The sequence below is a fragment of the Mytilus trossulus genome, chromosome 10 (assembly GCF_036588685.1).
Source record: "Mytilus trossulus isolate FHL-02 chromosome 10, PNRI_Mtr1.1.1.hap1, whole genome shotgun sequence".
NCBI lineage: Eukaryota > Metazoa > Mollusca > Bivalvia > Mytilida > Mytilidae > Mytilus > Mytilus trossulus.
The window spans coordinates 60,168,499-60,240,587 of NC_086382.1; the positions used below are offsets into that span (position 1 = coordinate 60,168,499).

At 31.8% G+C, this 72,089-nt stretch overlaps 1 protein-coding gene across 1 annotated transcript; it reads left to right on the plus strand.

The window, feature by feature from the left end:
- The first annotated feature begins 27,266 nt into the window (after positions 1 to 27,266).
- On the plus strand, positions 27,267 to 59,467 carry LOC134686440 (pyrokinin-1 receptor-like). The gene is made up of 5 exons (XM_063546105.1): positions 27,267 to 28,065; positions 53,727 to 54,314; positions 55,883 to 56,008; positions 57,543 to 57,798; positions 58,637 to 59,467. Exons 1-5 carry the CDS (start codon positions 27,801 to 27,803, stop codon positions 58,653 to 58,655), a joined length of 1,254 nt encoding a protein of 417 aa, XP_063402175.1. The 5' UTR covers positions 27,267 to 27,800; the 3' UTR covers positions 58,656 to 59,467.
- Positions 59,468 to 72,089: the final 12,622 nt, after the last annotated feature.

Sequence of the window (72,089 nt, forward strand, 5' to 3'; positions counted from 1 at the left end):
ATTTTTAAATGTATACGCTTTAAATTAGTTTTGATTATGCTTCATTCTTCCAGGTTTCGGGATTTATAGTTACGGATCATTATCTTCAAACCACTTGTAAAACAAACATGCCATCAGGGAGGTAGGGTGGGAGGGATATTGTCAATCCTTTTGGGTATAACTGTGCCGACATCACTTCCCAAACTATGCCTTTTCTTAAACAGAAATATTGAAAAAGATACCCTGTTCAGACACGCTCAGAAAATGTATATATACCCTGTTCTAGATAGTATAACATAAATACTGTTTTAGACCCTGGTTTTAGACCGTATCTTAACCAGTAAAATAAGCGACCCTGTTCTAGACAAATACTTTGTTAAAAAAAGACCCTGTTCTCACCAGCAGGGCATGATAAACCGACTCTGTTCTATCCAGCAGGACATAATAAAATTAACGGTACCAATTTTGTTGCACCAGATGCGCATTTCGACAATACATGTCTCTTCAGTGATGCTAGTGGCCAAAATATTTGAAGTCCAAAGCTTATATAAAAGATGTGACATAAAATGCGACTGTGTTCCTACCAGTAGGGCATGAAAAAACGACCATTATTTGCGACACACTCGTACCACTAAAAATAAATACAGTAATTCCCCCTGGCATGCCATACAGTAGAAGCAGCCGCAGTACCCCCATTCCTCATCAGTATCCTCTTTCTCAGAAAGTAACAGCAGTATTTATATCTCGAAAACAGCAACGAGATTTTGTTTTCGATCATTCATTTGTCATAATCGTATGCGGACTAAACTCTTGCTGAATGCGCATTTAATACAAAACATGTTACAATAAGTAAAAAGGGTATGTAGTCCAAGTCCAGAAGTTATGGCATTATTGAACAAAAATTGGCATCTCCTATGGGGAAATCAAGGAACAGTGATGCCGTACGTTGAATTCGTCCGCAAACCATCTTTTTCAAATCAGGCTTAATCGACAAAGAAATTGATTGATTTCATCATGTTAATATTGTTATCTCAAAACAAGTGTAAACAATTGAGTTTGGAATTGTTATTGTGGTTTTGCAACAATAAATATTTCAGTGTAGAATACTGAATTAACTGCAGTAAAATTCATAGATAAATATGATGTGTAAAATTACAAATCTTTATTTAGTAGATGAGAGTGCTAATTGACTATTTTTTACCTAGAGGTTATACACGCTTTTATACTGCAACTAATTGTGTTTATTTCCTAAATATAGAAACAAAGCTAATTTTTGTATAATGTAAATTTCATCATGAATGTATTAATTTAAGTTGCAGTATGAAAACAATATTAGGTTAATGTTATAAAAATATATACTTTGTTGTACTATGCGCACAACTGGAGAAGAACCTCGCCCTTCCTCAGTTTCTCAGCCTCTTACCAAAAAGTTTATATTTTCCTGACATTGACCTTATACTGTATATTTATTTAATTTTCTATTGGTAATAAATGTTACTTATTACATTGATTGCAATGAATTACATTGATTTTTTTCCCAGAAAGATAAAAATCGATAATTTCACATGTGAAATAAACGTGGTTATTTCACTACCAGATGTCATACAACAATAGGTGATGTCACGACGTTGGATCAAAACAAATTGTGAATGCGTAGGAAAAAAATATAGTTCCCTACATTTTCTAAGTCAATTGCCAATGTAATAAAAAGAATAACTCATCAAAGAATTAAAATATCGAAAAATATGCAACTTGTGACCGAACAACACGGAGTCTAATAATTAACTCCTGCGTTACGCGCATTTGTGAATTAATGTGTTGTTTGGTCACTCGTTGAACATTTTTCTCTATTTAAATTCTTCGATTAGTTATTCTATAATTACACATCATATTATATGTAGGTAAACATGTAAAGTCACAAACATGGGAAAACAAGTTTCAAGAGATTCGAGTTTTAAAATACTCAATGTGGATAGTATATGCATTAAAAGAACTGTCTGCTATAAGGTATTACGGTCATACCTTGTATACTATAAAAATGTAAAAAGCTATTTGTGTGGCATGAAAGCACATAAACTCAACAGGCACTTTTAAACATTTTAATAGTTTCTATTTAATTATTAAAATTTGAAACAAGAGTCAAAGTTGGTTACAATATAGTTTCTGAAAGTACACGTATTTATGAATATATGCAGCGAGGGATATAAAAAATTATAATCACTATATTTAACAACATCTGATAAACAAATTTAATAATACTTTTGGATATTTGGATGATATTTTGGCTCTCAATAATGACGACTTCAGTATGTATATTAATGAAATTTATCCTGCTGAACTTACTTTAAATAAAGCTAATACTAATAATGACCACTGCCCTTTCCTCGATCTTGATATCTATATCACTAACGGAAAGCTGAATACTAAAATTTATGATAAAAGGGATGATTTTTCATTTCCTATCGTTAATTATCCGTTTTTAGATGGTGACGTTCCCTTGTCACCATCTTACGGTGTTTATATATCTCAACTTGTACGATTCGCTCGTGTTTGTAACAATGTTTTAGATTTTAACGAGAGAAATTTATGTATTACTGAAAAATTATTACACCAGGGTTTTCGATATCACAAACTAGTCAAAACTTTTACTAAATTTTATCATCGGTATAAAGACATCATTCGTAAATATAGCTCAACATGCAGACTTTTTATACGTTCAGGTATTTCACATCCAATTTTTTATGGAAATATTCTTTATAAAGCACAAAGGTGTCAGTATTCACCTCAGAAACTTACAAAACCTTTAAATAGACTGATTAAGAAGGGATACAATTACGATACTGTTGTCAAGTCATTAAAGATTGCATATTTTGGCGTTAATATTGAGTCACTGATAAAGTCTTTGCGTCGGAACTAAAGACATTTATTCTAAAAACAGTTGTTGGCATGACACGGGTTATGTTCTTCTCATATATGTTATGATGGTATGACACTAAACCCCTAACGGGAAGAATTGTGCCTGATGTTCATATGATGAAATCATAGTCTTTCAGTCAGTTTAATTGAAGTCTGGAGCTGGCATGTTAGTTAACTGCTAGTAGTCTGTTGTTATTTATGTATTATTGTCATTTTGATTATTTTCTTTGGTTACATCTTCTGACATCAGACTCGGACTTCTCTTGAACTGAATTTTAATGTGCGTATTGTTATGCGTTTATTTTTCTACATTTGTTAGAGGTATAGGGGGAGGGTTGAGATCTCACAAACATGTTTAACCCCGCCGCATTTTTGCGCCTGTCCCAAGTCAGGAGCCTCTGGCCTTTGTTAGTCTTGTATTATTTTTATATTAGTTTCTTGTGTACAATTTGGAAATTAGTATGGCGTTCATTATCACTTAACTAGTATATATTTGTTTAGGGGCCAGCTGAAGGACGCCTCCGGGTGCGGGAATTTCTTGCTACATTGAAGACCTGTTGGTGACCTTCTGCTGTTGTTTTTTATTTGGTCGGGTTGTTGTCTCTTTGACACATTCCCCATTTCCATTCTCAATTTTATTAAGAAGATTTTTACTAGGTGTATCCGCTTAAAATATAGTTCAAACATGCTGTTTTATATTCATAGAAAAAAAAAGATCCACAATTTGTATTGTTTTCACAGCTTATTATAGATTTAAGAAAAACCCTATCTTTAATTTCAGTAATTGACCAGACACAATGGAAAATCTGGTATTGAGACTAGAGGTATCAATAATTCTCTCTCACCAAACTGAATGTTTATATTAGTACTCTCCAGAATATTCAAATTGCAACCGCAGAACCTTAAACTCTGTAAAATAAACCACCAATTATTCTAAAATGAAAAATATGACTTAAGAACTGGTACTTTGTAGTATCGATCTAATAGAATAGATGATTTAAATAAATATCTGTATTTATGATTACAGTGCCATCGAGACAAAAAGTCAGCAAGTATATTTTCTTCACCTAAAATCAATCTGTCTGGCTCGAACTTCTAACTTCAAACTCGCTTTTACGAAACAAAGCTCTATCAAGCAAGTTTGTATCAAAGTATCCTCAGATGAAACTGAAATAATGACCTGAACAGACGCCTTATTATCGTAAAAGAGCACAATTTGTTCCCGTATGTTTTTACCCCAAGTGTTAACAGCAACAAAAAAAAAGCAATTAATTCCAAACAATTAATATGCAATTGATCTTCTCTGATATCAGATGGAAAAACTTCATGAATGTACTGATTTGAAGCTCCAACATTTCTAAAAAAACCATCGCTTACAAACATCTAATCTGGATAAGACCAATCAGCAGAAGCACATCATAAAAACCTATGCCACCAAAGTATGTCCTTCTGTACTTTTACTGGAATCTTTTTAAATATAGTGTCTCCCCCTGCCTACGTCATATTCATTGAATGCATTACGTAGCTAATTGAACAAACAACTAACAAATTTTCTACCTGGTCGTACACAAAATGAAGTTTGCCAAGTATTGACTGTGACTATCTTAAAGAAGCCTTTTTCTTTCCTAACTAAACCTGATCTAACAATCTGTAGAACATGATCTGAAGTAACTTCTAAGTTCAAATTAGAAATATCTTAAAATTCCATCCTAGTAGTATACATAGAAGTTACTCCTTTTTGTTTTGACTTTTCTAGTCTGCAACTATTTAGCAATGCACCTTAAGCATTATAAGCTTCGTCAGTTTTATCTGCCATATCCACACCCCCAAAGTCGACTAGATAATTTCAACGTAACATCAAATTCAAAAAGTAAAGATATAACTTGGCAGTAATATAACTAATTAAACAACAATAAAAAGAGCGAAATAATCTAGTGAGTGGATTTGAACGAAAAGTGAATACTAATAAAAATTTAGTTTGAACCAGTGTGAACACTGGAATGTTAAAGTATAAGTTTCGCTGCTTTGCTAATTAAATAATTTCAATTTTAAATTAAACCAGTCGTATACAATTCCATTATATTGGAAAATCGTTTTGCTTATTAAGTAATTATTTCCCTTATATACATATGGATATCGGGGTGTAACCGGAAAGATCTGAGCAATTATTCTGTCAGCTGATCAATTACATGTATCACTTATCCAATTTGAGTTCTAATTAGTTGTAATCAGTCACTTCCTAGACATAAAAGTCAATCTGACACATAATTTGCCTCGAAATCCATGAAATTTTATGATGCCAATATTGGAAAAAACGAAGCGAGTTAAGGTTTATCTGCTAGGACATTGGTTTGGAATTATATTAATGACAAGTTTAATGTAATAAATAATGTCAATGAAGTGTAACGGGTATTAATCATGTAATTTCCTCTTAATTCACGCAGAAACCAGTACTATACGTTTTGTTTGATGTTTTACCATGGACAATGTAAATTTGCAGATGGTCATAGTGGAGCACACATATGTTTTAAGTGTTAATGTAATATCCATCAAATTGCAATGAATTTGCTAAACACAAAAGCCATAAAAATTCGAAAATATTTGAAAAAAGACGACAGGTTACACGTTGACTTTTGCAAATCATTTACATCAAAACATAATCCATATAATAGTTATTAAAGGAACTAGGTTTATAATTTGATACGTCAGACGCGCGTTTCGTCTACATAATACTCATCAGTGAAGCTCAGATAAAAATCGTTAGAAAGCCAAACAAGTTAAAAGTTGAAGAGCATATAGTACTCGTTTATATCAGCTAGACCAGCTTAGAACATGTTTGCATTTTCAAACAAATTTGCAACCCCAAGAAATAGTTTGTGTCCTCAATGCTCTTTCACTTCGTACTTTATTTGGCTTCATAAACGTTTTTTATTCGAGCGTCACCTATGAGTCTTTTGGGCATAGCTGATAAGGAAACTCCTTGAACCATATGTTGCTGCTACAGAAGGTATCTGTATTCGGTATAATGCAGCTTTATCGTCGTGAAACAAATACAATCGCAGAATACGCGTATACAATCCGATAAATCGATTATCTGGTTGTCAGTAGAATTTTAATGTGCAAAATCAACTGCTCGACACAATATGAAGCTTTTTTAAACTCGTTCTCCACGCTTACTCGACAAAATGCTTTATATTGTGACTCGCAAGTGATGTTTTACAATACAAATATGCAGACTACCGCATAATCGGTACTAAATTATGTTCCTGGCCATGTACACAAGATATATTAGTCAAACACCTTTAATGATTGAGTGTTGCTTGCTAGCTTAAAGTTAAGTAGCAATTTCAGGACATATCTTTTATTCAAGACTTGACAGGTCCTTTATATTTATTTGTATTGAATATAGTTGTAATGAAAAGGGGTTACTTATAAAGATTTGCTAAAAAAAAGTTTTAGGTTTAATTACAAACTAATGAAAAAATGAATTCCATGCCAAAACCAATTTAAACACTTGCTGAACTGGCCGACTTTTTCGTGTTGTAATAAACTGATTGACTTGTCTAACCTATCAATCATTTGTTTTCAAAGGCAATTTAATTTATCAGTGTCTTCTTAAATTGATATATTTTTTTTCCAAAATTATCCAATAGCTGGTTTAATTTGATCGAATTACAATTTATGAAGGAAAAATGTTTGAGTTTAATTTTTAATAGCAAATAATTGCAAAAGTCAGCATCAATGACAGAAGTCGTATTTTTCTAGAACTGGTATTCATTCATAGGCATTGGAATTAATGAATAAGTCATGGCAGCCGTAGATTTCTTTTCAATTAATCATTGGGTTGGGCATATATATTTACGAATATAAATGCCCAACCCATGGTTAAATGAAAATAAATCTACGGCTGCCATAATTTATTTCGATTCTAACAGGACAAATTCGTTAATTTTGTTAACCGTACATGTGAAAGCCCTATACATACGATACTGTTTTGGCTGTTTTACCCAACTTTGATAATATTAGTAATATTATGATAATTCAAAGATTATTATTTCTTTATCGCATTTTTCACTTATATGTTTTCTTCCAATGTAATTTTATTTTTCCTAAGGCGCACAAGAAGCTTTAAAACGCCCGGTATTTACATTTGATTTTTTGATTACGGAAACATGCGTGTGACGTCACCTTGTTTCGTTGCCATGCCAAGAAATATAACATCATTTCGCGGAATTTTCGTTTTATGAAATTTTACCCTGAAAAATAAATTTAAATGGACTGATTTGTTTATTTTGCTGTAGAAAAGAGATAAATATGTTGTTTCTGAATATTGGCCTACGTAAACTGGTATTTTTTTTATGTGGAAATTGAGAATATCTGGTAGTACAAATGAATTGGCCGTAACGCGGAGTAGCCGTTTGTGTGTATTACTGCGTTTGCGCTAAATGTAGATATATTGTGATTATACTGGTTGACGATAATTGGTCGTCTTATTAGAATCAATGAAAAAGTCAAAGAACGTCAGTATTCAAATAACTGGTCAAAACATTAATTTTACCTTTTTTTAGCAATAACTTAAGGCACGCTTTTCAGCCAGTATGCGCAAAGCCGAATATATCGAAGGCACGGATGACATCGAATGTTTGATTTCTTATACATCTGATGTATGAGAAATCAAACAGTCGATGAGCGAAACAAGATATAAAAATATCAGTCAATTCAATATAAGGTCAATTTCTTTGAGGGATGTTTAAACTTCAGTTTTCATTTATTTTTAACAATTTATAAATCTTTAAATGTATAAATTAAGAAAGGTTTGTTATAAATCATTTTTTTATGAAATTACTGACTTCTGCGCTGATGGCTAGTGAGCTGATAGTCATACAGCAGCACACTCAGCCTGACGATGGGTATCTTTATAGATACAATACTTCGTTTTATCTAATTCAGTGTTAAAAGGAGGGAGTTTTGATTAAAACAAATCATCAGCCAAACGTTGTTGTCATAAGTGTCATATCGGATACTGAATGACAAGGAAATTCCCTATTTTATGCAATACGAACACTCACAATTTGTACACATATATTAATATATTATCGGTACCTTAACAAAAGTATTGCTTTTTCGGCTCTAAAGTATGTCTTAAATGCTAGCTTTGAAGGTTTTGGCAAATATAGTGTTAAGTTAATTACATAGGTTTGGGTAAGAATATGTTAAATATTCGATGTAAGGAATGGACAACTAGCAATAGTGTACTATGTCGACCGTATGTTCGTCCTAGATGTCTTTATGAATATACAAAGTTGCAGTCCAAAAACATACTATCATACTTTATATCAATATTTATGAATAGCACATTGGCATAAATCGTTCAATCCCCGCTCGTGGCTAGAGGTGCTCGACTCAGATTTTAATTTCAAAAGATGTCACATTTTCCTACCGAGGTAGATTTTTTATCTGCGACTTTATCCTTTAACGAATCTGACTGCCGTTATATAGCCAATGTAGTTCGACTACTCACAAACACTAACAAGTACAGATCTTTTTGGCATGAAATAAACCAACGGTCTCCTTTGGACAATCCTTCAAGTGAATTTAAAAATTCTATGATTACTGCAGTAAATGTAAATTCTTTAATCTACTAGTACATATATAGCAAAAGTTTGAAAGAAACAACATGTTGGACATTTCATGATGAGCAATACCACTACCGTAGCAAACCTTGGTTCAATTGAATTTTAGGCATTCTCCCCCACAGAAATTAAAACTCCTAGCAAAAACCATTAATATCTTACTGGTTTCGAAATAATACTCCTAACACAGCTTCTGGAATTTTAATACAGTACATAAGTTACATCATTGCCAACATAAACGAGCTCCAAAGCAAACTCAAAAAGAGGAAGTCCATGTAAACCGAACAATCAACAGAACAAGTGAAAACACAGCCATATTCCTAAATAGGTACAGACATTTTCCAACAAAAAGTGTGCTTAAAACCTTAAATAGAAAGTTCACAATTGAAAAAAAGTTTGTAGTGGTTTTTTCTTCATCGACTCTCAAAGTCAAATTCTAGATGTAGGTTAAACTATAAACAGACTTAAACATTTGAAATATTCCTTGAGAAGACATTATCTTTGAGTAAAGTTGACGAATAATGCAACATCCTTTCATTCTTCTCTTGAGAAGCATATGGATGCATACGATTGAAGGAATAAGGAGACAAGCACAGTAGGTTAAAATGGGTATGTAGAGTGTTGAATGAAACCACGTTCAATAAAATACACTAAAATCAGGCTTAGTAAATATTTTTCCTCAACTCTTTCAGTACTGTTTGTGGGAAGGGGGTTGGAGGAATTCATACATATTACGTTGTGAAACGGGATTTTTATATACAATGTATATGCCGTTGGCCTTGTGAAAAGACTTAAGATACAACATTAAAATGTTTGTGTGTGGTTAAAATTCAGCTATCGAGAACTTTTAATGAGTATCATCCTTTTTGTGAAAAAACTAAACATTGAATCAATATCTGAAATAAAAAATGATTTGTTTTCTCTACATTTCTTAGTCATTATAAAGAATACGGTTGAAATGTTAGTAATGTCATTCGACAGCTGTAATCACGTCTTTAGGCTACCAGGATGTACTTTGAGATTTGTGTATTACCTTCGATTTCACTGTACTGTCGAACTCAACTTGTCATTACTACAATTACCAGTTTCCTTTAGCTCAGGAAACATTATTTTTTCTTGTTTTTGTTTTTAAATAATTTCAGTACTACCTGAACCTAACGTTTGATCCATTATGCTATTGTTTCATGTATCAGCCTAGACAAGTGGATTAAATATTAGTATATGATATGTTTGTGATTATTGACCACTGGACTCGTTCGTCATACGCTTCTGAGTAATCTAAAGTCAAACTTGATTAAATAATACGCCACGGTTTCATTTTACAGACATATTGGTTTCATTCATTGTGTAATCAATAAGGATTTGGCTAAAACTAACAACGCAAATGATTACTTTTTGCTACAACTTGCAAGAATTCAAATAGAATAGCAATATTTTGTTACAGTTGTATTAATGTGTTACAAATCTTTTAAAATTATATGTTATTCTAACATGGATATTCGTTTTGAAAATTAAAAAATAATGTATGTGGGTTATAATTTTCAAATGATTTTTTTTCTTTGATATGAAATAGGTCAAGCTGCATCCTTGAAGGGATCTTTTTGCCTTTTTGACTAGAATATTGTTATCGGCAGATGATGATCAACCATATTTGAAAAGAGTAACAGAAGGAGTTCAAGAAACAAACAAGGTATATTCAGTAAAAATAAGTTTTCCAATATGACAAGACATGCTACGAATTAAAGTCTCGTTGAATATTTGAATAAACACTGTTTGTACCATGCACTTTATATATCAAATCCAGCGAACTCATTTAACTGTTAGACCAAAAAATTATATATACTTTATAAATTGTTTAATCAAATAGGAATGAAAAAAAATAAAATGAATTAAGATTGAATACAATTCATGAGCAACTTTTTACCATATGGGTTAAGGTAGTGTTCGCACATTTCGGTGAAGTGTGTTCAGCAATATTGTTTGTTTGTCGCCTTGGTACTGTTGCTATTTGGGTTTTTTCGTTCACTATAATGCAAGATGGCCTCCTTGTTACTTTCAACCAAAGAAAAGAAAACTATTATGTTCAAAGTTGAGCGAATCAAATACAACAGAACTTAAAACTCAGATATTGATGCAAATTATAAATCAATAACACAACAAACATACTGCGAGTCAAGTGTAAATTCATAACGAAAAGTCTCTTATCAAAGGACAAAACCAAAAGTTGAAACACCTCGTTTTCTCTTCTTCTCTTACTTTGTACTATATTATTATAACGCAGTAATATATGAATCTTGGTTTTTTTTATTAGTTCTTTTCCTACATATATCCATCTGTTTTTCTTAACCAAATTTGTAATTATCAATATTCCTGCTACATTGTTGAGTAGATTTTCATGAAGTTCAAATGACACATATATATGAATGTTGCACATGAAGGGATTTGTTTCATAATAGACCTATTCAAATAGAGTTTAGCCTTTAAATCATCTTTACCATACCTGTGTTAAAGCTATCTAATGAAGTTTATCCCAATCTAATTAAAATGTAGATCTCTGATTTCGTAATCCTCATATAATATGTGAGCAGGCGAGTCGTGATATATCTGAATTTGAGTCAGGATGCTTTAAGTCATGATTTTACCATTTATACATCACTTACTATTGTTATGAGATCTTCGCAACATTAGAAACCCAACGTAAAAGATATACAAATAAAGTGAGAAAATCACCAAAGATTGCTGTCAGATCAACAACAGGGGACTTTGTGCTAAATTAATATCCTGAAACATAAGTTTAGATGATGAACTGGTTATATGTAACCACAATTTTCATTTCTCACAATTGTAAAATATTGTGTGGGATATCTACATTGAATTTTTAATGCAAAATCATCGACAAGCAATTTTGAAATAAAATTTGTGCAATGCATTTACATGTGTGTTTCTATTAAACAAACTTATTTGTAATATGTAAGTGAAGTACACTTTAATATAAAAAAACTGGTTCGTTTCGTAATAGGTTGCCTACTTTTACAAAAGGTGATTGATGCTGATGATAGAAGGTCGACAGTTCATTGAGCATAAACCAAAAAAAAATGATTGCTGCAAAATACTTTAGTAGCCGAAAGTGCTGAAAATCACGTTTTACACCTACAATCAGTCATCGTTAACTTACAATTAATTCATATTGGAGGCGTTCATGTATGTGTTGTAATTCCGAATAGCAAAATTTTAGACTAAAACAATTATGCAAGTAAATATAATTGTAACATGTTCCAATTTATTTACAAGAAATAATACCTCGGTATGGCATGGTAAATAATTTCAATGGCTAGCTTGTAATAGTTTTCATTTTCTTAGGAAACGCACGATGCAGTTTTTGCAACCAAGAAAACATATTCATGTAGATATTGAAATATTGAAATATCAAAATTTCGTCTGCAAAACTTCAATATTAGGTCAATAAACACAAATCTTAAAAGTGCAAAAGTGTTTTAGGATAAAATGGACTGTCCATTATATCTTATTAGAAATCAGCTTTTGATTTGTTACTATTTATTTTATAACAGATTTCCATATGTCCATACAAAATAATATTGTTCAGATAAAAGAATAAATTATGCTAAAATGCTGACATATTGTACAATTAGAAATTGTCTTTGACCTTTCACTATGATTTGACAGGAACTGCACCTTACGTGTTTATGACGATCGGGCAAACTCGATTGTAGAGATGATGTGCTTTCGAATGGTATATGATTTTCCGTTTGTAAAGTGGGTCCATTAAAATGAAATTGTATTGGTAATGTCATACGTCTATACCGCTGTTAAAAATTGTCAGTAATCAATTAAACGAAAGTAAATCCAGGTCACTAACCAAAACCGATGTAAACACATCAAATATAAGAGAAAAACAACGGAATACATAGTTATAGACGATGTATAGACGACTAATATCACTATTCTTTAGTATGAAGTTCCGCTGTTTAAATGATCATATCTCATTGAACTATAGTATATGAAGACTGGTAACTGTGTTAATTGCCCCCTAATAAATTTTGATTTACATATCGAAATTGTTATGATAATTCCCGTTTGTTTTGTTATTGTTTTTTTCTCTCGATTTATTGTTTTTGATTGCTTTTATATCTTTTCCCTTTTCTTTTTCAAATACTAATTCGGTGGCAAAGTACTTCCTTTAGATTGTTAAATTTTTGCATTGTTTACTGATGATTTTTTTTTAAATTATCAACATCAATATTTCATCATGATAGAAGTGCAGAAAATCTTCATTTTCTTAATTGAATATGTCGGACATACAAGACAGATATGTCTACTTTTGTTTGTGACTTTAACGGTTTATTATAGCCTGTCACGAATAATATCCGAAATAACACGACTTGACAGACAGGCTGAAATAGGTTTCAACATTTATCTTTGCAAACCAAACAATCTTTCCGGGTGTCTGGTAAAAGCGCTGCTAAACATATAACCCGTTTAGATTAAACACACTAACAACAGTCTAGAATACATCCGATTTTTATTTAAGAAAAATGTAAACAACGCAGTGACAAGACAAGAACAATGATACCGTAGGGTTGAGGTTTTTTCGTTAATGTCCATAGTCTAGAAATCAGCGCAGTACACAGGTAATTACTTGTATTTCAAATTTGATTGCACATTTTTAAACCAGGTTTCATCCACCATTTTCTACAGAAGGAAACGCCTTTTCCAAGAAAGGAATATTACAGTCGTTTTCCATTCGTTTGATTAAGTTTGCAATATGAGATAAATAAAGGCAACAGTAGTATAACGCTGTTCAAAACTCATAAATCCATGGACAAAAAACAAAATCGGGGTAACAAACTAAAACCGAGGGAAACGCAATAAATATAAGAGGAGAACAACGACACAACACCGAAACGCAACACACACAGATACGGACCAAACAGCAGACAAATACCACGAGAATAACAAATATAATATCAAAACCAATTACATGAATTTGGGATAGACAAGTACCGTGCCACGTCTTATCTCAATATCTCAAAAAGAAACGGACAATATTATAACAATGGCCATCTTCCTGACTTGGTACAGGACACTTTTAAAGGGGAATAAAAGTGGTGGGTTGAACCTGGTTTTATGGCATGCCAAACCTCGCACTTAAATGGCAAAGTTAAATATAACATTGAAATGACAACATAATATTACAGGACTACAATACAAATAAAAGGGAGAACATATTATAGAAAGAAAAGCATGATTAATAGATAACAAAAAGCATCAGGTTTAAAATTCAATACGCCAAAAACGCGTCTTCTCCACACAAGACTCACCAGTGACGCCCAGATATAAAAGATCGAAAGTGAAAAAAGTACACAGTTGTACAGCACTGAAGATCAAAAGTTGAAAAAGTTTTGCCAAATACGGCATTGTTTGTATGCCCGGGATAAGAACATTCTTATTATATAGAACAATTCATGCTATTGCAAACAGTAAATTTTATCAAATGAATATGAAAGAGATATACATAATGAAACTGAAGTATTAACTAATTACAGAAAACTAAACCCGAATACATAACACCCAGATATAAAAGATCAAAAGTGAAAAAAGTACAAAGTTGTTCAGCACTGAAAATCAAAGTTGAAAAGGTTTTGCCAAATACGGCATTGTTTTTATGCCCGGGATAAGAACACTATTATATAGAACGATTCATGCTATTGCAAACAGTAAATTTTAACAAATGAATGTGAAAGACATATTCATAATGAAACTGAAAACTAAACCCGAATACATGATGCCAAGTTCAATACAGCATAGACACACCCGAATCAGTCCAAGCGTCAACGCAATTAAAAAAAATGACGTCACATACGATGGCGAAAAGGCAAACGTTATGCCACATTTAAATTTATGAAATTTAGAAACAGCATGACGTCACACATGAAAAACTATAATTCAAAAGTGAGATAGAATTAGGATTGCTTTAAGATTATATTAGAACTAAATACTGATAATTCATTAAAACAAAATGCATATTGCAATACTTATTAATAGCAATTAACTGTAATATATATATATATATGTCCAGTTTGTTATGAATCCAACTTCAAACGTAATTAATCGTACAAAATTAAACATAATTAATAAAGGCGGTGATTAATTTTTCTATCCGTAACACCTAAATATAATAAAAAGACGTCAACACATTTGACAAAATCCGATGAGAATTACAAATATAACATAAAACATGTAAACTAAATACATGAATTTGGGATAAACAAGTACAGAAACACGTCTTATAGTAATACGAATTCACATTCAGCAAAACAGTCACAATCGGGAATAAGTCACGTTTGGTAATTAAAAGATTAGACGACATAATGACTCCAATAAACTCATCATAGATACTAGGACTACATTTTGTATATACGCCAGACGCGCGTTTCGTCTACAAAAGACTCATTAGTGACGCTCGAATCAAAAAAATAATAAATAGCCCAAATAAGGATTTTTCCGTTTGAATTTACCTTGGAATTCGATTTTATTGCTATTTTACCCTTGACTTTTTATTTCATTTTTGATTGGTCACACTCTCACCTTAGAATAAAATCTCATGTTTTTCCTTCTGAAAATTACAGCAAATCTCGAAAGATAATACAAGAAACAGTTTAACATCTTGCATGATATGTAGCATGAAATACAATTATTTCTCATTCTCATACATGAGTACAAACGTTCTTTTTTATTAATGTGTGTTATTCTTTTAACCCTATTGCCATCAGAAACAACACTATGGGTTAAGATTAATCGTACTCTTGTCCGGGTTTTATTTAACAATAATCCTTTTAACTTTTATCTTCTTTTCAAAGTTTGCAATTTGTTTTATATTTTTGAATACGAAGAGACATTAATTGCCTTAATGATCATCTACAGAAGTCCAATTGGTACCGTAAATTTTAATTTAATAAAAGTGAAATTCAAATAAAAGTCAAAAGATTCTGTTTATGAAAATGTATATGTTACATAATATAACTATTCTGCGATTAAGTATATTTGGAAATGATGCACTTGATAATCATTGGGTTTACAATACAAAAACATATTTCAAAACTCGGAATTTCCTTGACGATTTAATTTTTCCAAAATAAACCTAAACTATATTTATCAAACTATTGTTTTGTTACATTTTGTACATGGAAAGTAAAATTAATTTGTTACACCGAAGTGTACCATTAAACTTCAATCTGCTATTACAATTCAATTCTATCAATGTAATGCACGAACAGGTTTTTTTATAATAAATGTCTAATAGTACAAGCGAACAGTACTTTTACCGTACGTTTCGTATTTCCATACTGTCTAGTGAATACTTCCTAATAAAGGTGACCGACATGAAACTTCACAATAAAATTACTGTTTTAACATGATTAACCCTTTAATGCCAACTTTGCCTGAAGCAGCACAATTGTAAAATATTCAATGGCTTTGATTTTCAATTAAAGAGTCGCGTGAAAGGAAAACGGTTTTGTTGATATTTAGTTACTTCTTTAAAAATCTTTTGTATTTTACTAGGATTTCCTTTAATGTCTGCATTATGATGTAATAAAAGTGAATTTAAACAAATACGTATTGGTTTTTACCATTAGATAAAGTGTTATTGTGTCAATAAATTCGTATCTGATAGTATAACTATCCTAACAAGGGAGATTAACTTTATATTTCGTCGTACATTGAATAACAGTTTGTATGTGAAGGTTGATAAAACGTGATCAAAGTAATTTAAAACAATAAAATGTCAAATATTTTTCGGCTTATCTCAAAGTACCTTAATCAACAATTGGGTTGCTTAAAATTTATAATGTGCATTACAACATTTAAAATCATTGTAACATTTTTATTAAGATACAAGAGGAGTTTAATATAGCACGTAGTATCCTGTTTTTAAGAATTCAAAGGGATATTCTTACACGTCTAAAATAAATTGAGACCACCACTGCTAAACATGGAAAAACCAACGACTTGCCAACACCAAAATGCGGGGTTGATCTCATGTGCTCCTGAAGCTAAGTAGAGTGATCCTGCTCTTTGTGTTGCTTTTAAAAGTAACACGAATTCGGTTATGTCACATTGGGGGAAAACGAGATTAATTTGCTTGCGAACATTTTGCTCGGTCATGAAAAATGATAAGTCACGTGTAAAAATCTTACTTAAATATACGGTCTTAAATATCATCAATTTGGTTTTTTTTTTAAATTCTAAATATGTTCATGTATATGGAATATTTCATTTTCAATATTGCATAGCCTTAGCTCGAAGCACGAGTTTCTAGAGAAGTGGCTCCCTAACTTTATATAAGATTGATAATTGACTTCCATAAATAATGAAATTCCAACCTTGGGGGAACATATAATAAATATAAAACAATTCTGAAATTACTTATGCATAAAAATAAACACAAAGGGACGATTTCTAAAACAAAGGACCGTAACCTGGTTATTCCATCTGCGTAACTGAAGTCGCGGTTACTTGTACAACTACGGCTGGAATATAAGGTTTACGGAAAATTACCGGCCTGACAGTCAAGATAAATATTTACATCCGGAATTCAGTCACCATGGACTTATTTTAAATCAGTTTACACCCATGTTAAAACACGTGCGCGTTTGGTAATTAAATTTAAAGTAATGGCACCGATTTTTTTTTACCAGCGAGTCTTGTTTACTTCACCCAAGAATGTATGCTTTAAATTTGTTACATTTTTTTAATTCACATTATTAAACTGAGAATGAAAATGGGTAACAATTAGACACAGCAATCCGATCAAAGAGCAGACAACAGCCAAAACCACCAATGGATCTTCCACGCAACGACAAAATCCCGCACCTAGAGATGATCCTCAACTGACCCCTAAATGTATTGCGTATTTGTTCTGTGAAAATGAACGTCAATATAATACCTTCATTTTGTAAATAATATGTAATCATGTTTCACTTTCAATTATATAATCTTTCTAAAATCTGATTAAAATTCATGATAAAACCAGATCTAGATAAACATAAAAATAGAACATTCCAATCACGAAGACAGTTAAATATAACCTTCTTCGGTTTAACATTTACTTGTGATGTCTTATATAGTAATTCAAACTACATTAATGACAGTAGGATTTCTGGCTTTTATATTGTGGCCATTTTTTCTTTTCATTGGGGATTATTATTTTCAAAAACAAGCCGGATTATTATAGGCATTTTAGATATAATGTTTAAGTGTATTAAAGTGATCGTTTTAAATGAGAAGGAGCTCAACATCATTGCTATGACTACAGCTTCAAACCAAGGAGTAGTCCTACAAATTCAAAATTGACAGTTTCCACAACCAGCCAAAATCCTAAGATAATATGGAAATTTCTTAAATTCCCTATTCCTTTAAAAACGAATAGCGATTTCCTTTCATGAACTATTTTCACAACAATTACATAGGTTTAAAACAAACACTTTCATTTAAAACAGTTGCTGTCATTTTATTGCTTTTATTAATGGATGCATGTAGATGAGATTAAAAGTGTCGTCGATAGACAGCTGCAGCTTTAATACAGGGAAGATATTGAAACAATTGTTCATAGTTGTAATGTTTGTTTCATTCATATGAATGATTCATGTATTATGATTTGAACGACTTTTGTGAAATATCTGTGTCACAGATGACCAGATATAATCACATGCATGTCCTCTCACATAACTGTACGAAACTTACCACCATAATTATATGTCTATGAGGGACACCAAGGGTGCCAAATGTGTAACAGAATCTGATTTTTGTTCTGGAGCACTTGATTTATCCCAACGTTTAGTTGGGTCCGAGTTGTTATTTATTTAGTCTTCTATGTAATTTCGGGACTGGATTGTAAAGTTTTGAATGTCATGTCTGTATCTTTGGCTCTTTTTTTTTATTGTAACCCTGCTGTGTAATGTTGTAATTTTAATGTTATGATTAACACTGTCATTAAAGCGGGAGGTTTGGCATGCCATATAACCAGGTTCAACCCACCATTTGTTCATAAAATGCCCTGTACCAAGTCAGGAAATTGGCCATTGTTACATTATAGTTTCCCTGTGTGTTACGTTTCGGTGTTGTGTCTCTGTTGTGTCTTAGTTCTTTTATATTTGATACGTTTCCCTCAATTTTAGTTTGTAGCCCGTATTTTTTTTTCTCTATCGATTTTCGAATTCTGGTCAGCGGTATACTACTCTTGTCTTTATTTCTTTTATATCGACAAGCGAAGAATTGAAACATCGCATGATTTTGATTTAATTCGATTTGATACAGTATAACCTTATTCTAAAATTAACACGTTTTTCAAATGCAGTCTATACATGACCATTATATAAGTAACATATATGAGAATAACGGAGAGAACATTTTTGTTGTGAAAACGTTTCCTTGAAACATAGAGAAAGAAGAGAATTATTAGAACTTTTCGTCAACCCTGTTCTTGTGAATCCGCTGTTTCCTCAGTTTGAATATGAAGCAAAAACTCAAGACGATAATTTTATTAAACAATGCAAATTCGCAAAACAAATACTTTAAAACCAGTGGTATATATTTCATTTAGTGGTAAATATCAGAATGCTCTGATTTGAATATATGAAAATTTGTAGTTACATTCAAGATTAAAACGGTTATTATGTGAAAGAAGAGAAAGATAGGTAATGAGAAAACAAAAACTACCCAATAAAATCAACTCATTTATAAATCGGTAAAGATACAATGTTGTTTTCATGATGTAATATCATTGTTATCATCGAACAAAAAAGTTGACTTTATCAGTCGACTCGTCCTGAGACGGAAGACATTTATCTATTTTGATATCAATGATATATATCTACTGCAACATTGTCAGGTTTCTAAAAGTATAGAATTGGTAGTATTTCCTGCATATTCCGGACATCACGGAACAGTTTTCATGCACCCATATATGGTTTCTCTTTTCTAATAATGTTTATGCAACAGCTTAATGCCATCATGTGTCAGATATTATGGCTACATACACGTCAGTTTATGCATAAAACCCTTCCAATTATGAAATCTTCTATATGAAAAATTTCTTTATTGTGTTGTGTGTACTATTGTATATGTTTTTATCTTTTTTCTTCTTTTTCAGCCATCGCGTTGTCACATTATTTTTGAATTGGCAGTTTGAATATCATTTTGGTTTATTTCGCCTCTCATCGATAGGACGCTTGGAAAGCATGACCTGATGGAATCACTTTCAGTAAAGGAGAACATATATTCATTAAATTAAAGATCAGGGTTTCTTTTCCTGGTGCAACTGTATCTGCACGTCGAAGATATTTGATCTGGCTTTTACTGGACGGGGGACAAGGATAGCACTTATTACATGTAAAAGCGAGCTGATATAAAACTCTTCACAGACTGTGCACACACAATAATTTCCTCCATCTAGTACCGACGAATTAGTATTAAAGTAAAACGAATTCTTGAATTGATCACTTTAATATCTTGGTGTATATACTAGTAGTGTCTTTCGATTTTACAATATTTTTGCACTTTCAAAGTCTTCAAAACGTTCAGGTGGGATGGTTCTTTTTGGTTAACTTTTAACAAAGAAATTGAAAGGATAAATAGCAGGGAACAAAAACTGTACAGAAATATCCTCCTCCTTTGTTCTTTAAGACTGCTGATTGTCTAAATCTAAGTCGGTTAACATTGAATTATTTCTTTACAGTGAATTGTCAACAGCCAGAGTCTAAGTGTGGGGTTATCATGTATGTAAATAAACTCATCATAGATATCAGGACTAAATTTAGTATTATACGCCAGACGCGCGTTTGGCTTAAAAAAAGACTCATCAGTGACTCTCTAATCCAAATAACAATTCCTCTACTCGTGATTTGTAGTCCCCTGTGATAAATCTTGCAGTTCTACGTTGAATACATCCTAGCTGGGATACACAATTTGTGGTATATGTAGTCTCCAATATTGCCCTCTTTTTGTCGTCTAAGTTGATGTAAGCTGTTTCCCTGCAGACTTTGATCTAGAACAGTATCTTTCGTTTGAGAACAATGGGTTTTCTTTGTCTATGTTTGAGATGTTAGTAATTGATCGTTATTCATTTTAACTTTGTAGATATTTGTTGTCATATTTATGTATAATTTGTATACAATGTATAAGATATATGCAATTGAAGCAGTATGCTTGATTTGTATTCAATCAATAAGTTATGTTCAACTGTGCCATAACGTGTAATTTGTATAAAGTATCTTCAATTGTAAATTATTGTGTAGTTTGTATACAACGTATACATTATGAACAATTGTACCATAATGTGGAAGATGTATAGATTTTTTTCTATTTATGTTCAATTGTACCATATTGTGTAAAAAGTAATATCACAAAAAAATACTGAACTTCGAGGAAAGTTAGTAATCAAATGGCAAAATTAAACACTCAAACACATCAAACAAATGGATAACAACTATCATATTCCTGACATGGTACAGGCATTTTTTAATGTAGAAAATTGTAGATTAAACCTGGTTGTGTAGCTAGCTTAACCTCTCATTTGTTTGACAGTCGCATCAACTTCCATTATATTGACAACGATGTGTACTTTTATACATTGTACATGTATAAGTTATGTTTAATTATACCATATTGTGTAATGTGTATACAATGTATAAGTTATGTTAAAAGTTCATGTACCAAATTGTGTAATTTGTATACAAAGAAATAAGGTATGTTGAATTGTATCATATTGTGTAACTTGATGTCATTAGATGGTACATTGCTACACAATAGAGGGACTAAAAATATCTAAGGGACAGTCAAACTCATAAATCGAAAATAAACTGACAACGCCAAGGCTAAAAATGAAAAGACAAACAATAATACACATGACACAACACAGAAAACTATAGCAAAAGCAACACGAACACCACCAACAACTAGGGGGGATAGCAGGTGCTCCAAAAGGGTATGCAGATCCTGCTCCACATGTGGCACCCGTCGTGTTGCTCATATTATATCAACTCCGGTAAATAGTATAATTCGGTAGATCAAATTCATGAAAGGACATGATAGAAAAACATATGCACACACAAAAAACTAACGATCCATGTTGTCTCTTACGAACATTATTTCTTACTCATTCTTGTAAAAAAAATCAAATATTTCTTCGACTGTGCTACTCAGAAACCTCTTAAACTATATTCTTGGTTGATATTTTTCAGTTTTATCAGTTGCTGTCTTATAGTTCGTTTAAGTGTGTGTTGCATTGTCGTTTGTTTTTGTTGCACTTCAGGGATTCTGTTGTTTCGTTGTTTCCTCTTATAGTTGATGTGGTTTCTCGGTGTTAGTTTGTTACCCGGGTTTGTTTTCTCGCAATCGATTTATTACTTTCGAACAGCAGTATACTACTGTTGCCTTAATTTACTACTAGCATCTCAAATGATACATTATCTTCCGTTTATATTGATTTCATTTATATGGATGTGCTTCTTACCAAACTTTTAAAAATTTACTAGGCAGACCTACCAATTATAGAGAAGCAAAAGACTTCAAAGAGACATTCAAACTGATGATTTGACATTAAACTAACAACGCCATAGCAAAAAAAGAAAAACACTTAGAGTTAAACAATCACAGAACACAACATAATACACTTGAGCAGGAAAAACGAACCACACCAAAGCAAAGGGATTGATCGCATGTGTTATAGAAGGGGAAGCAGATCCTTTCAAAATGTAGCACCAGTCTTGTTGCTCGTGTTAATACAGACCTGTTGATAAATATGATTTGGGAGATCACATCCTGACCTCTTAGACAGGCGGAGATATGGTTACTCCATATCAGTCGTCATTTGTGAAACAGATATTCAAATACGGTCAACCAACTCGTGAGAGCGTACGTAAAATTGTAAAAAAGGATGATTTTATTTTCACCACTTGAAATTTTTGGTTTATAGCTTCCAAGTTTGTGAACAATATACCAGCATGAAAGATATCATGATATGAAATACAAGCCCTGGTATGTCGCACCATATAGAAGATATATATTCCATATGCAGGTCATGCTTAAATTTTGCCTCATAGAAATGGAAAGTTCACATTTGGGAAGCTGAAATCATCCCTTTTATTGATGGACACTGCAAATATTTTACGTCCATCATCATGAATTACGGTAGTTGCCCAATACTTTGTCTCTTATTGTGTATCAACTCACAAACGACATCTTTTTTGCGCTCTTAAATATTTATATGTTAGATTGATAGTGTAATCATACCGATTATTTCATATTCCTGATTGTGACAATTCGACAGAATGTTTTTTTTTAAATGGTTTATGATGCATACATAGACTCTCGATGCACTAGGTCTCGTCTCATTTTTGAAATTCGTTCCATTTGTTTTTCTTAATGAATTTATGAGATTTGAACATCGATCAAATATGTTACCTCTTATTAACGACTATAAATATATATTGACATTGGATATGATTCTTTATATATGTTAAGGGGTTTCGGTGGACGAGTGGTAAAAGTAGTAAAACGAATTGTTGTATCATTGGCCTGTTGAGATTATGAGTTTTAATCCTGCATATGTCAGGTGTAGTGTACTCGACATCAGTCATAATTGTCAGTTTGTCTATTGAAGGTCAGCTATTCTCTCCAATTTCTTACTCCAATAAAAACTGACCGACACAGAATAACAATATAACACAATCAATCAATTACTAAATATTCAGTAGGTTTTTGTTCTCTGTTAACTTTGAATAGAACATATTTCAAACGGTATTTTCACTTCAAGATGTCTTGTTGTATTATTAGTTTTGTTCTAATATAATAGGTTCTACAGTAACACTTCAAAATGTGTTCATACTTTTCAGAAAGCAAATATATTTTTTTGTTGTACGGTTTATTTTTGTTTTGTTGTTAAAAGATATAAGTATGTTTGAACCATAAATCAATGTAAGATGAGTAATAAGAAGCTCCGACAAAAATATCAAAGGTATTTAAAATGGCACTTGTGTATTATACTCACAACACTAAGACCATCTCAAATTCGAAAGACAATTAGAAGCGGAAATTATTATTGGAAATGTCACCCTCATCTCTATGTGTAAAATAAAGTTATAGTAAATATACAAAAAAAGTAAGAGAGAAAAACATAGCAATAAGTCGTAGAATGACAAATAAGACAATGGCTAAAAACATAAAAAGATAGGACAAACGCGCATAAGATTAAAATGATGTCAAAAACTACAAGGTCACACAACACTTCACTAAAACTAAAGATAAGAGAAACACGATCAATATAAACCCGGAATGAAAGCAGGCGCTATACAATTGTATATAGTTGTTGACATCTGCCGCGTTGTCGTAAAAATATAATATCCGGTCATAAGTTGCATTTGATGATGTTTCAAATGTGAGTTCAAGGAGATCGGTTTAGCTACGAAGAATGTCATAATTACACTAGATAGTCATTTATCTGTACATCATAAAAAATTATATAAATCGGTATTAGATTGGAAGAAAGTAATAGTTAAGATTAGGAGAGTCTTCAATGTGTTTTGTTTTCGTTCTTTGTAACTTTTATTGGTATCGTCATATAATAATGTCACAGATGTCAACATAGTACGCATCGATTACCATGGAGATACGATTTTTTGACACACCAAGTCTTGTTCAGCTTCCCCTTCAACAAACTCAACTATAATATGCCATCTCCTTTTATACTGGTAGGGACGAAACACGATCATAAATGGATAAATTATCTCACAGTGTTGATACAAGTAACGTTGTCGCTGATAAGTTCAAAGAGAGATCAAGTCCTTCAATTTAGGTAGCTTAATGTTAATATCAGATGATTTGACAGAGTATGAAAACCAACTACTTAAAATAATGTGATTAGATCGAGTAAGTTCCACAGTTATATTGTGAAATATATACTATAGGTTTAACCCCGGAAATTTAAGATAGGGAACAGCGGTCGGTATACTACTGTTTCCTTTACTTTAAGTAAATCTCTTTGTATGACATCAGATCATAATGTATATGTTGAACTTAAATAGAACTACATTTAGGCAATAATGTATCCGATACATGTACTATGAGTTCCAAAGAATGTATATTAAGTCAATATCAACTACTAGTATGAAAGTTTGTTGTAAAGTTCACCTGAAACGTTATGCTGATGTCAGGCCATCGAACTAGAGATAAAGAATACAGCAGATACAGATAGGTCTGCCTCATATCTTATCTTGACTTACATATACAAATTGACAATGAGGGTCGGTTGAAAACAAGTTGATTTCAGCTTCCCAATTGTGAACTTTCCATTTCTATGTAGCAACATTCCAGCACCGCCTGCATACGGAGTATATATCTTCCAATTGATACCATGATTTCCTTGACAGAGGCTTGCTGTTCACAATGAAGCTTTTTAACTAAGAGTTCCAAATGATGAAATTGAAATCATCCCTTCGTAAATTTTATAGACGCCATCACGATTTGGTTGGCCGTTATGGAATAACCGTTTCACAGATGATATCGTAAATACAATCCCCTTCCTTTTTCGTGAATGTGACCTACCGAATTAGACTATTCAGCGGGTTTGTAATAACATCGGCAACACCATGGGTGCCACATGTGGAGCAAACCTGCTAACCCTTACGGAGCACCTGAGATCACCCCCCGTTTTGGGTGGAGTTCATGTTGCTCAGTATTTAGTTTTCTATGTTGTTTCTTGTGTTCTATTATTTGTCCTTTTTCATTTTTAGCCATGCCGTTGTCAGTTTATTTTCGATTTTGTCTGGTATATGTTGCCCCTCTTTTATTAAAGACGGCATATCTTGGCTTTAATATTGATGCACTTATAGGGTCATAGCATTAGAAATAAACACATTTATTCTAAAACCAGTTGTTGGCATGATATGGGTTATGTTCTTCTTATATATTTTTATGATGGTATAATACTAAACCCTTAACGGTAGGTATTGTGCTTGATATTCATATGATGACGAAATCATCTTCATTCAGTTTAATTGAGGTTTGGAACTTGTATATCAGTAGCTGCTAGTAGTCCTTTGTTAATTTATTTATCAATGTCATTTTGCTTAAGTTTATTTTGTTATCTATTCCGACACCAGACTCGGACTTTTTTTATCTGAGTTTAACTGTGCGTATTGCTGTGTGTTTGTTTTTTGAATTGACAAGTGGTAAAAGGGTTGAGATATCAAAACACATGTTTAACCCTGCCACTTTTTTTTCGCCTGTCCCAAGTCAGGAGCCCCTGACCTTTATTAGTCTCGAATGATATTTAGTTTTAGTTTATTTATATGTTTCGGAGTATAGCATGACGCCCATTACTGAACTAGTACACTTTTGTTAAGGGCCCAGTTGCAGCACATCCGGGTGCGGGATGTTTTCGCTGAGTTGAAGCCCTATTTGTGGCCTTTAACTCTTTGCTGCTCTTTGATCGGGGTATTGTTTCTTCGACACACTCAAAAATATTAAAGCCACAATTTGCGAATTTTGAATTACCTGACCATATAAAAAAGAAGATGTTGGATGATTGCCAATGAGACAACTATCCACAAAAGACCAAAATGACATAGACATTAACAACTATAGTTCACCGTACGACCTTCAACAATGAACAAAGCCCATACCGCATAGTCAGCTATAAAAGGCCCCGATGAGACAATGTAAAACAATTCAAACGAGAAAACTAACGGCCTTATTTATGTAAGTATAGTAACTAGAGTAGTGTACTGGTTATGATATCACGCTTTAATTGTGCATATAATTCGGTTAAACTGTGTAACAATTTAATTAAAGAAACTGACCGAAAGTACTAATATAATGAAGTAGCATACTTCAGAGAAATTATACCAATAATAAGTACGCCTTAATAGTTAAATGATAGGTTCATTCACCTCCAATATGAAGAATTTATATTACCTCCTCCAGTCAGCACGAAAGAAAAATGTGCTGCACTTCTGGATACACATTATTTTTCATTCAACTTCTACAGAACTTTGAAATTTATTAACTTTATTAGCTTCGCAAATTCATTAGGTTTGCAAATAAAACCATTTCAAGTCATATCCACGATCATTCGTCTCCTGAAAATTAACCAATAGTCGATCTGGTCGCATGCGGTCTTAATAAATTTTGAAATTATACCATTTTTAGTTGTATCAGATAAGATTATCTCGCCATTGCGGTATCGTAGTCAGAAAAAAAACCATTAAAGATACCAAGCTATCAGAGGAACTTGCTATACGATTTTTCATTCATCAAATTGATTTTAGAATATTTTTAATGAGTTAAAGAACCTTGGGTATTTAATCCCATTAGTGCAGCAAATTCTCGAGTGATTACAAGAACAGCAAGTCATTGACAAATGAGACATAATATTTCATTTGTCAATGTTTTTTCTGGTAATTTACTGGTGTATGCATAAGATACTTTTCTTTAGGTTACAGTTGCAATTAAGACAACATCACGAATTCTTGTAACGTTGTAATTTTATTAATGGCTGTATGTAAATATATTACAACCTAATGGAAAGGTAAAACATGGCAAACACAATGTAATCACTTACAAATATCGTTAGATTTTGTGTTATTTTTCTGATCTTAATTGTACAAATCTAACGTGAGACTGTATTGAATAAGTCAATATCACTTTCTCAAATCTCTATAATCAGATGGTCGTATTTTAGACGTGGGAACAAACATTAACATTGTATTCGCCAATCAGTATCCACAGTCATTTGTTTGATGAAGATTTATTTTTGTTGGTTAGTATCAATGAGATGATATCGGAGGCAGGTTTATATATTACAATGAGCAATAGTATACCTGATCTATACACTATAACGAGATCGAAGGCAGAAATCGATGTGTTTATTGTCCATTAAGTATCAATATTGCACTTAATTTAAAATAATAGGTGGTTCTGATGTGTATGCGGTAAACGACTTGAAGATTATTAATTTTACAGTTAACTTAATTTCTGACGAATTACTTATTATAAAATTGGAGGAAGCTCGTTCTTAAGTTCTTTATTTAATACATTACTTAATTATCAAACAATTAAATTAATGGAATAGTAGTTAGAGGAAGACGTCATATAGTTTGTCATATATTCAATTTATAGACGAAGTAAGAAACAAAGTGGACTTTGGAGATCCTAAATAAACATACACGTATAGTTTGTCGTTGTTTGTAGACGGCTATGAACAATACCAGTATCACAAACGCTAACATGACGAATACAAGTTTGGATATTCCAGCATATCTGACTATACATTTAGGAGACAGGTACGTTAGTACCGTACAGTTGATAGTCCTGAATGTTATATACATTGGAATATTTTTATCAGGAACCATTGGAAATATATGTACATGTATTGTGATCGCACGGAATCGGAACATGCATACAGCAACAAATTACTATTTAGTGAGCTTGGCCGTTGCTGATTTATTAACATTGGGGATAGGTAAGTTGTGTTTTTATTTTATATGTTTGCATTGTCATTGAAGAAAAAGAAAAAAGAAAAATCTCGACTTCTGATTAGACGAGAAGCATTCAAACATGTATTCCAATTTTGTTTATGATAATGTTATTGACAACAGGACACACTAACCGGCATTTAACTACATGTTTTACAGAGTTGAAATATCCCCTTAAAGATTTTTGCACAATTACACCTTCAGGAACAATTTACAATGATTTCATGCTTGAAAAGTATATTCCTGTCATGTATATGCCTAATGTGCTACTGAAATATCAAACGCTAAAAAAAGACAAATTGTGTTTGTTTTTTTTTATTAAATAGAACTAATATTAATATTAGCAATAAGATGTTATGGGATTGCTAACGAGACAACTACACAAGACACCAAATCACGTAAAGTAAGAAACTATAGGTCAACATACGGCCTTCAACAACGAGGAAATTCCATACCACAAAGCAAACTATAACAGGTCCCGAAATGACAAATGTAAACAATTGAAACGATAAAAAACTAACGACCCGATGTATTAAAAAAGTAATAAACGAAATCAAAGTGTGATGTACAGCAAAAAACGGTAACTTTATAATTAGAGGCTAACTTTCAGATGAATCTTTGTTCCAATAACAATTAAGTACAAACACCGGGGAAAAAAACCACTTGCATAAAAATCAAAAAGGTATCAAACGTTGGTAACGAAACTGCTTCCTAAAATGTAAACTAGTCAATATTGAAGATTTCTTAGTTTCAGTCACCAATATGCTTTAGTTTTTTCCTGCAACCTACAATGAAAAGTAATTGTTTTTGGTGGTACCTGCTACTAGGTTATCTATGGTTGAAGTAAGAGTAGCGTCACTGTAATATCGATAAACAACCAATGTAGTTGGTAATCATTAAGACGTTTCCAATGAAATGTATGCATTTTGTTTATATAGATTAGACCGTTGGTTTTCCCGTTTGAATGGTTTTACACTAGTAATTTTGGGGCCCTTTATAGCTTGTTGTTCGGTGTGAGCCAAGGCTCCGTGTTGAAGGCCGTACTTTAACCTATAATGGTTTAATTTTTAAATTGTTATTTGGATGGAGAGTTGTCTCATTGGCACTCACACCACATCTTCCTATATCTATTGTATGAAATTCTTAGCATTGATGCAAGTTGGTTTATTTTTTTAGATCTGATCGCGTATTTAAGATTAAATAAATATGACGAATTTTTGTACGATATGTAACATTTTAAAACTTTATCCTTGACGGGTGTATCCAGTTATGTAAGGCTATAATTGGGGTTAAAATATACATGTATAATGGGGATATCCAAGATATTAGACATAAAACTAAAAATGGTCAACCATTATTTTCTCTGGACAATGATAAGAGAAAATATGTGTGGAAAAATGCATTCATTCGACACTCTTAATAAAAAATGTGTAGATGTGGTATGATTAATCGCCAGTGAGAACTTTATCCAGAGTCATTTATGTTTGTGAAATTTCCGCATATGATGACATGATTATGATGTAATGAATTAGGCTTTAAATTCGGTCATGTGTTATATAAATTAATGTAGAGTAGTTGTGCTATATACGTGGTAGATAGTTGTGGTTTGATTGTACTAAACTTCTGTTTAAAGGAATTATTTGAAATTTCGTCTTGTTGTGCATGATGTAATCGATCTGTTGATCAAGCGGACTGCCAATAACTTCATGTTTTACGAAAATTTGAATTTTATTTCACCCGCTGAAACAAACACCAATCAATCAATCAATTATATAGTGTATAGAAATGAAAATGTATACAGTCTTCGGGGCACTAATTTTTAAATTCTTTCGGGTATGATAAAAGAAAAAGAGATATTGTATGATTGCCAATGGAACAACTATCCACCAAAGTTAAAATGAAGTGGATGTAGGCAGTTATACGCAAACGTACTACCTTTAACAATGAGAAAAGTATGTTAATTACAAGATGTAAGTAGCGATTATCGATTTCTATCATAAGAAACCGTTCCAGTGGAAGCAAGAAGCTTCTTGTTTACTTTTAGATGTTGGCTGTTTTTATCGTCCAAAAAAAATTGTAAAAAACAATATGTGTTGTTTATTCCTAAAAAAATAATGTGATTTAGTTTCAAAGTAGTTCTAGTTTTTCAAATTAGGAACTAACGATCTTTACATGGTTGTTCTTTTTAAAAATAACTATTACTTACAAAATAAGTGGAAACGTTGGTCAAAGAATAGTTTATCGATTTGTGAATTTTATTTTGGCGGAACTCTCAAATTCTTTTTTGACTGAAGACCCGTTTTTTGCTAAAAAGTCACTCTGACATTTCTACGGGTTACACAAAAATTATCATGTAGCTGATCTGGTATGCAAGTATTATGCAATTTGGCTGAAATTGATTCCTGGTGAAGATACATCCAGAAAAGCTTTTCAGAAGTACTACACTTATAAATTGTTTTAAGCGTCAGACCAACAATTCGGTCACTTTTATATAGAACATATGTAAAGGTAGCCTTTCTGACAAAAGTAGAGCTTTGTGTGTATTCCTTTACTTACACCAATATATTCATATTTTCGGAAATGAAACTTTTGGTAGCAGAGACATATATCTATAGAAAAGAAGATGTGTTATGATTGCCAATGAGACAACTCTCCACGAGAGACCAAATGACACAGAAATTATAACAGGTCACTGTGCGGCCTTCAACAATGAGTAAAGCACACCGCATAGTCAGCTATAAAATGCCCAGCTAAAATGCAATAATATTTGTTACAATTCAAACAGCCTAACTTGTGGGAAATAGGCTATTTTGAGACAAAATTTACTTGTCTATGAGTTTGTACATGTATCAGAAATTGAGTAATTCTACAATGCACTCCACAGTATACTGATTTCTAGACAACCAGTGGTTATTTTAGTACTAGTTACTCCCGAACTGTTGTGTTTCACTATAAGACCTTAAACATTGGTCGAAAATTGACACGTAGAAAGAAGACATATGTACAATTAAGGATAAAACTTGAGCTAAAATATTTAGAAGGCTGTGAAAATTGAAAATAAATATGTTCGAATAATAAGTGATTCTAAATTAGTGGAGCTGCACCAAAAAATATATCTATCATGAAATCGTTTAGAAACCTTGAACTTCACGAATAAAATACAGATCCTAGACTAGTACTGCTATACATAACAATTAACTTTTATAGGTCACATTTTTTAATGAAATGTTCGTTAACACATTTACATTCTCTTAGTACATGAAAAACATTTTTACTACATAGTTATGTCATCATGACTTTATGTTACGTGCCTTGCCCGCCGTGTAATGAAATGTAATTTGTGATCAGAACAAGAAACAAGAGTGTTGTCTATAACTTTACATTGCAAAGTCATAACCAAACACTTTGTATGTTACAGATTTGGGATAATTTAATTGAGCTATCAAAATAAAAAAATATCAATTACAAATACAAAAATCGTCTTTTATTCTTCATTTAAAAAATGACGTATATCTTAGTATTAGATTCCATTAAAAAAAATATTTTGTGATTTTTGTTATCATAATTGCAATGTATAATAGATGTTATTGTTGTGGTTATTATAGTTTCTTCTATGTGTGTTTCTCGTCCTGAACATGCATGAAATGTTTGCCACTGGACGTTAAGCAACCAAATTTCAATCAATCTATGTGTGTCAGGGTTTTTTAACGGGTAAAGAAGGTGAGGGTTAAACAACGCCCAGTGTTAGCTTATGTTTCTGTGCCCGAGTTAGGTAAGACAGATTTTTTTATTTTTTAATCGGTGTTAGTGACGGGTATTTAATGTTTTGATGTATTAAATGTAGAATTTATTTGTTCAATGTATGTACTAGAGACATGGATGATTATCCATTCAATGCTGTGGATTGTATAAGGTTACAATGTACCAAAAAAATTACATGACATGACATAGAGATACAAATAGATGGCTCTCTGTGATTGGTTGTTATATCATTTATATATTTTTCTTCTGGAAAGCATTATAAATGAAGTTTAATGCAAGCACAAATTTGTCCTTAAATGTATATGATGAAGAGCCGGACATTTGTTATGTTGATCAAAATTAGGGAAAATTTTCTGCGATATCGTTAGGTATCGTGAAAACCACCAAAATTCACCAAGAAAAGCCATGGGACTATATATATTTGAGTGCGGTAAAATCACAAATAGATATCGAGCTTCAATTAGACAACAGCAGTTTTTCCATAATTAGTTTATTAAAAACGCCTTTTAAGGAGATAATTGCTAAAAATAGCATTGCCGGCAATGGGGCCACCATTTAGTACTTTATATTCATAATGACATGTGCCGGAATATGACAAAACTAAGTATCGGGTAAATTATCTGCCAATTAGATGATCGGGTATACATTATAAGTTTACTTGATAGGCTACTTTCTTTTTTGCTCATTTGTTTTCATCATATGAATAGAAAAAGACAAACGAGACATACCGGTTATAATAGGTTGAACGTGAGTTACTTTTGATTTGTTATATTTCTGACGAATTCGGTCAGATTTTAATTTGTGTCACAGTTATTTAGGTTTATAGGACCGTCACCTTTTTAATTCCGAATATAGAATTACTTGCTGTCTGTCGTACTTGTTTTTGTTTCTTGTTTTGTCTTGCATTAGGCTGTCAGTTTAATGTTTGAATTGTTTTTATATTGTCATGTCGGGATCTTTTATAATAGCTTATTTTACGGTTTAGATTTTCACCACAGTGACGACCGTACCTGTGGAAAGTTGTCTCGTCAGAAATCATACCACATCTCTTGAGTAAACGCTCAAACTGTTGTCTTGTTAGTTAGTAAAATATAGTTTAATGTTAATTGATTCATTGGTTTTTTTTTAAATTGATAAATGTTTGATTTTTACCTTGTACTAAGCGCGATAGAAATTCTATATCTAAATATAAATGACGTTAAAGTACACGGTCAATAACAATATCATATATAAAAGGTAAATTAGAAAGTCTCAAATTCTATAATATTAATGACGAAAACAAAAGATAATATGACAAGACCTTATATAAATCAGACATTTGAAACGTTATATATGTATTATATTATTTGTTGTTTCGGGAGAAAACCAGTATTGGTTTAACAACATCTAAATCTGACCAAACAAATACACCAAATTTTGCATTAAGAAGTTTTTAAGAATTGTTATTTTTCAAAATTGTTCCTGTGAATCGATCAATCAAATAGTCGGTTCAGTTGAGCAGCACTTTGACACATGCCAATTTTTCTCTTTTTTACAGTATAGACATGCTACGTAACAAGTCTCTTTCTTTGTGTGCAGATATAGTCATTAACAACCTCTATTGAATCACTGATACATGTAATTTCAATAATGATGATTGCTCTTGTTCACTTTTATTTCAGTATTTCTGTATAAAGGTCTAAGAAAAAACTATACGAAGAAAAGAGTTGTAGCTTTAAAACATTACCTGGTCTGTTAGTCCATACATTACTATCAATCACGGCTTTCTAGATGATTTCACTAATGCAGCAAATTTCCAAGACCAACGCATAGTTTTATTTGTTGAAAGCTTCGACGTTTATTTATCTTGCTTAGTATTCTTTTTTTGCTTGTAATTTCTCGGTACTATGTACAACTTCATTCTATATTTATCTAGTGCAAGTTTCTTTGTCAATTGTTTCTTAGATAGGAAAATCACGTGTCAAGTTAGTTCTTATATATGGCCTACGTTCATTTCAAGTTGCAACCAAAGATGAAGAGGTAGATCTCTATTTACTGTACTGTACTGGATACCCACGTTACACAAATGCCCTTACTGATCGTTTACTTTAAATTTGCTGCTCACAAGGAAGCTATTAAACCAAGAGTTCCAAATGGCGAAGTTGAAATCATCCCTTCGCAAATTTTACGGGCGCCATCACGAGTTGGTTGACCGTTATGGAATAACCGTTTCATAAATGATATCGGTTATGTTCCTTACGTCGTAACTACAATCCCCTTTCCCTTTCATAAGTGTGACTTACCGAATTAAGACTATTTACTGGATTTGTCATCACATAAGCAACAGGACGGGTGCCACATGTGGAGCATGACTTGTTTACCCTTCCTGAGCACCAGAGATCACCCCTTGTTTTTGTTGGGGTTCGTGTTGTTTATTCTTTAGTTTTCTACGTTGTGTCATGTGTACTATTGATTAGATATAGGAAGATGTGGTGTGAGTGCCAATGAGACAACTCTCCATCCAAATAACAATTTAAAAATTAAACCATTATAGGTTAAAGTACGGCCTTCAACCGTATTGATTGTCTGTTTGTCGTTTTTCATTTTAAGCAATGGCGTTGTCAGTTTATTTTCCGATTTATGAGTTTGACTCTCCCTCTGGTATCTTTCGTCCCTCTTTTAAAATGGATGGTTTTGTCAAATTCTCGACGAATTTTTTTCCAATTGTAAAGACATTTATTTCACAAGCATTCACATGCGGGCTTCAGATTTACTGAGAAACTCCATACTTTAGGGGCGATTTGAAGCAGAGATAGATACTGAAAATGCCCAAGATCTGTTACTGTAAATAAATATATCCGTTCCGTAATCCAATAGTAGAAAACACATTTGGCTTCCTCGTCCCTTTATACTAGCATATTTCATCATGAACTTAAAAGCAATATTGAAAGAAATAGTCGAACTTTGTTTTATAAAGAAGACTGGTAAGTTTTAGATCATATCAAAAAAAATTCTGATTCAGACAAAAACGTATATGAACCAGACTTCATCAAGACGCTTATTTTGTTTTTGTTTCGTTTGTGGGACTTTTTTTCTCTACACATAGTCGTCATTTGCAAGGAAACCGACTGCATATTTAACAATATAATGAAATGAATAAAACAAATATTATGCAGCTAATGAATGAAAACCGTCACGCACCTTTAAAGTTTGTTCAGGAAATGCAGGAGTACAAACAGGTCTGCATAAAGATATAAAAAAAAATGTGTAATTCATCTTAAATTCACAGGACAGTTATATATTACCTCAAATGTAACAACACAAGTGAACTAAAATTATATAAAAAAAAACATTTTGATCTAGTTGACGACCATAAAGATGGACTAACGCCCACCACCCTGAAAGTCTTAATGACTTTTGTGTAATTTATAGATCTGATTTTCGTTGAAGGGAAGAAATTATATATAAGGAATGAGTTTGTGAAGGTTTGTAATCAGCCCAATCATCATCTTTCAAGCTTTATATCTATTAAACTGGTGTCCTTCTCTCCTTATGTCGCGATCTTCTGGTTTTTCCTAAGCTGTCCGATTGAGATATTGGTTTTAACTTGTAAACTTATTTATATTCGACGTTTTATTTCTATTTATAATCCATTCCGAATTATAAAAACCAGACAACTAATTAGAAAAAGATATAAATTTATGGAAAGACATTTCATTTGGCATTCCCAAATGCTCACAGTCGTTGAAAAACATTCTTTTTCATAATTATTTGGTTATTCCAACCCAAGAAATGATGATATTAGTTAGAAAAGTGGTCATAAGATAAATTATTTTTCATTCTATCTGACGAAAATATCGTTAAATGAACATGAAGCTGCACGTTATTTATTTAATATAGGATCAACCCAATTCTAAGAATGTCTATGAACGCAATAGGAGACTCGATAAAAATATGCATAGTTTGATGTCTAAGATATAAAGAAAATAGCAATACATGATTTAAGGCACTACTAGATAATATATCTTGATAACACTGTCTATTACAAGCCTTCTGTACAGGAAATATAGTTGTGGTCAGAATACTAAAGTAAAGCGAGCAAAAATACTGTTAGTCACAATGGTACAGTAGTTTGTAGATAAAGATAAAAAAATTCATAAGTTGGTCACTTTATATATGCAACGCGGCTAGGTTGGTCTTTTAATTATTCTACTGGCACCTAATACATGTATATCTGAAAACTGAGAATGGACAAACAATACAGCATCTGCTGTGAATACATGTATTTAAGTTAAAGCTCAAGGATACGCCATGTGTAAAACATATTATAATAGATAATTTAAATATAGATAAAGAAGATGGGTTATGAGTGCCAACGAGACAACTGTCCATCCAAGTCACAATTTATAAAAATGTAAACCATTATAGGTCAAAGTACGACATTCAGCACGGACTAGTGTAAAACCATTCAAACAGGGAAATCAAAAGTTTAATCTATTATTTAAAAAAAACGTGAAACGAGACACAATTATGAAACAAATTTATAAACGACAAACACGAAACATATGCACACAAAATGTATAAACTGTTATTATTTCAAAGTACGAATCTTACTAAAGATCAGTGGTGAAAACAAGAAAAACAAAAACGCGCTCAAGTTTACATTAATTTAAGCTCAAGATGTATGATGGTACACGAATATATCATTGGTTTCCTTTTCCTGTTCTGTTATTTTAAAATATAATTTGATTAAATTGACAACCAAGAGGAGCTATTTCATATCATTGTAACCAAAAGTGATCTACTTTACCAGATCAATCGAGTAACCACACACAGAAACGAAACCTATACATGTACCATTTCCAACTCAGGAGAAGGTAAATCAAAGATAAGATTGTTAGGTTGATGGGTTTTTTCGACCATGATTTGAAATTCTTTTAAGCTGCTTGATTCTTTATACAAAGATTGACACTTCAGCAATTTAAAAAGAAAATTTCAATGACATTGGTACCGTAATTTCCCAAAGAAAGTGAAACTCGTAGCAATACGATAAGCATAGTAAATACTTGTCAGCAGGTTGATATTAGTGCTATCATATTAATGATTAAGCTGTAATCTTATTGGATATTTATAGTATCCAATGATATTATTTTCTTTGAAGATCTCTGTGGAGGATCCTGAAGGTCAGAAGCTACTAATTGATTTAACGTTCATTGTAATCTTTGTAGCAAACCTTGAACCAGGGCAATGCGAAATGTAGCATTAAGTAAGATTACACTTTTCCATTTCGATTAATTAATACAAATTTATCGCTAAATGTTTTGATGTTTTAATAACTTTGGCCGTTCGCCTCGAGTTCGAGCCTTCAGTTATTAGATCCTCTCGTTTCATAAAACTTCGTTATAAGGAGCACTAAATTCAGTGATAATTTAATCAATTGGTTAACTAATGTGCAAGCTTTTACTTTCGTAAATATATTTTAATAGCACATAAATAAAACAAGCTCCCCAAAATACAACATGATAAAATATCTATCTTTAACACGTTATCTGTCTTTTTATTAAAACTAAATACTCAAATAGCTTTAGAATGCCCTGGAATAGCAAAGCATATTACCGGTAGTCGGAATCGGGTTGAATCAATATAATTCCTATTATATATACGTTTATATTATAACGTAACGGTAGATCGACATTTGAAAGATGAGAAAAATGGTGTCCTTATATTCCGGTTTTTAAATAGATCGGTAATTGTAACACCAAAGAAGCTAAGGTGGGTTGATCTGCGTCTCGCCAGACAAAGAAATTGATTTTTACGATGCAGCAACTTACAAGAAATGCAAGAAAATAGAACATGTAACTGGTCTAACTTGTAACTGATTTGATTATGGCGCACAAAATGGAAAGACTTTTCCAATCTCATATACAATTCGAAAGTATTTTTTTTTAATATCTGAAATGTTTGTTCTTACAATTACATTTGTATATATTAATTTGTTAATTCTTTTCTCATTTAAATCGCATAATTATGTTCAACTTGCGACATACATATAGTAAACAACAACTATTTTAATATACATGTATATTTGTTTTAAAGTGAACAATTTTTTTGAATATTTACAATCGAATTACATATGTAGTATTACGTAATCAGAGATCAATATTTTAATAAGATTGGAATATTTATTGAATGCCAGAATGCACAAACAACTGTTAGAAAAAAAGAAATTATTCGGTAGGGTCAGATACATTTGTAGGTCAAATTCCCTAAGGTTATGTCAAAATCACCATGTTTTCTAATCCTCTGAATTTGAACATTGAAGTGTCTGAATTATATACTGCATGATTTTACAAATTTTAATATTTTCATAAAATCCGAATGTTATATTACTCTTGAAATTGTTTAATACATTTGTATTAAACCAGACTGTCCGATTATTATCATAGGTGTATAATGGCGGTTAGGAAGGCGTAGCGCGACGAGCGCAGGTTAACAGTTTACGGGAAATAATCTCAACTACATGCTTTCCCAATTTTTGTATGTTGGAACTGTAAAAAAAAAATGGTGGTCATCAAGTTTTCGTTGTTAAGAGTTATGGCCCTTGATAAATAAGAAACCTCTTGTGCAATTAGACAAATCACAAAATGGAGGTCAAGTGTGCTATTGGCTTTTTTCACGTTTACCGTTCAGAACATAATGCTCCTTGATTAAAAAAACTTGACACAGAACGTAGCGGGTCAAACAAACCATTTGTGTGTTCTGTTGTGGCGTTAGACCACGATTCAAACCTAGCTTTACGGTGAAATAGAAAACTGCAATGTATGGCTACCAAATAAATTCCAAGTTGCGTATTTGGTTTTTTTTTGTCCCCATTTCTTACAGAGTTTAAGATACGAGTAGTTGATTGTTTACAATATTTTATTACAATCTCCAACGACTGGAGTTTCTTATTTCGGCCAATAACTGACCTGCTAGGAACTAATCAGCAATATGGGTTGCAGCATTGTCACGGTCATGACTTGCCATAATGGGTGATACAAGGTCAAGTTTTAAAAACGTTATTAAATTAATTATATCTTAATTTAGTTCTGATACAATATATAGCTTGGAGTGTTATAGAGCAGTAAACCAATGTTAATTCATTGATGTATTACAGCTATGGTTAAACTAATGTCTTATAGTATATATATATAGGATCAATTAACATAGTCTGTTGTAAATGATCAAGTAAATTGATTTAATTTGTTGCAAGATCGAGCAGAATTACTTAATGAATGGCTATTATCTATTTTGAATTTATTGAACCATAAAACTAATTTTTGTCTCTTCACATTGAATAATCCGCGAAGCGGATTATGTAAAATGTGAAGAGTCAAAAATTAGTTTTATGGTTCAATAAAATCAAAATAAATTATTGCCATTCATTATAAATAAATTTCTATCAAAACGAAGGCTCAAAGAACATTTTATATTATTTATATTAACAATAACACTGTTCACACATGTTGGCGTATGAATACACAACGTCAGAGTGGGCGTGTCGCAATCAAAATTGACAACATTGAAAATAAAACTAATAATTTTAACCAATCAGAAGACAGTAAATACACCAAATTTATTTATTAGCTGTTAAAAATGGTCATCGCATATTATGTTTTTCAACATAGTGTTCTTTTTGTTAATCAATCCAATTTTTTCATTAACACATTTGTCAGCCCACACATGATATCTGGAACGATAACAGAGCAACGTTTAAAAACAGTCTATTAAATCAGTTTGATTTCTACCTACTGATCAACAACACTAAAAATAATTTAAAAAACCACACGCAGAACCGATCGTTTATAGAATGAAATGTTTGCAGATACCGGAATGCAGTATTAGGTCTCATTTGATCAAAAGCTATTAATAATTTATTGTTTGTTTTCATCACTAGGTTTTACATGCTTATATATGTATGAAAGTTCCTGATGAGAGTGACCAAGAAAAGCACTTTAGATGAACAACATTTATAAAAATTTGTTTTCATTTCACAAATTAATCAAGCATGTTTTACAGTCAGTTTTAATTGTTTAAACCTCGAAATTTTATAATGAAAAAGCACTTGAATATTGCAAAAAAATGTATTTGAGCTAAGGCGAATGTGTTTTAATATATATCTTTGTCATATTTTTTATTTTTATTCTTTTGTTTGTTCCGGCGCCTTTGATTGTTCAAATGTACATTGTAGGGAGCATTACAGTTTCTGTTATGTGCGTCCGTCCATAAGTCCAGTAGTCGCGTTTAACGTTAAAGATTTCGTCTTATGTTAAAAATTTTAGTTTGAGTGAATGTTTTTGTTTAAGGCACTGGTATCAACATCTTCGCTAGCCAAGGGTTACGATCCACTGCCGCTCTCTTCACCCTTGGCGGATTGAGATAAAATTTCGGAGACACAAGATAAGGATTTTTATTGGTTGCAGTCAAAACTCGCTGCATCCAATCAAAATGCGCCTTTAACATGATCACGTGTAAATGTAGAAAGTGTTTGTAAACAATTGCCACGTGTTTTTTGTGCAACAAGTCTTTACATCCCTAAACATACGACTATATTCAGTGAAAACTTGAATGTTTTAATCAACAAATACAAGTTCCTGTGTATGTTTCATGCACAAATGCACGAATGTTGACGTTTGTTTTCATTTCCGGCTTAACCACGTGTGTAGAATCTAGACGCTACCGTGTTTTTACCTCCAAATTATAGAGTTCAAGTGCTACCATTGGTCGAGAATAATGTATTCGAAATTGGCGTGATTTTTATCTTCCGATAGATGGCGCAACATTGTTATCACAAATGTTGGCTCAATCCGCCAAGGGTGAAGAGAGCGGCAGTGGATTGTAACCCTTGGCTAGCGAAGATGTTGTATCAATCTCTTAACTCGAAAATGACCTGACAACTTCATGGCTTAGAATGAAAAGACAAACAGACAAAATATAGTACACATGACACAACATAGAAAACTAAAGATTAAGCAACACGAACCCCACCAAAAACTAGGAGTGATCTCAGGTGCTCTTGACCTATATCGTTGTAATTGTGTGTAATAAAACTCACTTCACAGAGCAACTTTATGCCTCTTATTATCTTCTGCTTGTAAACAGTATAAAAATCATGTGTTTGCTATTTACGCCTATTTTTCAACCTAAGTCATGAGACATTCAATAAAAAATTAATCTCATTTCGTTATATTTCATTTTCTTTAGATGACACATCAGTCAAACTTTCGTAAGATCAGTTGTATATTAAAAAATACTCGTATATCAAAGAGTTGTAATTAAAAGTTGTACGGCTGTCAAGAGAATGGCATACAAACTTGATTATTCAAGCTTCGTGGGAGTCTTATGCCAAAAAGGTCAAGTATGATACCAGAACAAATTCATTTCTTTAAATGGAGTAAAAAGTAAAGATTAAAAAACAGCCTGCGAAAGATTGTTGATTAAAATCCTGTCAGAAAGATGAATTTGTAACAAACATGTTTTTATTTACACCAACGTGACACTTTTAATTTTCGCGCCAGCACTATGTTCAAACATTGTCTTTTGTTGAAAAGGAAAAAGGAAAAAACATTCCCATAGGTTAATAATCAGTTCAAACTGCTGTTGTTTGAAAGTCGGAACCAAGTCAGGAATATGACAGTTCTTGTCCATTCGTTTTTTATGTGTTTTTGGCATTTTATCTTTATGGACTTTCCTCTGAGTTCAGTATTTTTGTGATTTTACTTTTTTCTATACATACTTGAGACACTTAATATTGTTGGACTTGTTGTTTATTAAGTAATTTTTGTCAAAAACTAATTGGTTAATAATATAGTGGTTCCATGGGTACGTGACAATCAAACTGACGTCACATTACTATAAAAAGCAAGGTCGGTTATGTTTGCGCATCACCACCGCTCTTTCTTTTATTAGGAATACCAGTCAGTTTTATAAAATGCTAACGATAAACTTAATTGGTTTACAGTTTCAAAATAAATGCTATTATCTTAATTTATTACATTCAACTTATTGTACTGTATTTTCTTTGATTAAACGCACATCGCTCTTATGCTTTTTTCCGTAAAGTATAACGGCTTTTACAAAGTGTTTAGACTTTGAAATATTATCCATTTAGTCAAAAGAGTTCTATTTTGAAATATAATAATTCGACTCAATTAGTTCATTTTATTTAACAAGAATAATACTAGTTTCTCAGCCTTCTTAATTATCTGTTTTATGGTTTCAATTTTTGATACATTTGTATCATAGAGATTGAAAACAAATCAAATAACATTTAACTGAATAAAGAAAGCTCGAAGTCATTTTCTGAAATGAAAAAAAAGTATGAAAAAGAAATTACAACAAATTAGCTTTAGCATCATTGGTTTCGTTTCAATAATAATTGATGTTTGCAGACAGAAATCTTGTATGGCAACAGCGCAAATACGAACACCTTAATATCAAAATGTGCATTCCGCATAGCTGAATTGACGAACGCCCCCTTCTGGTCCCAATTTTTACGATAATAAGTCAAAGCTGACCTTCGGGTTCTTGACTATTTTGAAAGTATATCCATGACTACGCGCTATCAATATACGATATATTATATAAGAAAAATATTTAAAATTAATCCTGAAAAACCGAAAAGATGTTATATCTTTATTATTTTTTTTAACTACAACGGGTTGGGTATGTATAATTGTTCTATAAACTTATTCTGAACACTGTTTTCATCAATTAAATAATTTTTTAATACATGAAAGTTCCTAAATCAGTCTTTAAAAATATATTGTATAACTACAAACATCATTTTAACATGTTATTTACACAAACAAAGGCACCAGTAGTATACCGCTGTATAAAAGTCATCAATCGATTGAGAGAAAACAAATCCGGGTTACAAACTAAAACCTAGAGAAAGCATTGATACCACAAAAATATTAAAGTGCAACAAAATACAAACGACAATGCATCTACCTTAAGAATGAAAAAAACATCGTGACTAAAACCCATTATATAATTAGTTGTGTCTACAGAAAAGAAAGGGCAACCGTTTAATTTTGTAAACATTGAATCAAATTGATAAAACAATGTTGTTAACCGCAGTTAAATTACTTCTGTAGCAGTATGATATTCGGGATTACGTATTTACTTTTCTTTTCCTGTAAATTACAGCTGTTAGTACTGCAGTGTTTAAATACTATCAAAAACACTTTATCTGAAAGCTTTAATTATTGTAACAGCTTTTTCTTAACTTTCCTCCATAACGTGCCTCCTTGTAATTAAAAGTAACACGCAAGAACAGAAAATATTTATCTTTATTACCTATAAAATACATATATAGCCACTTTCTTTACGTCTCTTTAGTACTTTTTTAGGATGAAAATTTAAAAAAACAGTACTTTGATTTAATAATTTATTGACGTTGGCTACTATTCAAACACAGAATATGGTGTTATACAAGACAAAAGTTCTAAATAAAAAAATTGAAATATCTCGAAACGTCGATTGCGCATTCGTTGCTAATGTCTTCGACCTTCAACTATGTATTATACACGTCATCCAATCAAAAGTAATTAAATATGACGTATTTCATTTCAATTCATTACTAGTGCCGTAGGAGTAAGCTGGGAAGTTGGTTGGGGTGCAAACATATGAAGTTAACCTGCAAAAAAAACCTCGCAAATCATGGTGTATTCTTCAAATACCATTCCCTTCAAAAATACACACAAAAAAGTCATGAAAAATCATTAACTTAAAAAGAGAGTGGCACCTAAAAAAATGCATATACTAAGTCAGGAATGTGACAGTTGTTATCTGTTCCTTTGGTGCGTTTGAGCTTTTGATTTTGCCATTTACTATTGGACTTTCCGTTTAGAATTTTCCTCGGAGTTGAGTATTATATTATTGTTATTTTACTTTTTTCGTAGACAAATTTGCGTGATGTTGCTATATTTCATCCTAATCTAAAATGCATCTCATTGGAGAAATTTATTCTGATGGCAAGATGTCTTCCAAATAGTCTGATTCACGCAATTATAGTATTGCGAATGTAATGGTTTATTCAAAATATTCTATTGTTGCGTCAATATTTATCCTATTGATATCCATCAATATTATACAAACTGATAAACCTCATCATCCGATAAAATAATAATTTGTCCATTCTAAATAAATGAGTTACATGTACATATTAATAAATTGTTTACAAAATAATCTTCTCATTACGAAATCATCTTAATTCTCCGATAATTGACTGTCGGAATCGACCAGGAAATAATTCATCAACGCATTTATACAAAGGCGGGAATGTTTAATTAATCAACTATTATCGGTATATGATTTGGGTTATTAGGAGGTCATATCTACTTTTACCACCTGTTATCGGTTAGTTCGACTTCTCTGCCCTCAAATTGGCCAGAACTAATTTGATAAAGAGCTGTCAGAAATGTTCTTTCGAAAGAACGTATCTTCAAGTTATTACATCTCAAAATAATATGATAATACGTATTAGTTTGGTTTGTTTGTTCGATCTTGGATGTGATCGGTCAGAAATAGATGTCACTTTTTGAGCCCTCGATGTGAAAAAAAAACACCTCGAAATTCCAAATAATAGTAACTTAAGTATGTTTATACAAAAAAAGTCTATTTCATATGATAATGTCTTATCAATATTAACATTTTCGATTTTGAAAAATTATTGGGGGTTAGCACACCAAACATATTAATAAAAAACAAGGGTAAAACTATATGGCACCGACAACTTTGTTGCGGGGCTATGAAATATAAATCTCGAAGACACCAACACGTCAAAATAGTAACATAAACGGGTATACCAATTTAAATGCACTGGATGCGCATTGTAACAATAAATGTCATTTAAAGTTCTTTGAGGCCAAACAAATATAAAGCTTGCAAACTAACAAGGACAAAAAGTAAAGCCAATGCCAGACAAGGAGTCAGAGCTTTGCAGGAGGAAGATATCTTTCTTTAGCTTCTCAAAAACTATGAAGGGATTTTACCATAAGCAAAGCTCTGACTCGCCATATGCCTAGAGTATATGCTGATACATTAATTTTAAACAAATCTGTACTTCACACCTTATTTCTAAAGGGATAATTTTCAATCAAAACCTACTTGTGTATTGCATGACAAGAAAAATTCTCACCCTTTTGAATTACCTTATCTTGCCTCCAGTTATTGAAGGAAGTTGGAATTATCTAAATTATAAAATTATTTATTTTCGCCTTCATTTGGTGTGGTTGATGAATAGTGATTTGGATTCTTTGTTACCCTTCTAACGTACATTCAGTTTCCTAAATATTTCTTATTTTCTAGCATGAAAAGATTGCTTTGATATACCTTGAACGATACATAGATACGAACATTCCAGGGACGCTAGATCTGAGTATTCAAGTTAGATGAATACCACACTCTCTGCACGTAATACACACTTTGCAGCAACTACCTGAGAGATCACCACGTAACCTTCAAAATTTACCTTTTGTATTAATTGTTTATTGGTTTCTTGTCCTAAATGTATGAATTAATAGCAATAGGCATAAAACAATCAGCAATACATTAATGTGCAATATTTTTAGAGTCTTAATTTGCAATAAACTATCACATCTAGTGCATGCATTAATAACACTAGACGTTAACCAATCATCTATAAATTGATGGACAATATTTTTAGAGTCTTAATTTGTTATAAACATGGATACGGGTAATTATCATCCAACAAATAAATGTCTAAAAACGATCGAATAAGTGAGCATATTATGTTACGTAATATTTGTATACCATTTATCTGTACACAACATTGTTTCGGAAAATAACATGGTAAATTAAACAGTATGACGTTTCCTTCTTTAATTGCATCACACATTAATAAATCTCCCTAACCCGTGTATTGCATATTCACATATCTTTGTTATGGAGCACCTGTTTTTTTTTTTTATTTAAATACGCAAAATACCTTTTTGATCTTTATCAACAATATTATAATACATCATGTGCAACATAATGATATAAAAAAAGTAGCAATTGACCAAATTATTATTCGGTTATAAATAATTGAATTGATTTGTTTATTATGCTTTATAATTATTATCAAGTCGTAAATAACACGTATATTGACGTCAATCAGCGTGTAGAATCAGTTAAGTTTTTTTAATTGTTGATTCTTTTAAAGATGTTAAATGCAAACAAGGAGATGATATATTTGATAAAAGAAGATATATTATGATAGCATTGATGCTTCTATACATTAAACAGTCTAAAGATCATATCATGACACTGCATCCCTATAGTCGCCTACTTTATACCATTGATGTTTATTATTTTTGTATTATTTTGTTTCATATAGCTAACGAAAATCAAGTGCAGCTTAAACAACACTTGTTGTAGTTCTGCATTCATAAATATGATTAACAATTATACTCTTTAAAATTTCCAAATGGTAATGTTTCCTTTAGTATTTAGCACATTTAGGTGATATAAAATAAAAGGACACAATTTGAGCTTTACGTCCTCCGATCTCACTTAAAGTAATTGCATGACAGTCTTGTGTAATTTTTGTTTTGTTTGTGTCTTATTTTTGTCATCTGCCATTCTTTTTTATTATGGGTCTAAGTGCTTGTATTGTGCTGTTTTGTTTATCTTGTATGTTTTTGTTTGCTTTGTGTTACGGATGTCCTGACTTTGAAAAATTGGCTAGACTTTGAAAATTATATCAATTAAGCAATTTCTTAAATAATTTAAAAGATCTTCTATTGAGGTTTATTGTTTGCACAAGGGACAGTCCCGATAAAACGCTAACATAAAAATACACTTAGCCTTTTAGTTTTGAATTTGTTTTTGTTTTCGATGAAAAGCAGAGTTACAGAAAAGAGGTCATGGTTACTTTTCGATTTTATAAAATTTTTCGCTATTCCTTTATAAAGGATTTCAATGTATCACGACCAAATAATTAGAATCGTTGCATATCAATCAAAATTAAACAGAGCAAAATCATTTTATTTACTCTTCACAACCTTGCATATTGGATTATTCCACCTATATCATTATTACGGAATTTGTTTTCTTAACCAATTGCTAATCGCAGTTTTGTTTTTGCCATTAGAAAGACCACTACCGTATAATTGAATATGTCTATTTACCTATTGCTGTCAAATCATTTATCATTCTAATTATTGATTTAGATGTGTTGATCTCTTTACCATTGTCTGGTTCAATATCATCCCAATAAATATGCTTCGGGTTATAAATCATTTGCAGAATAATGACAGTGGGCAGTAAGCAATTGTTCAAAAATCTGTCAAGAGTAATAAACAACATATCATCATTTGAATGTGTCCTTAATAAAACTGATAATTGACAGTTTGTGAATGAAAGCCAGAAGTTTATGTACGTCAGTAGTCAGAACCAATCAAAATATCGGACTTCAAGTTTCTTGTTTATTTCGGGACTTGCCTGTTGTCAGACTTTTTCTTTTAATTATTTAGTACTTAAAGTTTAAATAAAGGCAACAGTAGTATACCGTTGTTCAAAACTCGTAAATCCATGGACCAAAAACAAAATCGGGGCAACGTAAAACTTTTATCACTTCTAAGCTGCTAACCACTGTGAAATGTGAAGTCGTTCTGTTTATTAGCATGATTTGTTTTTAAAGATTGAAAGTATTTGTAAAGCTGTTGAGAAAATATGGTCAGTCTTTGGGTAGTATTGGAGAAATTATTACGACGCATTTTAATGTCATTGAGGGTTAGCTAGGTATAACACCAGGTTCAATTCATCATTTTCTACATAAGAAAGTGCCTGTACCAAGTCAGGAATACGACAGTTGTTATCCATTAATTTGATGTGTTAGAGATATATTTTTTTGCCATTTTATTATGAACTTTTCGTGTAAAATTTTACCCGAAGTTCAGTATATTTGTGATTTTACTTTTCACCATATTGTAAAAAAAAAAGAGGCATATATACTGATGGACTTTAAAATGGCAATATACATTTTGTTTAATCATTTTTTTACCAAATCATGTTTGATTCTCATATAACTACTGCGTATGATTACAATACCTCTCTTAAAGCGAAATATAGAACCCTACAAATGACTTTTTCTTTTTGTTTCTTTGTGATACAATTCTTTTCATCCATAACGTTTTAAACTTTTCTCACACGAGTTCAATATTTTTCTGATTTTTCTTTTTCTCCATACATGTAATGCCGAAACTAAGCAATGTAGATCTTAATCAGCCCATACTGTAAACAGGAAAACGTGACCGTACTGTAACCTGAGCTCTAACCAGATAATTTCACGTCAGAAAGTCTTCCTTTCAACATCAATACAAGTAGACGGGATTGATGGATAAATATCAATGTCAAAATTACTACACCAGGTCAATAGTGTTTAAATACCCAACGTCATTTGCGATACATATTAACGGCCATAATGTCAACCTATGATAAGAAAGAAAATGACGTCAGTCATTTATTCAACTTTCGAAGTGCAAACTTTTATTACACATTGACGAAATGAATGGAATTTAAGTACATACATTTGTTTAACAAAAATTGGATGTTTGAATATAGGAATTAAAATGAAAAATCTACCGTTCCTGTTCTTAAGTTTGCCAGTATAAGAAGTAGGTAAATGGGTGAAACATAAAGTGCTTACATATTACAGCTCTTAACCGTCAAGTTATATATGAATAAATATGAAAACAACACGTTTAACAATTAAATACATCGCAAGCGCTTTTCTGTATTTACCGCCATCAGGAACGCTCAAAGCCAAATATTGAAATATAGCTATTCCGTAGTTTCTGATTACAGTGTTATCAAATTATTGTACGACAAACCGTTACGGATTGACAGACGAAGGTGATTGCATGCGATTTTACCAACGCTTCTACAATTTATCTAAATAGCACTCCTGTATCTACCATGCAATGTTCAATATTTTTCTAGACAGTACATGTGAACACATCATTGAACATTTATTATTAAAGATAATGAATTCAAGGTAAAACAGTTAGAACTTCAATATTCAATATGGCTCCCGCTGGCAAAATTCATACCTATTTCAATTTGACTGAATAGGGGAGGGGTAATATTTAAATAGTTCAACTTCGAAGAAATCATTTTTACATAAAGATATTATGAATATTTTACTTAATTGTTGACTACTCTATGATATAACAATAACTCTTGGAATGGAAGAAAATATACGGATGAAAAATTGCATACAACTATCGAGACAATTGAAAGGTCGTTACTGGATGTTTTTGACACACATATAAATGTCATAACAATATTTAGAACCTTTAAAAAAATTAAATGACACTTAATCAATTATTATGGAACATTTTTAGATTTTAAATAATTTTTATACAAAGCGGCATAACTATTAAATCTACAAATAAAAAAGCTGCTAATAAAGGATAAGCATGACAAATAAAACGCGGCTTTATCTGTACTGAAATGATTTATAACAAATCTTCCTACAATTTTCTGTTTATAATTTAGGTTTTAACTTCCTCAAATAATGTTGTCCTACGATGCATTTGTCTGTTATTTTATTTTTTTTGTCATTTAGCTTTTTAACTTTCAACACTAAAGCTGACGTTATGCTTGACTCTGCGCGACTACTCCGTTTGACATCACATAGGTATCAGAAACTAAGTGTATGTCCGTCACATATATCTGCGTTTACTACGATTTACAGTGGCCAATGCAGCCATATATTTTCACTGTTTTGCATCCTTATAGATTGTACCCCGGTACATGTTTCTTTTTGCTTTTGCATATACTATTTACCTTGATATTGATTTGTGTTATATTTTTTTTAATTGTTAATGATCTCAACTGTTTTCAAATCCTTTAGTGAATTAATTACTTCAATGTATGTCTTGCATTCTATGGAACCCTCCAATATTCTTTTCCCTCATCCTTGTTTGAAATCTTGGAAATCATACCAATATGAGTTATAGATTCTATATTGACAGAACATACAACATTTCAATGGAACCAATAAAGAAGTAATTTAATTATATCTTTATCTTTGCATTGGATTTTATTGTATTGTTTCTTAATAAATCAGGAACTCCTCTTATTAGTTGTATGTCATTGTGTATTTACTTTACAATTGAAAATGAGACAACTCAATTATTTATATTACGAAATGAATTGTGTGGACTTTAACAGATTCGTTCTAATTACAAACAGCGATGTAACTGTATTATGAATATGAAAACTTGTCAAATCATTCCATTCCTGCTGCTTTATGTGATTATATTGCTGTTTTCGAATATTAGAATATTTTCAATCAACTTTAAAATAAAGTACACGAAGCCATTGATGTGACATTGTAACCTAGCTATATAATTTTCATGTATTTCAGTCAGATGTAACCTAACATTCGAGGCTTTGTAGTATTAGTTTGTATTCATTTAATCATCAATTTAATATAAAATTAAATTAAGTAATATAAAATGTGAATATACGGTATGATTGTCAAAGGTTGGAGCATTTTATATCCTCTTCGAACTGTATGATTCTCAAATTGATAATAATGTTGTCTACACTACACAGAATAAAAGGCTTCTTAAATAGTTCCACAAACATCACTAAAGCAAATTGCAGCAAAATTTTCTCGAATCATTCAACAGGAGATTTAGATTTTTATCTCCACAGTGCAGGGTTCTCAAATTTTTGATCCAAATGTTTTTGTTGATTAAAAATTATAATTTATAAATATTGTTTCAAGCAATGAGACTATATCAACACTAAGCAATGTATTAACAAGTATTGAATCACCATGTAGATCTTTTTCTATTGTCAAAACGTCTTTGTCTTTTATATTGTCTAGAGATAGTTACAAACATATCACGATATACATACTCATAATTACACATCGTTGTCATACAAGTGAGAAGTTTAGGCAGCTTGAAAAGCAGGTTTAGTCTACCTTTTCCTACAAAGGAAAAACACATGTTCTAAGTCAGGATTATGAAAGTTGTTATTCTTTCGCTATGTATGTTTGAGGTTTCGACTTTGCCAATTTGATTAAGGACATTCCGTTTTGAATTTTACACTGAGTTCGCTATGTTTTTTGTTTTTTTTACATTTATTTTACATGGATACTGCGTAATCCCATGTATTTATTACTATTTTCTATATTTTTTACCATTTTTTTTCATATAAATGAACTTTATTCGACCTCCTTATTTAACAGATTGCGTAGGGTTATTATCATTTGAAATAAATTGATCAGCTATTAAAAATTCATCATATTTTGAGTAGTCAGATCAACAATAAATTCAAATACATAATTCCAAATAGGATGTCCCTGCTGAACCAAACGTAACTAAAATGAATATTTTCAGGGTTTTTGTTAGAGTTTTGAATAAAATATATACTTACAATTTCATAATTATATGGTGATAAATGATAGCTATTTAAGAGTCAAGTTTGAATTGCATATTTATCTTCGCATAACTATGCGAACTTATTCAAGCAACCAAACCCACTCGCATTTGCAAGATAACTTCAAAATTAGTCTGTTCGATATCAAAGTCTGTATGCACTATTAAAACCTATATAACAACCCTACTTGAAGTTTAGAAAAATATAGTTCTACAAATATCGAATTCAACCAGACGTTCGTGATGGGCTTTTGAAATGCGATCTCAATACCATTTTCTGTAGATTAAATGAGTGGGTAGGTGGATTTTAACGTGAAGAAATACGATAGAAAATCCGTCTCGTCAAAGTATTATCTGTTGATATGTTATTATTTGATAACTGAAATATTTATTTATTGTTTATTATAAGCCTTGAGTTCTAAATTGACCAATAAATCACTACAGTCTTTGGAGAATTTAACATACATACCACAATATTGTTTCTTTTTCTCTAATCATCCTCCGAGGAAACATTAAATTTAGTTTTTCCGAAAAATCAATTTGCAGTACATTTTAAAACTTTCGATGATAGGAAATTAATATTTACATTAGATAATGTTGAAATATCGTTTGAATTTCAGCCATTCCTTAAATGACTATTATCGTTAAAAAAAATACGATTTGTGCAGAATTCAATATCCCTTGAGAAAATTGGTGACCGTTAAATGTCTGTTATCGAATAAATATCTTTTGTAAAATCAAAGTTGATATTTAAATATCCAATAAAAAAAATCATCAAAGATACCTCAAATATTTTTGCCACGAGCATCACTGAAGAGACAGATATTGTCGAAATGCGCATCTGGTGCAAGAAAATTGGTACCGTTAATTTCATTTATACCTCACTTTTAGTAAACCTGCTACGTGTCTCTTTAATATAAGTCGTCAGTACTTTAATTTAGGTGGTACATGTACAAGGGCATGCCTCTAATCTAAACGATACTGACCAATCTAGACGACACTTCCGGGGCCTGTTTATCGAAACTGTTCTATGATTTGTACTTAGACCTCTCCTACAAATAAAAAAGGATAATGTTAGGAACTACTTACGACATGTCTCAGCATGCACACCGAAGCTATCCTAGTACTTTCTTAGCTAGGATGTCATAACCGTTGTGTCATAGTATCGTCAAGAAAAATAGGAATATAAAAATTAGGAATGCATTGGATTCGTCATAAGGATTATAAACCAAAAATATATTTAGTAGACAATAACAATCAAAACCAATGAGTAAACAAAGACTTATAAAACAAAAAGACATTTACATCAACAGTTATAAATAATAAATAAGAAACAACACGAACTTCAGCAATATGGATCAAATTTTGTGAATTAATGATACATGTATAAAATTCAATGTAATTTATAGCCAATGAAATATAACGTTAGAATTTGATTTGGAATCTTAATCAGATTAAATTGAAAGACAATGAAAATGATGTCTAGTTAGGACAAGACTACTTTTTGAGTACGTATGCAAAATGGAAGATCGCGTGTGGGTATAATCCCGAATGTTGCTATTTGTTGTATTTGGAAATGTATTCATGTAACCTTTTATTTAACCCCTAACTTAAAATAGCACGTATTAATAATGCGTGTTCATTTACTAAAAGGAAAGGAATGTCAATACTGAAAGAGAAACATGGGTTAACCATTTGATTGACTGATGCAATCTATAAAAAAAACCTCGTTCTTGTACAGTTAAAACCGAAGATTAACATATGTTTTTAACCTTTAATTTGAAATCAAACACCTAAAAAATCTAATTGCACGAGTATCTTATCCATTATATCTATTTTTATGTTTGTATTGGTTTATATGACCGTTGGCAGACCTCGGTGGTCACCTGAATGTTTAATTAGACAGCGTTTAAATAAAAATACATTAAATTCTGATGCATATTATCAAGCCCTCGAATCTTTAATCTTACATCGTTTAATTAAGATTTTTTATAATTGTGATATACGTTTTAGATTTATTTAAACCAAATATGAGAATTGGAGTCAAATCGGAGAACATGAATTTGACAGTCAATGTCCCTTTCACAAAGTCAGAATTATTGCAAAGAGTTTTTTTCTTCAGGAAATTATAAAACGGTTACTAGTATTTTAACACTTTTGTCAACTTTAAACATATTCACTAAAATGTTTTCGGTAAATATAAACTGATACCCGTAACCTTTAAACATAAAGCTAATGCATATCCAAATAAAGCACCACTGTCGTTAAACGTATACGTAATGCCATGCTTTTGTCATTGATAAAAGCTAAAGGTAGTAACAAATTTTATCTGAACTACTTGGTGATTTTCAAGTTTTTCAGAGAATATATTACAGCAGTTTAACTATTACTTTACAATTTGGTTGTCAATGATATACATTATTGGAGTCTTATCTTACTATATATTTTTTTTTTCATTTCAGCATGGCCGCCGGAGTTGTACAGTATTTGGGAAGCTTATCCATTTCGTTTTGGTGGTGAATTTTGTATTCTCAAATCTTACATTCAAGAAGGCACTGCATATGCTTCAGTGTTGACAATAACAGCATTCACAGTTGAGCGCTATGTAGCAATATGTCATCCATTGCGATTTCAAGGATTTTCAAATCTTTCAAGGTCAATCAAAGTTATTATATCTGTATGGTTGGCTTCTTTTAGTTTCGCTCTACCGTATGCACTTTATGGAAAACAGTTTTATTATGTATTAGATCCAAATACAAATGAGCCACTTGAAGATTCACTCGTTTGCAGCATTCCACTTGAATATTTAGAAATGATGAAGATAATATTTCAAGTTTCAACTTTTGCATTCTTTTGTCTTCCAATGACAATAATACTTGTTATGTACATTCTAATTGGAATAACTCTGTATAATTCAGACATGATAGGGGATAATAAAAGTTTTTCAAGGTCAAGTAAAACGAGCGCAGCCTCAAATTCATTAGGACAACGAAATAGTAATCATGTATATGACCCAACCAAAGCACGCAAATCTGTTCTGAAAATGCTAGGTACGTATGTAATTTATAATATGGTGTACATTTTAGCTTCTGATTTATGGGCATTATTTCTTTTATTTGTGAGTCCGTCTGCTTCTTAAGTTGAAGATACCTGACCTCAATTTGATACACATGATACTCGTTTTGTCTACATATGACTCATAAGCTCCCGATCTAAAACTGAAAAAAGGTCAAATAAACACGAGCTAGACTAGCAGTGTAAACCAACACAAAAATTGTACACATCAAAACCAATCAAATATCAAAAGCAAAAACAAATATTTCAATCGGCAATATGATTTACGAAATAAATGATCGAAAAATGTAGCTTAACGACGATAAAACAAGCATTCTTAAACTAAACACAAGATGTAAAAGTGGAAAAAAAACCAACAACTTCGTTTTGTTTTGTGTTTTATAACAAATAATTGATTCACAACCAATGTGAAAACTAAACCTCTGATAAAGACATTTTATACCTAAAATCATTTATTTAAACAAAAGATGTTTTGGTAAATCATTAGAAGGTAATATAAATAGTATACTTAATGAAGGAGAATATATAAACAATATTTTTGATCCGATCCACAGCTATCATATTAGTAAATATTTTTTTTCTTTGGAAAAAGAGGTTATACTGGATTTGGAAAGAATTTTTGTACAGATAAATGCGAATGCCTGATACATAAGAGACGTTAGGACGACTTACTAAAGAAAAATTTTCAAAAGTCGAGAACTTTAATTTGATTCTTTTAGTCGGGAGACCATTGTTAAGGAATAAAAAATCTAAGAAGTATTGATAGGTTGTAAAGCTCCCTTTTGAGATAGTTTTTTTTTTAAACTTGGCGGGAAAAGACTGACTCGGGACTTTTTCATTATATTCGCATACTTACTTAGTTCTTTTTAAGAAATATAAAAAAAACAGAATCTAGTATCTGCTTTAGTTTTTGTTAATGGTATATAACGAGCTATAGAAGTCTTATATAAAAAGAAAAATGGAGTTATTGGACCAACTGTTTTACCCTGCATCGTAGAGGAAAACGAAAGATTCTGAACATACATTCATGAACCTCGGGCCAGATGAATGACACCTACGGTTGCGGGAATTCTCGCCACATTGAAGACCCACTGATGGCATTCGGCTTTTGTCTGCTCTATGGTCGGGTTGTTGTTGCTTTGACGCATTCACCATTTCCTTTCTCCATTTTATAAACCTCACCTAAGTACATCTTTAAAGCAATCTCAAAGCCATTATCAGTGTACCGGTAATTCGTTTTATATGATACATTATGTATTACATCTCATTGCGATCGGACACATAAACGCATATATATAGATTTTACTGCACGACGAGAATAATTCAGATGACTGTATTAATATGCCTCATAATAAAGATGACTTTTTTTTTGGTGATACGTTCAACAAAGTATTTTTATGTAACGTGTGCGTGTGTTTTTATTGTATGATGATCTTATTTTTTTGCATAGTTTATTCGTAGATTTAAAATCTACAATTTTGTTTATCACATGAATGAATTACCTTTTCATAATACTAAATTATATACTTATTTTTCATTGTAGTTGCCGTTGTGATAGCTTTCTTCTTGTGCTGGGCACCGTTTCATTCACAAAGACTGATGACATTGTATATAACCGTCTGGACACCAGAGCTTCATACCATTCAAACAACGCTATTTTATATCTCTGGTGGGTATTCTAGACTGTTAAAACATATATTTTCTTTTTAAGGGGTTTCGTTCCTTGCATCTTAGCAAATCATAAATTATATTTGATCTTTGTCATAATTACAATCCATCCAACCCTAAACCATTCAAACTAAAAATGCTAAGTTCATTTTATTTTATAGTTAGCGTGTTATTCTTCTGTGTATTATCGCCTACACAATCTTTCAAAAGGAACCATTTTTAATATCTTAATTTTATAAATCACCCAATGAGACGAGAATGTTAAATGCATCAAACCTTTCATGCACAGACACTTGTTTCTATCCATGGGAAGGTTGACTATCCATATAAATAGAAACAAAGGTGGATAACGTTTTGTTTTAGGTCACGACAGTCTCCGCTTCGGACACTTTTTAAACAAAGTGCAAAAACAAATTAATGCAAAATATGTTATTTATATGGATAGTCGACCTTCCCATTGATAGAAACAAGTGCCTGTGCTTTCATGGTCATACATTTCATATTTACAAAACTAAATTTTTCAAAGAAATAAGGTTATTCTTATCCAACGCATAAGATTACATTAGCCGTATTTACTTTTTTGGGAATTTTTGGTTTTCAATGCTCTTCATCTTTGTACTTGTTGGCTTTATAATTATTTCGATCTGAGCGTCACTGATGAGTCTTATGTAGACATAACACGCGTCTGGCGTATTATAGTCGGACAAACCATGATCTCTTTATGCAGCTATTACACACAAAAAATGACTAAGTCAAACTATATGTCATTTTCTGTTCTTAATGCAGCTAGTACACAAAAGGGAAACAATGACTAACAACAACCTGTCATTTTCAGAATATTAGAAACAAATTTAAATCATGTGGCAAAGCACACCTTTATTGTGTGTATGTACTTCCTACAAAATATTTAAGATGTACCTCCAAAACTTTAAGAGGCGATAGCTGGACAAACAATAAATTCAAGCGGACAGGGGTAATGTCATATGCCCTCTACCTACATTTTGTCGCATAAAACAGACCAACAGTCAAACAATACGACATAGAAAGCTTAAGCCCGAGAAACACGAACCCATCAAACAGAGGGGGTGATGACTTTTTGGTACGAATACTAATTGTGATAACTAGATCATACAAATCTAGATTATCTGCTTTTATAACTTCACCGTGAATTTGACGATGTCTATGATGTTTAGTCTGACCTTCCCTCTTGAGAAAATCGTGTTAAATATGCATGGAATATTTGCAACTGCACGTTTAAAAACCAACAATCATCATCAATCTCTCTTGTAAAGTCTACCATCATGTCAATCCACTAAAAACTTTATTATATATCAACTTCAAAGCACGTTTATAGACATTCATAAATATTTATTGCATATTTTACCATTTATAGCTAGATTGCTATTAAGAAAATAAGTGGCGGACACTGAACTTCACGTACTTATGAATTCTGTAAAGGAAACGAAAACGCTAAGCTTCAATTATACATGTGTATATCTACAGAACAATTAAATGGAATCTATGTATCTTTTCAGGAGTTCTGTATTTCGTCAGCTCAACGGTAAATCCTATATTGTATAATTTAATGTCCAAGAAATTCAGACAAGCCTCAAAGAAGACATTGTGTAAATGTTGTTTTAAAAAAGAGTTCAGCTCAAAAGCAAGCCTTTTTGGTAATGGAACATACAGGGACAGACCATCACAGTATTCTTACAGCAGGATTTCAAGGAATGGAATGATCCAGAGCCGATCAACTACCCTGCATGAGACGTCAGTAGCTGATATTTCTGTGTAATACGACGATTATCATATTTACCTATATAAATGCAAGCATATTTATAATGCTACACACATTAGTTATTGAAAAAATGTCTTTATTATAATTTCGTGGTGAATATTTTTTCATAATTGTTTGAGTAATTCCAATCATTTAACCTTGTTATATTTGTTCTATATATTATTGTTTTTAAGATATCAGAAAAAAACACGCATTACGTTATATTTAGCCATTGCGACCAAGTTTAAGGATCTAATACATTTAGTATGAATGAAACCTATGAATGAATGATGTTGATTAACGTTCAATTTGTACTATCAATTTTAGTAGATACAATACAACTGTTCCCCCTAGGATGACTGAAATATTATCACTTTTTCCTCCGACCAGCAGTAAAACCCTTCTCAATTTTGGCGTCAGAATGAGGACGTTTAATCTAATGCCACGTTCTCTGCCCGTTGAAACTCTTGCACGAACTGTTATAGGGGTCCTTATGTGATCTGTTGCAAGGCAAACTGTGTGTACCAAATAAAAATATAAACCTTGTTCATCCAGTAAATGCAAATATACAATTCTTTCAATTATCTTATTAGAATACCGGTATTTACATATTTTAAAATGCAGGAACCTTTCTATTGACATTGTGTATTCACATTTTTTGCCGTTGCCTTACAATACCAATATATTAACTCGATCTAAAAAAAACTTCAATATAATTAAGTGTGCTTTTTCCTACATATAACGCGACTAAGGAACGCATTTCTGATGTAATTTCCTTTCTTCTGTTTACCATTCACCTGCACAGTCATTTCCCACTGATACCAGAAGTATAACAATTTCTTTCTTTTGCAGGCATAGGCACCATGTGTAGATTATTTTCTGCAAGTTTATGTGGACATTGCACGCTTTTTGCATGATTGATGCGAAGGATTTAAACATCTGACAGCACATAGCGCACAATTTTTAACTTTGATCCCACCGGTGAAGTTGACATGGGAATTTCACTTTTATATGTGTTGTAAAGACATTTGATTTTAAATCACAAATATCACCCACGTAGCATGCTTTCAATTTAATTTCGTTGCAAAGTATTTTAAATAATACAATTTTTGTCACTCACACTTTCGATAGCACAGATTCACATTTAATCAAAAACAATGCAAAGAGAATGTTATAATTGGAAAGTTAACAATTTAATTGCAGAATGTCGGTGACTTATCAGCTGGATTCGTTTGTTTTTCCATGTGCCCTTGTCGGACTGAAAATGTCTAATCGTAGGATTTACCAGTTTAAAGCCGTTATTGGATATCAGATTACAGCTACGTTTTCCGAATTGATAAAATGGACATTTTGAAAGGATTGCCTGTTTGTGAATTGTAGATACGAAAATCGGGAGATCTTTATAACCAGCTGGAAGTGACATGATGAAAGTTTAATGCACGTTTCAAGTTTCCATTACGTTCTATCATTTCATCGTAGACTAACTTAAATTGATATTGTTTTGGTCAATAAAGTCTAAAAGAATCAAATTTGGTATCCTTGACTTTATGACTGAGAACAATGTTCTTGTGTACGCCTATTTGATAAAGAATCAATACAAATCATCTAAAATGGGATACGTATATGTGTGAACATAAAATATATTCAAAAGTAAAGTTTTTAAACCATGTGATAAGAAAACATTCAAAGGGGCACTAGCTGCCAAATTGATCTTCATCGATTTTACTCAAATTCTCATATTTGATTTATAACAATGTAAAACCATTATTCAAATTATAAAAATGCTTTAAAAAACAGTATAACGGGCATGGGCTCTATAATACAATGCTTCGTTTCTATTTTTTTTGTCTACAGTAACACACTATCTAATTAACTGTCGAGTTGAACTCCGATTGACATATTAGCGATATAAACATAAATATAGATATAAAAAGAAAGATGACTCTTGCATTTTGATTTTTCTAGATTATTTAGTTTGATAATATAGGTTGGACATATATGTCATTCGGTGGGTTTTTTTTTCTGTACAAGAACGATTTTTTTTGTGGACCGAATCAGTCATTCAAATAATTTGCTTTGTTTCACTTTTAAATTGATATTCTTGTCCTTTAAAGAACTGAACAGGCAAAATGCATTTCAATGCATAGTAATGGTTCAAAATTGAGGTTCACATGCATACGGATTAAATGCGGTCGAATTGTTCAATTGCAAGTAAATAATTCATCTTCAATGTTTCTTTGGTTATTTTGATTTTTTGATTTTTAACTATAATGGTTTCTAAAAGTGATAAATTATATCACTATATCACTATCATTAATGATTGAACAAATCATATTTTTTATATTTCTCGTAGCTAGTGCCTCTTTAAAGCAAATAACAATATACAGATAGGCTATAAAAAAATACTAAAGACAAAGGAATGTATTTACGTCCGCTCTTCTGCAAATTCATTAAATTGTAAAAGAGAGAATATTCTATAAATAAATATAGGAAGATATATAAAGTCTATTTGAACTCGCGACAATTTAATTTACTCTTATCATTCACAAGTCAATACATCAAAGCCATTTTTGGGCAGTTAACAGATCGATATCATAATTGTGTTTAACTCCAGATAATCGGTACAATGCAAAGTAAAATATTTCTTTTTATCTGTCGCAACAACAAAGAAGATTAAATTGCATTTAACTCCTTCAAAACCTGTTTGGCTTCAATCATAATGTCTTGTATATATTGTGCAATGGCCCATATAACCTTGAACGCTCAGAAAACCATGTCTTGTATATATTGGTTAACACTAATGTTCTCTATTCAAGATAATAACTAATTCAGGGGTACATGTAGCAACCACAACAACGGCTTGTCTGATTCGTCTGAAAATTACAGGATAGATAATTCTTATTTTGATGAACAGATTTTATACCGAATGACAGATTTACTCTAAATGCTTCAGTTTCAGAGTTACAAGCAAACATATATAGTTTACCCCTATGTTCTATTTTGAGCCATGGCGGCCATCTTGGTTGGTTGGCCAGGTAATCGGACATATTTTTAAATTAGTAGTTTCAGAAGGGAAGATTTTTGTTAAAATTAACGACAACGCCAAGTGATGAGAAAAGCTCACCAGGTGAGCTAAAATCATGTGTTTTCGTTTTTGCTAATGTGCCCTGTCTATATACATTTCCTTTTTATCTACTCGTTTGGTGTGTTTGGCCTTTTAATATGGACTTTCCGTTTTGAATATTTTTCGAAGACGATATTTTTGTTATTTCAATTTAATGTTGTGTTTCCCTCTGTCTTAGTTCGTAACCCGGATATGTCTTGTCTTAATTGATTTATGACCATCTTGAGCAGCGGTATACTTCAGTTGCCTTTATTTCTATATGTTACTCTAAAATAATTAAGAAGTGGTTCGGAGAACTACTGTGAGCATGTTAAGAAGGAAAATTACGAAAAATACCATTGCAGGCAAAATCAGTTGCTACTACATTGACATGGTAACATCACCCATGCTAAAACTTAAAATTCCAACACTACATGCCACTCCAGTAAAGTTTTGTTAAATGAATGAGCTTTAAAAAACAAATACGGACACGCGTTTCATTTTGTAACTCAACCGTTTTGTACGGAGCCCTTTAAGTCCTAAAGATGAAATATAAAATATATTTGTCCGCGCGAATTTTAAACTCGAGCGTACAATTCTTAATCTTGTGCTCAAAACTTTAAATCATTCATGGTTCATTGCTCAAGACAGTTATTTTTTGAAAAAGCAGTGTTTTGTAAAATAAAACCGGATATTATGAATATCGTTTTAGTATCAGTCTCCGCATGAAAATATAGCTGTTTTATGTGCTTTGGAAATCTGTGCAGAGGACGACAAAAGATTGTTAATGTTTGTGTCATTTTGGCAGTGTTTTGTAAAATAAAACCGGATATTATGAATATCGTTTTAGTATCAGTCTCCGCATGAAAATGTAGCTGTTTTATGTGCTTTGGAAATCTTTGCAGAGGACGACAAAAGATTGTTAATGTTTGTGTCATTTTGGTCTTTTGTGGATAGTTGTCTCATTGGCAATCAAACCACATCTTCTTTTTTATACTTACTAATGAGAATGGAAACGGGGGATATGTCAAAGAGACAGCAACCCGACAAAAGAACCGATAACAGCCGAAAACCACCAACGAGTCTTCAATTCAGAAAGGAAAACCGAGACCGAGATCTGATTCCTAAATAAAATGTTTACTTTTTAAGTCAAAATGATGCTGAACTTCAAAACATATAAATGAACTAAAATTTAAAAAAAAAAACTACTAAACTAACGAAGGCAAGAGTATCTTGACATGGGACAGGTGCAAAAATTTGTTGGGGTTTAACATGTTTTGTGAGATTTTAACCCTCCACTTATACATCTGGCCAATGTAGAATAAAGAAACACACAGCTATGCGCACAATAAAATTCAGTTAAAAAGAAGTCTGACTTCGATGTCAGAGTATAAATAACATAAGGGATAAGCAATATGACAATAAAACATAAAACATAACTTAACAAGGACTACTCGCAGTTACTGACATATCAGCTATAGACCTCAACTAAACTGATTGAACGATTATGTCTCCATCATATGAAAATCAAGCACAATCCCTCCTGTTAGGTGTTTAGAATTATACTACCATTAAATATATGAAATTTTTAAAACCCGTATTATGCCAACAACTTGTTTAAGAATGAATGTGTTTATGTCAGATATAAAGATCCTGAGTGAATTAATTTTAATACCAACATATGCAATCCTAAATAACCTCACAATAGACTAGTATCGTAACTATATCCCTTTTTGATAAGTCTGTTTAAAGGTTTGCCTAGCTTTTAATGTGAATGTTTGCAGATTTAGATAGTCACTTTTGTGAAAAATGGAAACGCTGAAAAAAATAACCTAATCATAAAGGCAATTCCACATTAAGAACTATCAACCAAAGTATTTTGACTAATCCAACGAGATAACAACTGATCAACCGGCTGTTAAAAACGTTTTAGGAAACCTTAACCTTTCATCTGCTGATAGAGATGCAGTAGTTGAGAAAATCAAAGAATTAGACCAGACCAAAAGGAAGTGATGTTGAAAGCCCAGTCGGATATTTCTATTCAGATTGTTTAACAAGTAGGTCTAGGTCATCTTGGAAACGTCAAAGAGTAACGAAAAGTATACCTCATTTAAAACAGAAGATACATTTCTTATCGATGATATTTTGGTAATATTTACTTACCTGAAGTTTTGATAGATTCATGTGTGTCTGCATATCAAAATTATGTTGATCATAGTTGATTCTTTTTAATCGAAGCTTAGCTAAAAAAAAAAAAAGAGGAGAAATGAAAGATACTAGAAGGAACAGTCAAACTCATCAATTGAAAATAAATTGACAACGCCATGGCTTAAAATGACAAAGGCAAACAGAAAAATAATAGTACACAAAAAACATAAAAAACTTAAGACTGAGCAACACGAGCCCCTTCAAAAACTGCAGATCCTGCTCAACATGTGGCATCCGTCGTGGTGCTCGCGTTATTACATAAGACATTATTGTTTAATAAACTGAATGTGACTTTTCCCTTTGTAATACTGGTTATTTTAAGCATTCCTTTCAAGTTTTGTCATAATCAGTTCAATAGCTTTCGAAAATCTAGCATAATCAAAAGACGGCATCTACAGCGATTTGAGCAAAATTTCTTTGACAAGTCCCCAACCCGCATCATGATATAATATAGTGTGGACCAATAAACGATCAAATATTTATCTGATCTGCCTACAAACAGTTGATTTTGTTACAAATGATGATTTTAGGAAGATATTGTCTTCTTTATAAGGTCTCATTTGGTCCATTTATACCTCTCATTTCCTCAAAATTTCAGGCCAATAAATAAAAATAATGGGATAACTTTCACTCATTTTTGATAGAATTGTTATAAGAAATGAGTAATTGATTGATTGATTGTTGGTTGCTTTACGCCGCATTAGCACAACATGAGTAATTGAAGTATTCAAATGAACAATCCATATAAAAGTTTACGGTCTCCAAGGAGGTTACAATAAGTCCTTACGTAAAAAATAGATTTACGTCGTCGCGTTCCAGAGTGACATAAAAGGCTTCTCTTTAAGTGAATAATTTGTTGTTACAGCGTTTTAAAAAATCATTTACTTATAACTATATTTTTATTAAAGGATATTTTCTCTGCTGTTGTCTGTTCAATGGTCGGATTGTTGTCTCTTTTACACATTCCCCATTTCCATTCTCAATTTTATCATAGCATAATATAAGAAATAAGAAGGAAAAGCTCAACAAAACACTAAATATTGCCTATTCTGTCAACTTAATATTCATGGTAGAGTCCTATTTCATGGAAATTTTCTAATAAAATGTAGTTTCCAGACTCAATCCACTCAGAAAATTTCATTTTTTGTAATTCTTTACTTAAATAGCAAGAAATTATAACAAATGAGAGTACTCACAAGGTCAAATGTGCATGTACAGCTTACCATATTAGGTGTAATACCACCAATGATTTCCCCTATTAGTCTTTGTTATATTTGCACTTTTCAAAAAATGGTGCGGAATTTATCTTTATTTCAAATAAAAAAATACTTGACATGAGTTAAGTTTTATCCTGTCCAGAAAATCATTCACATAACATATCATTGCATATCAGAAAATAACTATCACTTGAAGTTAACCAATCAAATTGTCCCCCTATTCAATCTATGTTTAAGATTTAGTAACCAAGTAAGCTTAAATTTCCAAAATATTCTATAGTAACACAAGATAAAAAGAATAATGGTGATCTGAAATACCCATGACATATGTTTATGACCAGAACATGTTTTACTGCATTAAAATGTAGGATTAATAACCTACAACTGTCAAATTCATGGGAATATTTTTTTTCGACCTATTTTCGTATACAACCGGATATGACGTACCATGATTTGGTGGTATTACTCCAAAAAATCCTGTATATAGTCTAAATTGGTAGGTCACATTCATGAAAAGGGAAGGGGATTGAAGTTACGACGTAAGAAATATATCCGATATCATCTGTGATAGAGTCCTTAAAATTTACGGAGGGATGATTTTAACCATTTGGAACTCTTGGAGCGGCAACCCTCCATAAAGAAAATCATGATAGGAAATACAAGCGCAGGTGTATCGTATCAACTGGGAGATATATACTGTGTATGCAGGCGCTGCTGGGATGTTGCTACATAGAAATGGAAAGTTCACAAGTGGGAAGTTGAAATCATCTCGTTTGTCGTAAAGTTTTTTTTGTACCAGAAACACGTAGAACCATTGTGAAAAGGCTACCTTAAAATTTATAAATCTTGCACACAAATTTCCTATATGATTATAATATGTAGGTCTGTCGTCGACTGTTAACAAAACTTGTTTGGGTAATAAGAATCAATGAATATTGTGTATGCATTTATGACATGAAATTGCTACCTACAATTCACAAAGCTTAAAGCAACGGACATCAGTTTTATTGCTGTTCTTCATCTCAGTCACAATGATGCTTTTAACGTTCTTTTTATTTTACCTTTTTAAGTTCAAAACGGATTACTTTGCTGTATAAAACACTCTTATGCCTTTTGATTGCATTATTACCAGGGCATTTTGAAGCTGCTTGTTTAATCGCAATGTGTTATTTTTAATAATGAATTGGTTGCGTTATTTTATTGGAGTGATAATTAAAGTACTGAAGGAAATGGTGTGATAACAACAGAAGATAACATTTCATTGTTATGAAGTTACCAAAGCACAACAATGAGTGATTACATGATAACTGGTACCTCTCTAAACAAAGACTCGATAAATTTACATCTGTGTTAAGTAGTAAGGACGACAAGCAGCATACAGATAAACATTATATCAAGATATAAAGCACAGGATCACAACAAATTTATTTAACATGTCAGTTATGATTCCCTAATATGCATTTCTATTAAATATGAAATTGTGCATTCGTTGTTTTCCAGACAATGAAGTGAAAGCGAGTCTCAATCAGATCACTCTCCGTCCAAGTCACAGTTTGTTAAAGTGAACCATTATAGGTCACAATATGGTTTTCAATACTGACCCTTGACTCACACCGAACAACAAACTATAAAAGGCCAATACATGACTTTAGTGTAAAGCCAATCATACGAGAAAATGAGCGGTCTAATCTATATATAAAACGAGAAACACTTATGAAACAAACGACAACCACTGAGAATTACAGATTCGCAACTTAGAACAAATGCAGCGGGGTTTAATGTTCACTCTCACATAAACCAATAGAGAATTCGCGGAACATAGAAAGACACATTATAAAATATCAATTGAAATGGCTTTACTCAATCAGAAGAAATATTAACACAAACAAGCGAATATACATTGAACGAATACATTTAGTATATGACATAATATGTATCATGTCAAAGTTATGATTCTCTAAGACATCTACACGAATATGTCCTTTTCACGATAATCGATGTTTAAGCCCTGTTAATATATTTCTAGCAAATTGCTAGGAAAGCTTCAAATGTTTGTAAAATGATGAATAGAAAAATCTTATCCTTTGGAATGCAGTGAATTGATTTACTTGATGGATAGGAAAGTGTTACCAGGACTAAAAGCAGGTTAGTGTTTGCTTATAGGTTATTTCTCGATTCTGTAAATAAAAAAGGGTCAAAAGTCATATTTTTTAAAGTTCTTGTTTATAAGACATCCTCTATTTGCCACCTTCTGACGTGCTATTTCGCTTTGTAAGCTAACAACTTACGTAGCTATATTCAGTCTACAATTCCGACTTCCCTTTTGTCAAGCAGTTTACTTTACCAGCCCCTCGTTTAGTCGACAGGCCAAGAGTTATTTTTTCAACTCATTAATCCCTTTTTTAAGATTTTGTTTACGACATGTACAAAAATTTTATAAAAAAAGAAGATGTGGTATGATTGCCAATGAGACAACTATCCACAAAAAATGTGTCGATTCAATTTTTCATCTTTATATAAAAAGAAAAATATGTTATAATGTCAATAATAATGGAAACTAATTACCATATGACGAGCCTTAAAGTATCTCCAGCAAATTAAGTAGATAAATTGGCGGACAGCACACTTTCTCTTCAAATATGTCGAGAAAATACATCATATTAAGAGACAATAATATGCAAATTACCACAAATTTCTCACTTGGGACGGACGCACGTCATTTGCAGAAGAGTGAAAATAGTTTTGTGTAAAACAAAACATCATATTAAAAAAACACCCACAGACACACACACAGAAACAGTACAAATTAGCCAGAGCGTAGTGGTATTCAATTCCTTCAAAAGTTCGTAAACATCTATTGAAAGCCTAGAAGAAAGTGCAAACAAAATATTGCTTCTTTAAATATAACTCAGTCTGGCGTAATTAAACCATGAAAGATTTAAAGTTGTGCGCATAATTTTAAAAAGTATGCACTCATCATTCAAAACGTTGTGCGCATGGATTTAAAAGTGGGATGAAAGATACCAGAGGGACAGTCAAACTCATTAATTGAAAATAAACTGACAACGCCATTGCCAAAAATGAAAAAGACAAACAGACAAACAATAGCACACATGACACAACATAGAAAACTAAAGAATAAGCAACACGAACCCCACCAAAAACTAGGGATGATAATTGTGCGCATAAGATTAAAATAGTTGTGAGGACAACATTTAAAGTCGTGCATACAAAGAAATAGAACTTCATTTTTTTTGTACTTAAAAGGGCTCCGTCGTTTTGCGATTGGGAGGCAATTTCTACTGTTTTATTAATAACTAACATGTTTTTACAGCAATTCTGGATATCTAGAAGCTGTTTGAATAAACTATGCTTTTGTTTTATTGATGAAGTATTGTCAGATAAAATCGATGATGGATGAAGTAAATAACGTCAGGTCAGATAACAACAAAAAAGAATACAATCTAACTGTAAATATGGCGTCCGTCAGTAAATTCGACGGATACTATTCTATTTTGATTCATTTATCGTAAAAAAGAAAATGCATTTAAACAACAATGTCATCAATATGAGCATCATATGATTTTTCAAATTAAATCAAACAAAAGTTAAAAAATGTTATATATACTTAGCTTGGTTAGCCAAGTTTACTATTCAAACGTGTATAAAGACATTCGTATGAAATAAAATCCATTGTTTTATCTAATGTATTGATATTTAAAAATTTCTCGGTACTTCCAACAACCTTTCTGCTTGCCGAAATATACAAATTGGAGGAGCATTCACATATAGGAGTACACAAGTCGACATGAATAGCATGAAAAACAAAAGTGTAACCGTTTTCATCGACACGATAACATATTATGTGAGTGGAACCATTAATCAAGAGTAAACATGTGAATTGTTTTTACTTTGGAAAGCTCGAACCAGCTGTTGATATAGAACATTAAATATGTGATGTTGTTTCCATACAAACAGATGCGTGGAACTGATGGAACATTCGCAATACTCAAAGGCACCAGGATTATAATTTAGAACGCCATAGCGCGTTACGTCTACAAAAAACTCATCAAAGACGCTCATTTCAAAATAGTTATAAAGCCAAACAAGTACAAGGTTAAAGTGCATTAAGGACCCAAATATTCCCCAAAATTGAGCGAAATGCGGCCAAGGTAATCTATACTTGAAAATCCTTAGTTTTCCGATAAATTCAAAGTTTTGTAACAAGAGATTTATAGAAAAAAAATGACCATTTAGTAATCAATGGTACCAGGATTATAATTTAGAACGCCAGACGCGCGTTTCGTCTACATAAGATTCATCGGTGACGCTCATATCAAATAATTTATAAAGCCAAACTAGTACAAAATTGAAGAGCAATGAGGATCCAAAATTATAAAACGTTGTGCCAAATACGGCTAGGGTAATCTATACCTGGGATAAAAAAATCCTCGGTTTTTTTTTTAAATTCAAAAGTTTTGGAAAAAGAAATTTTTTAGAAAACCAATTGATATTCATGTCAACTCTGAAGTGCTGATAAAAGAGAAACTAACTACGGCATTGAAATAATCATAAGACGACGAAAAGATTCCTTCTCCTTAAAACACTATATACAGATATATATATATATCAACACGAAACCCATCAAAACAAGTCTCGACTGATCGTAGGTGTTTTAGGATAAGTAGATCCTGCTGAGCTTCTGTCGCTCTTCATACAAGTTTTTTTCTTTATCCACGAACCATTGTAAGACAAAAAGGCAACAAACAAGAACTAGCAGATTATTATAAACTAAAAGCAGCGAGACAAGGGTGCGTCCACATGGAAAGCGTCTCCTTTATGCATGCGAGTTAACTCAGACATAATGCTACCATATAACAATAGGATTTCAGTTTACGTTATACCTCCATTTATAAAGAATTGAAACACATCTTCTGCTTCGGAAATATTTCAAGTGCAGATTTTAGTCCTTTCATTAAAGTACATAACATCAAAGATTTAAAACTAAATGGATATCAACTATAACACTCACTGCATGAAATGCAGTTCAACAATTATATACATTATATTAAGATTTCCCACAATCACTCTCAAGTTGCAATTATTTTTACTTTTCGTCTGTACGCTCCTTACTCTTTTCCGTTTATTCTTAAGGGAAGTAAAAAAATTGTGCTACAAGCAAAATATGACTTCCTTATGATGTAATATTACCTTTCCTTACTTGCCATTAAGAAACGCCATTATATCTTTGCAAGGGATAATTGGTTTATGTTACGAAAAAGGACAATGGAATCAAAACTACATTCATTAAATGATAACAAAGTTACTCCTACAGACAAACCTCAAATTTCAATGCAATTTGCCAAGATTAAAACAGACCACCCCAACTGTAGAAGTAAGACTGTATTTAAAATCGTCAAGTAAAAGTACTTATTTTACAGCTTTGAGCACGTGTATTTATGACTTAACTTTGATTAAAGTTTTTTTTTTATATATATAAATATGCATAGTTTAACATGAAACTTTTCATTTTCGTACATAAAGACTTTAATTAGCAATAAGAACACGTAAATATATATTGTTATTTTGTTATCTCCCACCAAAAGTCCTGGTCGAGGTACATATATTATAATTCTCAAATACATGTAAGTCAGTTAGAGCAACACGATGGATGAACCATGAGGAGCAGGATCTCTTTAACCTCCTGAGCTACACTCAGTTTAAATGAGGTTTGTGTTGCTAAGTCTTTAGTTAGTTTTTTTTACATAATATGTTGAGTACTATTATTTGTTTATCTCTCATAGCCATGAGGTCGAAAGTTTATATATAAAAAATAAAGATTTGAGGTTTGAATTTTTGCAGAAAGTTAGAAATATCTATTCCAATATAGATTATATGGATGATTTGGATAAATGGGTTTTATGTCTTTCGTGTCCGTCAGTTATGCAGTATGCTGCTTCATTTGTTAAAAGTCATGGTCACTGAGGAGGGTGGACTCAACAACTGCATGATAGATACATATATGTATATAATGTTTTGTTCTTTTTTTTTTTTTTTTTTTTGTATGATTGTAAAGTTATTATGTTGATTTGTGTATGCCTTCAACCCATTTTGGTAAAAATGTGCATTTATTCAATAAACCAAATTATATAATGTTTACAAAATTTTAAATCTTTCGAAATACTAAGGATTATCTACTTAAGGAATCAATTGCTTTAGCTGAAAATGACAACACCTTTTAGAATTTAAGGTCATTATCGCTCTTAAATAACATATTCTTTATTTGCATGACCTCAATTACATTTTGATTCGAGTCATTAATGTTACGTTGGCGACATGCGAGTTGAGATGGCAACATGTAAAGAATGTTTACTTCACCACTTCGGTTCTATCATGTAATTTCTATTAAATAGTCATTTTATCCAATTGACTGTTTGCAAAAGTATAAATAAAGGCAACAGTAGTATACGCTGTTAAAAACTCATAAATCCATGGACACAAAACAAAATCGGGGTAACAAACTAAAACCGAGGGAAACGCATTAAATATAAGAGGAGAACAACGACATGACACTGAAATGTACCACACAAAGAAACGGACCGAGCAACAGACAAAATCTCACGAGGATTAACAAATATAACATCAAAACCAAATACATGAATTTGGGATAGACAAGTACCGTGACACGTCTTATCGCAATGTGAATTTACACTCAAAATAAGAGAAAACAAACGACACAACGTTAGAATTACCATGTGAAAAACAACGTCAAAATGACAACACAACACCACAGGACTACAATATAAATAAATTGGAGAACACAATTGACAAAGAATCTCACGAACAACAGCCAACAAAAGCCAAAGTTTTTGAGATAGACAAGTACCGTCTAGAAATTATTCTAAATAATAAGGATGTTCTTATCCCAGGTAGAAAACCCTAGACGTATTGGGCACAACTTTTTTGAACTTTTGATCCTCAGTGCTCTTCAACTTTGTTCTTGTTTTGGCTTTCGAACTTTTTTCATCTAGGCGTCACTGGTAAGTCTTGTGTGGACGGAACGCACGTCTGGCGTATATAATTTAAACGTGATATCTTTTTTAAGCTATTGTTCGTGTGTTTCTCTGTCCTATATGTTCTCCCATTTATTTGTATTGTAGTCCTGTCATGTAAAGTTATATTTAACATTGTCATTAAAGCAGGAGGTTTGGAATGTCACAAAACCGGGTTCAACCCACCATTTTATTTTTTCTTAAAATGTTCTGTACCAAATAAGGAAAATTGCCATTTTTATTCTATAGTTTCTGTGTGTGTTACATTTTAATGTTGTGTTTCTGTTGTGACGTTGTTCTTCTTTTACATTTGATGCGTTTCCATCAGTTTTTGTTTGTAACCAGTCTTTTTTTCGCAATCGATTTATGTGTTCCGAACAACGGTATACTACTGTTGCCTTCATAAATCAATTGGTATAAATTTTCTGATTCAGTTCAATAAATATAATCTCCTGAACTAGACATTGACAAAAGATTAGACATGACTTCCTTTGTAACATAATTATAGAACATGACATAAACGGTCTTCTCAGAACCAGAATATAAGATCAACACGCCGCTTTTAATTTTGAAATTATCAATTTCACCCATTTAAGTACCAATATACCAACTTGCATATGAAATTTACTTACTGTTTCATTTTGATGGAGACCTGTAAAGTCAATTTATTTTCAGACTGAGATTGTATGGACGAAAACTGTTATATTTAGGTATCGTGTCCGAAT

Bases quoted from the DNA above. Each gene is read 5' to 3' on its own strand.
- LOC134686440 (XM_063546105.1), top strand. From the start codon at position 27,801: ATGAACAATACCAGTATCACAAACGCTAACATGACGAATACAAGTTTG. The intron at 28,066-53,726 runs GTAAGTTGTGTT...TTTTCATTTCAG, and splicing joins TTTATTAACATTGGGGATAG to CATGGCCGCCGGAGTTGTAC. The intron at 56,009-57,542 runs GTGGGTATTCTA...GTATCTTTTCAG, and splicing joins AACGCTATTTTATATCTCTG to GAGTTCTGTATTTCGTCAGC.